At 45.4% G+C, this 63,213-nt stretch overlaps 1 protein-coding gene across 1 annotated transcript; it reads right to left on the minus strand.

The window, feature by feature from the left end:
• Positions 1-12,176: 12,176 nt before the first annotated feature.
• Positions 12,177-57,547, minus strand: alkbh5 (alkB homolog 5, RNA demethylase). The gene is made up of 4 exons (XM_072481240.1): positions 56,454-57,547; positions 14,915-14,995; positions 13,882-14,037; positions 12,177-13,170 (listed from the first exon to the last, which is right to left on the minus strand). The coding sequence occupies exons 1-4, from the start codon at positions 57,182-57,184 to the stop codon at positions 12,975-12,977; spliced, it is 1,164 nt and encodes a 387-aa protein (XP_072337341.1). The 5' UTR covers positions 57,185-57,547; the 3' UTR covers positions 12,177-12,974.
• Between the last annotated feature and the right edge of the window lie 5,666 nt (positions 57,548-63,213).

Here is a 63,213-nt window from a genome sequence, read left to right on the forward strand (position 1 = left end):
GAGGAAAATGTAACTGGTCTGATTAGTAAGTTTGCAGACGACACAAAGGTTGGTGGAATTGCGGATAGCGATGAGGACTGTCAGAGGATACAGCAGGATTTAGATTGTTTGGAGACTTGGGCGGAGAGATGGCAGATGGAGTTTAATCCGGACAAATGTGAGGTAATGCATTTTGGAAGGTCTAATGCAGGTAGGGAATATACAGTGAATGGTAGAACCCTCAAGAGTATTGAAAGTCAAAGAGATCTAGGAGTACAGGTCCACAGGTCATTGAAAGGGGCAACACAGGTGGAGAAGGTAGTCAAGAAGGCATACGGCATGCTTGCCTTCATTGGCCGGGGCATTGAGTATGAGAATTGGCAAGTCATGTTGCAGCTGTATAGAACCTTAGTTAGGCCACACTTGGAGTATAGTGTTCAATTCTGGTCGCCACACTACCAGAAGGATGTGGAGGCTTTAGAGAGGGTGCAGAAGAGATTTACCAGAATGTTGCCTGGTATGGAGGGCATTAGCTATGAGGAGCGGTTGAATAAACTCGGTTTGTTCTCACTGGAACGAAGGAGGTTGAGGGGAGACCTGATAGAGGTCTACAAAATTATGAGGGGCATAGACAGAGTGGATAGTCAGAGGCTTTTCCCCAGGGTAGAGGGGTCAATTACTAGGGGGCATAGGTTTAGAGTAGATGTACGAGGCAAGTTTTTTACACAGAGTGTAGTGGGTGCCTGGAACTCGCTACCGGAGGAGGTGGTGGAAGCAGGGACGATAGTGACATTTAAGGGGCATCTTGACAAATACATGAATAGGATGGGAATAGAGGGATACGGACCCAGGAAGTGTAGAAGATTGTAGTTTAGTCGGGCAGCATGGTCGGCACGGGCTTGGAGGGCCGAAGGGCCTGTTCCTGTGCTGTACATTTCTTTGTTCTTTGTTGTTCTATGTGCAGGTTAGGTGGATTGGCCACGCTAAATTGCCCCTTTAATTGGAAAAAATAATAGGGTACTCTAAATTTTTTTTTTTTTAAAGCGGTTAATCATTTCAAACCTGACATCACCACCTGAATTCTCTAGGGTAGTGTCCCAGATCCAACTATCTTCAGCTATTTTGTCCATGACCTTCCCTCCATTATAAGGTCAGAAGTGAGCAAGTTCACTAATGGTTCACTGATGCACAAAGTTCAGCACCTTTTATGGCTCCTCAAGATACTGAAGCAGTCATGAGTGTCCATTTGCAGAAAGATCTGAAACTTCAGGCTTGGACTGGTAAGTGGCAAGTAACACACCACAATAGTGTCAGGCAATGCCCATTTCCAACAAGAGAGAATCCAACCATCTCCCCTTGACATTACCATAGCTGAATCCATCATGATCAACATCCTGGGAATTATCATTGACTAGAACTGAACTGGGCCAGCTATATAAATACTGCGGCTACAAGAGCAGGTCGGAGGCTGGGAATTCTGTGGAGAATTAATGTAACTCACCTCCTTACTCCCCAAAGCCTGTCCATCATCTACAAGGCACAAGTCAGGATTGCAGATCCAACAACACTCAAAGAAGCTCACTGTCCAGGACAAGTAGCCCGTCTGATTGGCACCCCACCCACCACTTAAACATTCACTCCCTGCAAAGCCAATGTGCATGATAGCAATGTGTACCATTTACAAGATGCACTGCAGCAACTCATGAAGGGAACCTCAACAGCATTGTCCAAATTCATGACCTCGAATACTAGAAGGAAAGGGCAGCAGATGCAGAACACCATCTGCTAAGATTGCTCCAAGCCACACATCATCCCGACTTAGAAATACACCACCATTCTTCCACTATTACCGAATCAAAATCCTTCCCCACAGCACGGTGGGTGTACCTACACCAGATAGGCTGCTGCAATTCAAGACCACCACCGTCTCGAGGCTAATTGGGTATGGGCAATAAATCATGGCCTAGCCAGTGACACCCACATCTGTGAAAGAATAAAACAAGCAAGAAACTGAGGGAACAAGGTGTCAAACTTGCAACACATGCTACGTACAAAGCTGCAGACATGCTAATCCTCCTGTATGTCTGTGACACATGACTTTCTGTTCCAGTCATATTTACAGTTGGGACAGGTACCACATGTGATGCATTCAGAACATTCATAGGCAGCAAATGGGAGGACAAAGATATTTCAAAGAGCAGAAACGTCTGGAGATGAAACACTCAGCTCAGATGGAGTGGACATGTAGCACATAATAACCTTTATTAGAGGCTTACATTACACTGGGGGAGAATTCAGAATGTCCAATTCACCTAACAGAACGTCTTTCCTTTCGGGACTTGAGGGGAAATCGGAGCACCTGGAGGAAACCCAGACACGGGGAGAAGGTGCAGAGTTCGCTCAGACAGCGACGCAAGTCGAGAATCGAACCTGGGTCCCTGGCGCTGGGAAGCAACAATGTTAACCACTGTGCTACCATGCCACCTGATAATACAACTGATGATAAAAGCCCTACGGTGGTCAGGTGTTCGCAACTTAAAGATGGACACTGCCTGCGAGGGACTGAGATTATGTTCAAGATTCCTTGAAGACGAACCTCAAAAATGTGGCAGATCCACCACAGGCTGGGAGAAAAATGCACAAGAACAAACTACCTGGGAAGAATTTGCAAGTTCTGGCATTGCTTCTTTCAAGCAGCAAAGAATACAGGTAGTTCAGGACAAAAAGATAAGGCAGAAAGACCAGGTAATCAAAAATCAGAAAATTCATCTTTGCCCGCATAGTGGAAAGCAATGTCGGTTTGTAATCAGATTCCGCAGCCATGTAAGTATGCACAACAGCTGACTCTATGCATGCAAGAAATGGCTATCTTCAATAATAAAGCAAAATTGCAATGAGCTCCCCAACTAGGTTGATCACCTGGAATGTTTGAGGGTTAAATGGCTGGTCAAGAGGGCACATGTGTTTGCGCATCTTAGGGGACTGAAGGTGGATGTGGTAATGTTGCAGGAGATGCACCTTAGAGTAACTGACCAGATTAGATTGAGGAAAGGCTGGTCAGTCAGGTCTTTCACTCGGGACTAGACTCAAAGACTAGAGGAGTCGCGATCCTGATCAATAAGCGGGTGGTGTTTGAGACGGATAGAATAGTCTCGGGTGTGGGAGGTGGGTACATTATGATCAGAGGCAAACTGGAGGGGGTGCATTAGTAAATGTGTATGCACCAAATTGGGATGATGTGGAGTTTATAAAGAGAATGCTGGGGAAGATATCGGACCTGGACTCGCACAGGTTGGTCATGGGAGGACAGTTATTGACCCTGGCTTGGACCGGTCAAGCTCTAAATCGGCAGGGTGCCAGCAATGGCAAAGGAACTAAAAGGGTTCATGGAGCAGATGGGGGGGGTGGATCCATAAAGATTTGAGCAGCTGAGGGTGAAGAAGTTCTTCTACTCACACGTGCGTAAAGTGTACTCCCGGATTGATTTCTTTATTTTGAGCAGGGCCTTACTGGCAGGGGTGGTGGATACAGGGTACTCGGTGATCACAATCTCAGACCATGCTCCACACTGGGTTGACCCGCAGGTTAATAAAGACAGTAACCAGCACCCGCACTGGAGGTTAGATGTGGGACTTTTGGCTGACGAAGGGGTGTGCGAGCGGCTGAGGAAATGTATTCAGAACTACCTGCAGGTCAACGACACGGGGGAAGTTTCAGCAGCGGTGGTCTGGGAAGCATTGAAGGCGGTGGTCAGAGGGGAGCTGATCTTGATATGGGCCCATAGGGAGAAGGTGGACAGGGCAGAGACAGACTGACTGGTAAAGGGGTTACTACAGATCAATAGGAGGTATGCGAAGACCCCAGAGGCAGGGCTTTTAAGGGAATGTCGGAGGCTACAGGCGGAGTTCGGCTTGTTCGGTGGAGCAGCTGAGAAAAGCGCGGGGGGCGATCTATGAGTATGGAGAGAAGGCCAGCAGAATGCTTGCACAGCAGCTTAGAAAGAGGGAGGCAGCCAGGGATATAGGGAAAGTAAATGACGGAGATGGGAACCTGGTTGGAGATTCAGCAGGGGTGAATAAGGCGTTTAGGGATTTCTACAGTAGGCTGTATAGGTCGGAACCCACTACGGGGCTGAATTTCCCAAAGGTGGACGGGGAGATGGTAGAAGGGCTGGAGGCCCCGATCGGGTTGGAAGAGATAGTGGAGGGTCTGAAGGCCATGCAGTCGGGTAAAACCCCGGGGCTGAATGGGTACCCAGTGGGGTTTTATAAAGTTCTCTGGGATATTGGGGCCGGTATTGATGAGGATGTTCAATGAGGCAAGGGAAAGAGGGGTGCTGCCCCCGACGATGTCACAGGCCATGATTTTGTGGATTCTGAAGCGTGATAAGAACCCGGAGCTGTGTGGGTCCTACAGGCCGATATCCCTGTTGCGTGTGGATGCCAAATTGCTGGCCAAAGTTTTATCCTCCAGGATTGAGGATTGTGTTCCGGATGTTATTGGGAAGACCAGACGTGGTTGTTAAGGGTAGGCAGTTGATGGCCAATGTAAGAAGGTTGTTAAACGTGATCATGATGGCCCCGGAAGGTAGGGAGGTGGAGGTAGTGATCGCAATGGATGAAGAAAAGGCTTTTGATCGGGTAGAATGGGATTATCTATGGGAGGTACTGGGACAGTTCGGATTTGGGCGGGGCTTTATTGACTGGGTCAGGTTGCTGTATCAGGCTCCTGTGGAAAGCGTACGTACAAATAAGACAACATTGGACTATTTTAGACTGCACCTGGGGACGAGACAGGGATGCCCCTTCTCCCCACTGTTGTTCGCGCTAGCTTTGGAGCCGTTGGCAATTGCTCGGAGAGCCTCAAGGAGCTGGTCGGGGGTTTGGGGGGGGGGGGGTGGAGCACAGAGTCTCACTCTATGCAGACGACCTGCTTCTGTATGTATCGGACCCAATAGAGGGAATGGAAGAAATCATGAGGATTCTAGGGGAATTTGGCCGGTTTTCAGGGTATAGGCTAAATATGGGGAAAAGAGATGTTTGCGGCCCAGGCGAGGGGACAGGAGAGGTGATTGGGGGAGCTGCCGTTTAGATTAGTAAGGGGAAGCTTTAGGTACCTCGGCATTCAAGTGGTGCGGGAATGGGACCGGCTGCATAAATTAAATCTGGCCCTACTAGTGGACCAAATGAAGGATGATTTACAGAGGTGGGACGTGCTTCCGTTGTCACTGGCTGGGAGGGTGCAGACGGTGAAGATGACGGTCCTCCCGAGATTCCGGTTTGTGTTTCAATGTCTCCCCATCTTTATTCACGGTCCTTTTTTAAACGGGTCAACAAAGTGATCTCTGGCTTTGTTTGGGCGGGCAAGACCCCGCGCCGAAGGAAGCTAATGCTGGAGTGGAGTCGGGGAGAGGGTGGGTTGGCGCTGCCAAATTTTAGTAACTATTACTGGGCAGCGAATATAGCCATAATCAGGAAGTGGGTGGTGGGGGAGGGGTCGGCGTGGGAGCATATGGAGGCGGCTTCATGCAAGGGCACCAGTCTGGGGGCGTTGGTTAACTGCACCTCTGCCGTTCCCGCCGGCACGGTACTCCACCAGCCCCGTGGTGGTGGCGGTCCCGAGAGTCTGGGGGCAATGGAGGAGACATGTGGGAGTAGAGGGAGCATCGGTCTGGTTCCCAATCTGTAATAATCACTGGTTTGCCCGGGAAGTATGGATGGGGGTTCCGGATATGGCAGAGAGCAGGGATTAAGAGGATGGGGGATATGATTATAGAGGGAGCTTTCCGGGTATGAGGGCGCAGGAGAAGTTTGGGTTGGCAAGGGGAAACAAATTCAGGTATCTGCAGGTGCGGGACTTCCTACGTAAACAAGTGTCAACCTTCCCGTTCCTACCGCTAAGGGTGATTCAGGACAGAGTAGTTTCCAGAGGGTGGGTAGGAGAAGGGAGCGTCTCTGACATTTACAAGGAACTTATTGGGTCAGAGGAGATTCAGACAGAGGAGCTGAAGCGCAAGTGGGAGGAGCTGGGAGGAGAGATAGAGGATGGTCTATGGGCGGACTCATTGAGTAGTCAACACATCCGCAACATGTGCCAGGCTCAGCCTGATACAGTTCAAGGTCATTCATCGGGCTCACATGACAGTGGCCCAGATGAGCAGATTCTTTGGGGTGGAAGACAAGTGTGCAAAATGTGCAGGAGGACCAGTGCACCATGTCCACATGTTCTGAAGATGCCCGAAGCTTAGGGGATTTTGGCAGGAGTTTGCAAATGTCATGTCCACGGTGTTAAAAACAAAGGTGGCACTGAGTCCAGAGGTAGCGATTTTCAGGGTGTCGGAAGACCCGGGAATCCAGGAGGAGAAAGAGGCAGATGTTCAGGCCTTTGCTTCCCTGGTAGCCCGGAGACGGATACTATTAGCTTGGAGGGACTCAAAAGCCCCCGAAGTCGGAGACCTGGCTATCGGACATGGCTAGCTTTCTCTGTTTGGAGAAAATCAAGTTCACCTTGAGAGGGTCACTGCTAGGGTTCACCCAGAGGGGGCAACCGTTCATCAACTTCTTCGCGGAAAATCAATCGTCAGCAGAAGGTGGGAGGTGGGGGGTAGTTTAGCTTAAGAGTCCAGGGTGAAGAAAGGTGGGACTTGTCAGGGAGGGAGACGGCTTTTGCACTGTTTATAGTTTCATGTACATTGTTTATTTTGTTGTTATAATACCAAAAATACCTCAATAAAATGTTTATTAAAAAAAATAATAAACCAAAATTGACAATGCTTGGTCAGAGTGTAATTACAATGTGACAAGTGTATAGAAGCAGCTCTCCAGGCAAGATTCCAACTGCTTATGGCAGCAAACGTGGAAAATTGGAGAACAATGGCCCCTTACCTGACACCATCTTCAGCTGGCCATGTCTATTTTTCCTTGGGTTGTCTTTTTCTCCTGCTTCTTCAGGTTTCCTTTAGCTGTATAGTAGTATAGAATGATGTAGCAGGGAAAAGGAACCTCCAAAAAATACAGGCTGCATTTAGGGTGGGGGATGGGGGAAAAGTGCTCTCAGCAACCTCTTTCGGATCTATCTGTCCTTTCCATCATATGCCCCCACATTTGTCTTCTCACAATCCATTCACTTTCCTCATTATCCTTGCCTTTTCCCCATTATCTTCACACTCACTTTATCCTTTCCTTCCTCTTACCCTGCGGTTACTCACCTCCCCAGCAACCCTTAATCCAATCACCTACACTCTCCCTCACCCAGGAACAAGAAGCTTGCCAGGGTCTGCCCCAATTTCCCTCCTCAGAGGCTTTGTTTGCCTTCAGAAGCAAACTATTTTAAAAAATGCAATTAGTAAGGAACAATTTGTCTGCCTTTCTCAGTCTCTCCCCATCTATATATAAAAGTGATTGGAAATGAATTTGTTACCCAGTACAAGCATTTGACATTGACCCTCTCTTATCAGGCATGGTAATGAGCTTCAAAATTCAACTATTATTTCTTTAAAATAACATTCTACGAAGACACCATTTCTCTAACCGATCTCCCTCTCTGAAAATTATAAGAAAATGCTGCAACAGTGAAATTAGAACACTTCTCTTTTACAGCAACTGTTTAAAAAGTGATTTTTGACTTCAGCAAACATTCTTAAATCTGTCCAACTCCTTTTCAAATTTCAACAGAAACTGGTTGAGGCTGAAACAATATTCCTTAATACGTCGACTTGCGCATCCTGGAAAATCAGGTACACTTAAAAAAACTATTTTTGTTTCCTTACCCAAGGAAAGATATGCTTACCTTTGAGGCAAGATCTGATGGATTGAATCGTGGCATGAGCAGACTGACCTATGAGGAGATAGACTAGACTAGATCTTTATTCCATGGAGTTTAGAAGAAATAGAGGTAATCTAATTGAAACACTTATTTCTTCAAAGGATTGTGAATCTTTGGCATTCCTCTTTCCCAGAAGACCATGGATGCAATTGAGTATATTAAAGCAGATTAATATATTTTGTAATAGAACTTGGATTTATACAACGCCTCTAATGTAACAAAATATTCCAAGTTGTTTTACAGGGCGGTATAAAACAAAATAAGGCACTAAGGAGATGTTAGGGCAGCACGGTAGCATAGTGGTTAGTACAGTTGCTTCACAGCTCCAGGGTCGCAGGTCGATTCGCGGCTGGGTCACTATCTGTGCGGAGTCTGCACATTCTCCCCGTGTCTGCGTGGGTTTCCTCCCACAGTCCAAATATGTGTGGGTTAGGTGGATTGGCCAAGCTAAATTGCCCTTAGTGTCCAAAAAAAGTTAAATGGGGGTTACTGGGATAGGGTAGATACGTGGGCTTGAGTAGCGTACACTTTGTAAGGGCCGGTGCAGATTTGATGGGCCGAATAGCCTACTTCTGCACTGTAGATTCTATGATTTAGGATTAGGATACATGGCCAAAACCAAGTCAAAAAGATAGATTTAAAGGAGTGTCTTAAAGGGCAAAAGGGAGGTAGAGCCGAAATTCTAGAGATTAGGGTTCAGATTGCTGAAGGCTCCAAAAGTTAACTGCTTTAAAATAGGGGATGTGCAAGATACCAGAATTAGAAGCAAATTTGAACGTTATCATGATGCCGGCGAGAGGGGGGGGGGGGGGGGGGGGAAGAGGCGGAGATAGTGGTGGCGATGGACGCTGAGAAAGCCTTCGATAGGGTAGTGGGGGTACCTGTGGGAGGTGCGGGTTTGGGGAGGGGTTTGTCAGGTGGGTTAGGCTGTTGTATGAGGTCCCGATGGCGAGTGTGGCCACAAATAGGAGGAGGTCCGAGTACTTTCGGTTGCACCGAGGGACGAGACAGGGGTGTCCCCTGTCCCCCCTGCTCTTCCACACTGGCGATTGAACCCCTGGCTATGGCACTGAGAGTCAAGGAACTGGAGGGGGTTGTTGCGGAGCATAGGTTGTCACTTTATGTGGACGACCTGCTGCTGTACGTGGCGTACCCGGTGGGAGGAATGCCAGAGGTAATGAAGATCCTTGGGGAATTCGGGGACTTTTCGGGGTACAAACTCAATATGGGGAAGAGTGAGCTGTTCGTAGTTCAGCTAGGGGACCAGGAGAGGGGGATTGGCGAGCTCCCACTAAAAAGGGCGGAGAGGAGCTTCAGATATTTGGGGGTCCAGGTGGCCAGGTGCTGGGGGCTCTGCATAGGCTTAACTTTACAAGGCTGGTGGAGCAAATGGAGGAGGTGTTCAAGAGGTGGAACGCGTTGCCGCTGTCCTTGGTGGGTAGGGTGCAGTCAATCAAAATGACGGTGCTCCCAAGGCTTTTGTCCCTGTTCCAGTGCCTCCCCATGTTTATCCCGAAGGCTTTTTTCAGGCGGGTTAACAGGAGTATAATGGGGTTTGTGTGGGCGCAAGGGACTCCGAGGGCGAGAAGGGTGTTCCTGGAGTGGAGTAGAGATAGGGGGGGGCTGGCGCTGCCCAACCTCTGTGGGTACTACTTGGCCGTCAATGCGACGATGGTGCGCAAGTGGGTGATGGAGGGGGAGGGGTCTGCATGGAAGAGGCTGGAGACGGCATCCTGTGTGGGTATGAGTCTGGGGGCGCTGGCAATGGCGCCACTGCCACTCCCTCCAAGGTGATGCAGGAGGAGGAGGCCTCGGTGGTGGAGTTGAAAGGTAAGTGGGAGGAGGAGTTGGGGGAGGAGATCGAAGAGGGGACGTGGGCAGATGCCCTAGAGAGGGTGGACTCTTCCTCTTCTTGCACGAGGCTCAACCTCATACAGTTTAAGGTGCTGCACAGGGCACACATGACTGGGACAAGGGTGAGCTGGTTCTTTGGGGGTGAGGACAGGTGTGTTAGGTGCTCAGGGAGCCCAGCAAATCACACCGATATGTTCTGGGTATGCCCAACGCTGGAGGAATTTTGGAAGGGCGTAGCGAGGACGGTGTCGAGGGTGGTAGGATCCAGGGTCAAACCGGGCTGGGGGCTCGCAATATTTGGGGTGGCAGAGGAGCGGGGAGTGCAGGAGGCGAAAAGACGCCGGAATTCTGGCCTTTGCGTCCCTGGTAGCTCGACGAAGGATTCTCCTTCAGTGGAAAGATGCGAGGCCCCCCAAGCATGGAATCCTGGATCAGCGATATGGCAGGGTTCATTAAATTGGAGAGGGTGAAATTCGCCTTGAGAGGGTCGGTACAAGGGTTCTTTAGGCGGTGGCAACCGTTCTTAGACTTTCTGGCAGAACGACAGACATTGGTCAATGGCAGCAGCAGCTCGGGGTGGGGGGGGGGGGTTTACTTTATTTATACTGGAGGATCCGAGGGGGTGTATACACCTGTTGTGTTAAATCGGGGTGTTAATATTAATTTATTATTTATGTACGGGGGGGGGTTGCTTTTTTAGATTGTGTTTTGTACTTAACCCTGTTGGGTTCTTTTTTCTTTCTCATTTTGTTATTGATATTTTATGAAAACCTATAATAAAAATTATTTTTTAAAAAGAAAGAAAAGAATTAGAAGAAATTAGGGAAATCGAGCATTGTGGGGATAGTGCATAGGTAGAAAGTCTGTCATGATCATGTTGAATGGCAGAGAAGGCTTGAAGGATCAAATGGCCTATTTCTATTTTTAGGAACATATTCAAAAGTATTAAACAGAAAATAAATGAAATGGATAAATTTAATATGCTCTTGCAAAAAACAAAAGCAATTTTGTTTTGGTTAGGCTTTTTTTTTGGACATTAGAAATTTCAATTACTGAGCAAATGAGACACAGGATTAAGGTTTTCTGAAAAAAGTGGGAATTCAGTGGCCAGATTGTGCAATAAGATTGATGACCTCAGAAATAGTTTCCATTATAAACCTGGCATTGTAATGAGAAAAGCTGCCCACAAAATGTACAGCAGAAATAACAGGAAGTAATCCAGACGGGAATGCAGGCAGACAAGTTTTTTGTTACACAGCGATCCTTGCATTTGCAGGATCTGGATTATGATTCAGATGTTTAGTGACCAATTTCCTCAAGGGTTAGCTGTGGTTCAGATGGTAGCAGTTGCGAGAGAGCCACAGATTCCAGGTTCAAGTGCCACTCCAGCATTAGAGCTCAAAAATCAAGGCTGAGATTCCACTGCAGTGCTGAGGTTGTGTTGTACTGTTGAATGTGGTGTCTTTTGGATAAGATGTTAAATGGAGGTCCTGTCTGCCCTCTTTGGTGGTAAAAGATCACATGCACTGCTATTTGAAGAGCAGAGGAGTTCTTCCAGTGTCCTGATCAATATCTATCCCTCGATCAATATCACAACACAGTATCTATCACCTGATGTTTGTGGGATCTCACTCTGCAATATAAGTTGCAGTGTTTCTTACATTACAACAATAACTGTACTTCAAAAGTAATAAATTGGTTGTAAAGCGCCGAGGTGTCCGTTGGTCATGAAAAGCACTATTTCAAGTCACTAGGCAAGTGGCTCCTTATAACTGTGGAGTTAGACATTAGAATTTTGCAAAGTTCAGGTTTCAGGCGAATAATTGGCTTTCTGAAACAAATATTGTTTACATCTGCAACCGAGAGATGCATAGTGTGCAACTGATGCACAGCAGCTGCGCGCACATACACATTACTGCTGTAGGCCACTGGCTTAATCTATGCAATTAAAAACACACTAAGCGAAGTATACAAACAGAAGTATTTGGAATATATTAATGAATCAATGCAACTATACTCCCAGAAAGCAGCTAACATATAGAGAAAATATTTATTGTGAAGTTAAACAGTTTCCACCTCAATTCTTCCCCCTCTTCAAGGTGTTAAGGTACACTCAGCTAGCCAACTCACAAGTTTGTCAAGCTGACTTAAACCCATCCTGAACTAATGATCAACAGCAGACTATTTGGGGAGGGAGACATTATAGATGATCCCCATCCTGTCCTCAAACAGTTGCACAAATTTATTTCAAAACAAGCCAATAAATAGTATCAAACAGGAGCAAAATAATCCTCTACCTAAATTATTTCCCCAAGCAAGGGTGAGGACTGAACGGTTAGGAGGGGGAAATTAACTTTTATCTTTCTGGTCTGCATGTCCCAGTTGCATAATCAGAAGTTCTCTTAGTGGGTGAGCTACAATGTCAGTTTTATAATAGTTTTCACACTGTTCATTTTACACTTAATAAAACAAAAATATTCCAGAATTCAAAATATATTTAGACAAAAACTCAACACAGGTTAAAGTGATGCTCTTTGCATTTAATCAAATTTAGCTTTTGTACAAGAAATAAAGTAAGCATCCAGGTCAAAGGCCCCGTTGACAGTCAAACTCTCCTTTTGACAGTTGCCCAAATTAAAAGATTTTTTTTATTTTGTTTTTTACATAAAATACCTATTTTCATTTACATAACTTCTTAATCATTTGCGTACATTTTAAACTGCCTTTGTCAGAACTGTACAACTTTGTTACAAGCCAACATGTGAGTGTTTTTCCTTACCCTACATGGAAACAAAAATTCCTCAGTATGAGTTCCTCGGCAACAATATATCTAATGTAATTTTAGGAACTTTGCAACCCTAACAATGGAAGCGCTGAAGTTTGAAGAAGCATGCGATACCATGATACAGTGTCTGCTTCTCATTTCAACAAAAAAAAAGTAGCTTCTCATTTAAAATTTTTTTTAATTAATATATTTTTTAAACACTTTGCTTTCACACGCACACAGCAGTGCGAGTTATTTTTGGGTTTTAAATACATAAAACAAAGAGGGGAAAATAGGCTATACAACATTACCCAGTAACAAAGGTAGAATGAAACATGGAGGCCACCTGCCTGCAACATAACAGCAATCTTCTGCCGTTTTTTTATCCTCAAGAGTTCAATAAAATCCTTTTTGTTTTAAAGAGTGTTTTTTAAAAAACGTTTTCCTCTTTGAATTTGAAAGTTACTGTTGAGCTGTCCCATTCAGAACTGAGTAGTGCACTTTTGTCCATCAGCCTTCAAGTTAAAGTTCTCATTTTCTCTCCCCTTCCTAATCAGTGTCGTCGCATTTTAACTTTTCGGACTGGACTATCTACCCCTCCACCTTCATCAACCTCGTCATCTTCATCATCCACACATTCGTGCGTCTTTCGCCAGTAATTTTCTGCAGCACAGTCACTCCTCCTGCGGTGTTTTGGTAAAATCACAGATCGCCGATTCTCCTCTTTGTCCATTTCTAAAATTCTTGGCCTTTGAAAGAAAGCAAAGCTCAAGTCATGCCACACACCAATAACAAGTGTATTCGAATATTTAAAACATATATAACTGTGTTACTAGTTACATCACAGATTATTGACTTGGTGGTATCCTAGTCACCCATATGAATCTTGCCCAGTTGGAAATTCTTCATGCATGCTAAGTGGCAACAGTTTGTTATATTGTAGGGGTCTTGTATTCAAGTCTGATCCTCAACTCGGCCAACATTCTTACTCAGCCGCCAGTAATCTTTGCAGGAAAGTACATCAGCAAATGCAGCCGGCCAAACACCCCACATTCTAACTCAGCTGAGACTGGCTATCTTCACAGTGGGACTCGAGTGCACAAACTAGGCTGACACTTCATTGCGGTACTCGGGAAGCATTCTGCTTAAGAGATGCCACCTGTAAAATGTGAAGTTATACTGCGTCCCCCCTTCCTGTTATGCCTTAAACTGGGGTGCATAAAAGATGGCAAGGCATTTTTCCAAAAGGGAGCAAGATGTTCTCCAAATCTTGACCAACATTTATTCTTCAACCGATTCCAACAAAACAGATTAAATTACCATATATCTCACTGTTTGGGGAAATCTGCTATGCTCAACATATCACACAATGCATTCACACATCAGCTGCGCAGTGATGTGGAGGGGGCTTCCAGGTATAAGACTCCCAAATAATTCCCAGCATGTCACTTGTTTCCTACCTGTGTGCAGCATCTGGATCCGCCTTCCGGTGAGACCGTTTCTGTTTTAGTACTACTTGGTATCGGTCAGTATTGGACTGTCTGTTGGACATGTGAACTGGTAACACTGAGCTGGTTAATGATTTTGACTCTAAACGTGGTGCATCTGTCCTTGTTCTGTGGGAGAAAAATACAGAAACAACAGGACAAAATTTTACAAAACGGAGCAAACCTTAACATTGAACAACTGGTGTAGAACTTTGCACATTAAAACTACTGATGACTGTTGGATATATCTTATATATAGCTCTCATCCTACAGAAGCTTCGCAAGTGGACGGATTGGGAATAGTTGAAACAAAAAGGAAAATGACAAACAAAATATAAAATAATTGCAGAAAATTCTCAGCAAAGAGGAAGTTATTTTAGGTGTAGTGCTTTAAGCATCCCTTACTGTTACAACATTGGGGACCAGCCACTCAAGACTAGTGTCAAATGACAGGCAATTAACCCAAGGGTAGTGAGCAGAAACATAGGGACAGCATGCTCATGTGAGAGAGGACACAAACACAAAAATGTGGGTAAAGAACATCACTGATGCACGAACAAATAGGGAAAGGGTAACATGCCTGATACAAGTTCGAGAAAGTTGACAGCTAGGAGTCTTTGATGTGATTTGTAGCTATATGGAGAGCATAGATGACCTGCTGTTCTCTCTTCATACCAATAACCATTGGACTTGTTTTATCTCTACCCAGGAGTGAAAGACTGAGTAAACAGTTCCAGGATTTGAAACCGTAATCATAACTTCCAGTCCAATACTAAAAACTTATTGACAGAAAACCTTCGCTATTTGCTCACCCATCAGTGAAAAAGATCAACTTATTCAGCCTTCTCAGCTCATTCTTTTAGATATGCAGTTATATTTCTTTCTCTTTTCCATAACTGGGTTAGAATGAGATGGGATAGAACAGTTACCACCACAGGCAGCAAACAGAAGAGTACAATGGTGTGTTAAAAACTGCTGCATCAAAAAGAAAATGAGAAACTCTTACTTGCGTAGTATGATAACAGCCCTCCGCTCCCTGATATCTTGCGGTCGAATGCAGTGAGTGATTTCGTCTGCTGCGTAATCACTGTAAGGAAAGAACAGATCACGGGTCACTTGGAAAAATGCCAAACATCCATGTGCCATTGTTTCTGGTCACTAGATTGCTTTTATAATTCCTCTCCCTCCATCTCATATTCTGAATTTACATTGTGTATTTATCGTATGTTCTATGTTTTTCATGTATGGAACGATCTACCTGAACTGTACGCAGAATACTTTTCACTGTACCTCGATACACATGACAATAAATCTGAATCTGGTCACCAAAGTTGGCACATGTGTAACAGTGTGGATGAGGGTAACGTATCTAAATAATCATCGCGCTAACACCATGAGCATCAGCAAAGGTATTCTACGAGGGGAGATATCACAGCTGGGTATGATTTTGTCCATTCCCCTTGTCCACACATATGGGTTACTGAAATACGAGGTGCATGAACTCTGGTCGACAGACCAAGAACCCATGGGAAGCAATCAGAATCAGGGACTTGGTCGCACCCCAGTGAGGATAGAGACAGTTCTCTGCAGAAGAGAGTCTGAGCTCAGATGTTCGTGCTCCCAGGGTACGGGACATCTGCTCTGGGCTGGGGAGGAATTTACAGTTGGAGGGGGAAGGTTGAATGGTCATGGTCCTCGGAGATATCAACGACATAAGCAGAACTAGGAAACTGTTTCTCCTGAGGGAGTATGAGTAGTTAGGAGCCAAATCAAAAAGCATAACCTTAAAGCTAATCTCTGAAGTACACCTGAGCTATGAGGAAATTGGCGAAGGGTAAATAGGATTAGAGTTAAATATGTGGTTCTGGCTGCATGGTGGCACAGTGCACTGCCGCTTCATGGCACCGAGGACTCGGGTTCGATCCCGGCCCACTGTCCGTGTGGAATTTGCACATTCTCCCCGGGTCTGCGTGGGTCTCACTCCCACAACCCAAAAAAGGTTTTCAGGGTAGGTGGATTGGCCACACTAAATTGCCCATTAATTGGGGAAAAAATGGAGTGCTCCAAATTAGAATTTAAAAAAAAAATCTGGCTCAAAGATGATGTGGGAGCACCGTGTACTCGGGAAAGAGGGAGCTGTATCATTGAGATGGTCTTCTCTTGAACCATGATGGGCCAACATTCTGGTAAGTCATTCAACTAGTGGTAGACAGGGCTTCAAACTAAATAGTGGGGGCAAGGGATCATTAAATATATCGGCATCCCATCATTATCACTGGGTTAAAATTCATGAACTCCCTCCCCCCAACAGCACTGTGGGTGCACTGCAATGGCCAAAGGTAGCTCAACACCACCTTCTCAAGGGCAATTAGGGATGGGCAATGCATGCAGGCCTAGCCAGTGAAGTCCACGTCATTTGAATACATTTTTAAAAGTGCGGCAGGAAGGGACAAAGTGCAAAATTGAATTTAATTCATTCATGGATGCAGGCATCGCTGGGTGGGCCAGCATTTAATGCTCATTTAATTGCCCTTGAACTGAGGGTATTTAAGAGTCAACCACATTGCTGTGGACCTGGAGTCATGTGTAGGCCAGAACAGTTAAGGATGGGAGATTTTCTTTCCTAAAGGACAAAAAACAATCAACTATGATTTCATGGCCTTGGTTACACTTTTATTCCCAATTTTTATTGAATCTGCCATGGTGGGATTACAACTCGGGTCCCTGGATTACTAGTCCAGTAACAATATCACTACACTAGCGCCTTCCTACACCAGCAGAAAAGACTAGAGGTTACAAAATTAGCAAAAAGGTAGAACTAAAGGCTCTGCATCTGAATGCATGTTGCATTTCTATTTTTTTTTTGCAATTACTTTATCAGAGTTACAAAGCCAGAGCTCAGAGTACAGTGACAACCCCCTAATCCAGTTCCTTGCCTGCTCCAAAAACCAATTCAAATTGAATCCAATTCATGGTCCTCACAAGACATACCAGATTCAGGCATTACGCCTGACCTCACGCTCATCTTAGCCAAAAGGCTGAGAAGCGATGCATGTTGCATTTCGAACAAAACAGATGAATTGACAGTGCTAATTGAAATAAGTATGCATGATACTGGATATTCAAGGATATTAACATTTAGGAAGAACAAGAAGCTAGGTAGTTATGTCAATTAAGAATGACACTGATACAATAGAGCGATTACCTCAGTTCTGGAGATCAAGAAGTAGAATCACGTGTAAAGATGAAAAATACTAAAGGCAGGAAGTCACTTGTGGGAGTGTTTGATCGGCCAGTAACCACACTGTAGGACAGGGTGTACAGAAAGAAATAATGAGGGGTGGTGTGAAAAGTACAGTGATTTTAATGTAGATATAGATTGGATAAATCAGATTGGCAAATATAGCCTGGATGATGAGTTACAGTGGTTTGGGGATAGTTTCTTAGAACAGAACATTCTAGAGCACATTCAGAGTGCAACTAGATCTGTGAATGTGTAATGAGACAGGGTTAATTAATGACCTCATCGTGAAAACACTCCTAGGTAGTGGTCATAATTTGATTGAATTTCACATTCAGTTTTGAGGGAGAGAACTGTGGATCCAAGACTAGCGTTTTAAACTTAAATGAAGGCAATTTATGAGAGAGCATGAAGACAGAGCTGGCTAAAGTGAACTGGAAAATTAGGTTAAGGGATAGATCAGTACAGATGCAGTGGCAGACGTTTAAGGAGACATTTCAGAATACTCAGGAAAAATCCATTCTAGTGAGAAAGAAAAATTAAGCGAGGGATGCACCATCTGTGGTTAATTAAGGAAGTTAAGATAGTATCAAATTGAAAGAAACGTATAATTCCACACAGATGAGTGGCAGGTTAAGAAGATTGAACAGAATATAAAGAACAGCAAATAATGACTATAAAAGATCAATAAGGAGGCAGAAATTAGAGGATGAGAGAAAGCTAGCTAGAAATACAAAAACTATTTCTACAGGTATTTTAAAAGGAAGAGAGTAAAGTGTTAGCCCTGTACAGAGTGAGTCTGGGGAATTATTGGAAAATATGGAAATGGCAGATGAACGGAATAGACATTTTACATCTATTTTCACTGTAGTGTAGAGGACAAATAACATCCAGAAATAACAAGTGAATCAGGAGATGAAAGGGAGGGGGTGAGGGTGGGGGAAAGAAGAGGAACAATTATAATCAGCAGGGATGAGGTACTGAGAAAACTTCTAGATTCTGGAAAGTCCCACAAGATTGAAAAATACAAATGTGACTCTTCTATTCGAGAAAGGAGGAAGAATTTTAAAAATGCAGAAAAGCATAGATCAGTTAACCCAATATCTGTCATATGGAAAGGACAGAATAATTCAGGAGCTTATATCAGGGCACTTTGAAAACCTTAATGCAAATAGGAGAACAACATGGTTTTGTGAAAGAGAAATCATGTTTGATTAATTTATTGGAGCTATTTTGAGGAAATAATAAAGGGGAACGTGTGGATGTGCTGCACTTAAGATTGCCTGAAGGTATCTGACAAGGTTTCACATCAAAGGTTACTGCGCAAACATATGAGCTCATGATATAGGGGGTAACATATTAACAAAGATAGAGGACAAGTTAGCCAACAGGAAACCAAAAGTAGTGATAAATAGATCATTTTTGGGTCAGCAAGATGTGATGAGTGGGCTGTCACAGATCAGTGCTGGGGCCTCATCTATTTATAACAACGATTTGGATGAAGGGAACAAACGCATGGTTGCTAAGTTTGCAAATGACAGAGATAGGTAGGAAACGAAGTAGTGAAGAGGATATAAAAGAGTCTGCAAAAGAACACATAGGTTAAGGGAATGGGCAAAAATGTGGCAGCCGGAGTATAATGTGGGAAAATGTTAACTTATCCACTTTGGCAGGAAGAATTGAAGTGCAGCATATCACTTAAATTGTGAGTGATTGCAGAATTGAGGTACGAGGGATCTGGATGTCCTGATACACTTTTTTCCATTCATTCATTCTTGGGTTGTGGGCTAGGACAGCATTTATTTATTGCCCATCCCTAATTGTCCCCGAGACAGTGGTGGTGAGCTGTCTTCTTAAACTACTGCAGTCCATGTGGTGTAGGTACAACTACAGTGCTAGTAGGGAGTGAGTTCCAGAAATCTGACCTAGCGTCAGTGAAGGAATGACAATGCATTTTTAAGTCAGAATGATGGGTGCCTTGGGAGGGAACTTCTAGGTGATGGTGCTCTCATGTGTCTGTTGCCCTTGTCCTTCTAGCTGGTAGAGGTTATGCAAGGTGATATCAAAGAAGGCTTGTTGAGTTCCTGTTTTGCATCTTTTAGAAGGTACACACTGCTGCCACTGTGCATTGGTGGTGGGTGAATATTTGTGGATGGGGTGCCAATTAAGCAAGCTGCCCTGGGTAGCATCAAGTTTTGACTTTCATTGTACTGTGTGTCATTGGTACTGCACTCATCTAGGCAAGGGGAAAGAATCCATCACACTCCTCCTGACTTGCGCCTTGGTTGACGTTGGACAGACTTTAAGGAGGCAAGAGATGAGTTCCTTGCTGTAGGGTTCCCAGCCTCTGACCTGCTCTTGCAGTCATGGTATTTATAGGACTTCTCCAGTTGAGTTTCTGGCCAAAGGTAACCGCCAGGATGCTGATAGTGGAGGATTCAGCTATGGTAATACCATTAAATGTCAAGGTGCAATGGTTAGGAGGGGTTTTAAATAAAGAGCAGAGCTGTGATTCAGAGCGGATATTTAGAAAGAGCAGGAGCGAAGAGTTTAAAAAGAGCAGGAGCTGAGAGGGACACCTCTGGACAGCGGACTGAGTTTGAAAAACAATCCAGGACTGATGCCACAGGAAAACAGTAAGTTCATTGACTATTAAGTGATTGCTAATTTGCATTACCTATTTTAAGTAGTTTTCAGATTAAAGGTACAAAGATTAGAAAGACTAAAAACCAGCTGGAAATTTAAAAAAAACTAGTAAAAAATTAAATAAAAGAGACAGGCAGCACGGTGGCGCAATGGTTAGCACTGCAGCCTCATGGCGCCAAGGATCTGGGTTTGATCCTGGTCTCGGGTCACTGGCTGTGTGGAGTTTCACATTCTCCCCATGTCTGCGTGGGTCTCACCCCCACAGCCCAAAGATGTGCAGGGTAGGTGGACTGGCCACGCTAAATTTCCCCTTAATTGGAAAGGAATTGGGCACTTTGAATTAAATAAATAAAATAGAGATGCAGGGTCAGGTGATGTGAAATGAAAAATGAAACGAAAATCGCTTAGTCACAAGTAGGCTTCAAATGAAGTCACTGTGAAAAGCCCCTAGTCGCCTCATTCTGGCGCCTGTTCAGGGAGGCTGGTACGGAAATTGAATTGTGCTGCTGGACTGCCTTGATCTGCTTTCAAAGCCAGCGATTTAGCCCTGTGCTAAACCAGCCCCTCAAGTGTTGTACTGGCATGATGTGGGAGCTGGTGGACCCCATTGCGGTTCCTCATGAACATATCCGTAGCAAGTGTTTGCCGCTTGAGGAACTGGAGCTCAGATTTGACGAGCCAGAGTCGTCGGAGCTTCGGATGCTGGGACACATTAAGAAAGAAGAGTTACTTGGAAGCTGTGTTTCAAGAGAGTCACACCCCTTGAGATTAACTGCCTTGAATTCAGCCTGTGGTGAGGAACAGGAGGTTGTGACTATGAGTGAGGTAGGTAGAGGTTCCAGGAAGTAGGGCTGCAGGAGCCTCAGCCCTTGTCCAACAGATTTGGATACATGGCTCAAAGGTTGTTGTGGGAGAAATGGGATTGAATTCCTGAGACCAGTACTGGGGAAGGAGGGAGCTGTTCTGATGGGAAGGTCTTCACCTGAATCATGCTGGGACCGGAGTCCAGGCGAATCGCATAACTAGGGTTGTTGTATAGAAAATCAAAGTTAAAGGAGAAGGAAGGAGTGCAGGTTAATGAGGAGGTGGACTGTTACCAGAAAATAAAAAGGGACAGAATACAGCAAGGAGGGCAGCACGGTGGTGCAGTGGATAGCACTGGGACTACGGCGCTGAGGACCCGGGTTCGAATCCCGGTCCTGGGTGACTGTCCGTGAGGAGTTTGCACATTCTCCCCGTGTCTGCGTGGGCTTCACCCCCACAACCCGAAAGATGTTCAGGTTAGGTGGATTGGCCATGCTAAATTGCCCCTTAATTGGAAAAAAATTAATAATTGGGTACTCTAAATTTTTTTTTTTTTTATAAAAAGAACACAGCAAGGAATCAGACAAAAGTAGAGAAATTTGATAACAAAAGAAACTTAAAAGCGTTGTGCTTGAATGCACAAAGCATTCAGACCAAAATTAATGAGTTAACAGCACAAATAGAAAGAAGCGGGTAGGATTTGGTGGTGATTACGGAGACATTATTACAAGGAGACCAAGTCAAAGAATTGAATATCAAAGGGTACTCCGTATTTTGGAATGATAGACAGAAAGATAAAGGAGGCAGTGCAGCTTTGATGGTAAAGGAAGTGATCAGTGCCGAGTGAGAAATTATATAGGCACTGGGGATCAAGATGTGAAGTCAGTCTGGGTAGAAATAAGAAATAACACAGGAAAGAAGTCCCTGGTGGGAATAATCTATAGACCCCAAACAGTAATTGCACAGTAATTATAGGAAATATAGGAGGCCGTAAAGAAAAATATGACAATAATCATCGGTGATTTTAATATGCATATAGACTAGGTTAATCAAATTGGCAAGGATAGTCTTGAGGGAGAGTTCATTGAATGTGTTGGAGATTGTTTCTTGGAGCAATATATTGTGGAACTAATGAGGGAGCAGGCTATTTTGGATTTGGCATTATGCAATGAGGAGGGATTAATTAATGACCTCATAGTTAAGGATCTTCATAGTATGGTAGAATTTCAAATTAGGTTTGAGGGTGAAAAACTATGTTCTGGAGTTAAACAAAGGTAATTACGCTGGCATGAGTACAGATTTGACCCTAGTGAATTGGGCAAGGAGATTAAAAGGTCAGACAGTTGATGAGTAATGGCAGTTGTTTAAGGAGACTTAAATTTCTTTCAACTAAAATATATTCCAGACAAGAAGATTATAAGGGTGGGGAAGAGAAGAGAGAGGAGGAAAGAGAACATCCACGGCTGCGCAAGGAAGTTAAAGATCACAAAGGCAAAAAGGAAAGCATACCATATTGCAAAGACCAGCGGCATGCTGGAAGATTGGGAAACTTTTAAAGATCAACAAAGGGTTGCCAAAGAAGTGATAAAAAGAGCAATGGTAAATTAGGAAAGAAGCTAGCACAAAATATAAAAACTAATAGAAAAAGCTTCTATGTACAAAAAAGAAAAGAGAGTAGCTAAAGTGAGTGTCCGTCTCTTGGCAGATAAGACTGGGGGGGATTAATAATGGGGAACACAAATAGCGGAGGCGTTAAATTGATGTTTTGCCTCACCTTTCACGGTGGAGGACACTGTTACCACCCCAATAGTAACAGATAATAGAAAGGGAGGAACAGAAAAATCATCATTGATAGGGAAAAAGCATTATATTATTCCAAACTTCCCTGGATGCAGAAAAGGTTCCAGTGGATTGGAAAAATGCTAATGTAATGGCTGTATTCAAAAACAGAGAGAGGCAGAAAGCAGGAAATTATAGACCAGTTAGTCTAACACCTGTCATTCGGAAATTGTTAGAATCTATTATTAAGGCAGTAATAACAGGACATGTAGAAAGTCAAAACGTAATCGATCAGAGTATGTTTTATGAAGGGTAAATAGCGTTTGACTAATTTGCTAGAGTTCTTCGAAGATATAACAAAACCAAGTGGATAATGGACATCCACTTCCAAAAGACATTTGATAAGGTGTAGTACATAAGGTTAATACACAAGGCAAGGTCACATGGGATAAAGGGTAATTTATTAGCTTCGGTAGAAGACTAGCTAGCTGTCAGAAAGCAGAGAGTCGGGATAAATGGGTCCTTTTTCTGGTTGGCAAGAAGTAAATAGTGGGGTGCCACAGGGTTCGGTCCACAGGACCCAAGTATTTACAATCGATATTAATGACTTGGACGTAGGGATAGAAGGTACCATAGCCAAATTGCAGATTACACTAAAATAGTAGGGATGGTGAGTTACAATGAGGAAAAAAGAAATTTACAAATGGATATAGATATTAGGAGCGTGGGCCAAAATTTGGCAGATAGAGTTTAAAGTGGATAAGTGTGAGGTTATCCATTTTGGTTGGAAAAATGGAAAGGTAACTTAACTAAATGGAGAGAAACTTCAGAGTGCTTCAGTGCAGAGGGATCTGGGTATCCTCTGGCATATATCGCAGAAAACTAGTATGCAGGTACAGCAGGTTATAAGGAAGGCAAATGGAATTTTGGCATTAGCTAAAGGGATAGAGTATAAAAATAGGGATGTGTTGCTGCAACTAAAGGCGGCATTGGTGAGTGGTGAGACCTCATCTCGAATACAGTGTACGATTTTGGTCCCCTTATTTAAGGGGGGGGATGTGGTTGCATTCGAGGCAGCCCAAAGGAAGTTCACGAGATGGATTCCAGGAGATATGGGGTTTGTCTTATGAAGAGAGAGTGAGCAGTTTAGGTCTTAACTCTTTGGGGTTTAGAAGAATGAGAGGAGATCTAATTGAAGAATATATGATAAAAGGTATTGACAAAGTAGGCATAGAGAGGATGCTTCTTCTTGTGGGACAATCTAGAATGAGAAGTCAGTTTTAAGATAGGGGGTAGCAGATTTAAAATCAGAGAAGAGAAATTACTTCTCCCAAAGGATTGTAAATCTGTGGATTTCACTACTCGAGTGCAGTGCATGTCAGGGCTTTGGGAGTAAATTTGATGAGATAATGGGTTGAAGGGTTATGGAGAATGGGCAGAAAAGTAGAGTAGAGGCTGAGAGGAGATCAGCCATGATCGTACTCAATGGCAGAACGGATTTGAGAGCTGAATTGCCCACTCCTGCTCCTAGTTCTTATGTTCTAGATTCTCTCTTGTTGGAGAAGGTCATTGCCTGGTTCTTATGTGGCACAAATGTTACTTGCCTCTTGTCAGCCAGAGCCAGGTCTTGTTGCATTTGGATATGGAACACTTCAGTGTCTGAGTCACAATGAATGGTGCTGAACATTGTGCAGTCTTCAGCAAACATTCCCACTTCTGATCTTAAGATGGAAGGAAGATCATTGAATGAACAGCGGAAGATGGTTCGGCCTTGGAAGTCTTGCACATGTCCTGGAAGGGAGATGATATGATTGACCTTCAACAAGCACAACCATCTTCCTTTGTGCTAAGTATGACTCCAACCAACCGAGCAAGGTCCAGTTTGGGGTGTTGTACCTGGCCAAACTTTGGGCGACTTTCAAAGGCAGGGAACATTACTTTAAAATGCCAGAGGAAGCAGACAACTTTGTCAAGGAGCATGGGTTGGTGGTGGGCTATTTTGGGAATTTATTCTGTTTCATGGCTTATGTAGATACAAGTTTATTTAGCTGGATTTTCTCTTTTGCACATGGGGTCGATGGGGGGGGGGGGGATGTTTCTGAGTTTTTGTAGGAACTTTCCGGTCTCCTTTTAAATAAAGAATAAATAAATTGAGTACACCCAATTATTTTTTTCAATTAAGGGACAATTTAGTGTGGCCAATCCACCTAACCTGCACATCTTTGGGTTGGGGTGAAACCCACGCAGACATAGGGAGAATGTGCAAACTCCACACGGACAGTGACCCCGGGCCTTAGTGGCAGAGGCAGCAGTGCTAACCACTGTGCTACCATGCGGCCCGTCTCCTTTTTTTGTTATGGAGTAACATGTATGTAATATTTGTAAACGATCGGTTGCCTTTTGCGCATGTTGGTTTTGCATTACTCTGGGTGGGATGGCACAAAGCTTTGGGTTAAGTCCTCCTGCTGGAACGTGGCGGGGGTGCATTTTGAAAGAATAAAGCATGAAAGCAGAATGGGAGGGGTGTAGTTTGGGTAGAGTCCTGTGTGTTGATCTGCAGGTGGGAATCGCAATGCTAGCAGGGTATGCTGGTAAACGGAAGCAGCGTGCGAGAGGGGGCTGCGGCAGATAGCCAAGGTGGGGGAGGGAGGTGGGGATCAGAATGGATGCAGGTAGAGGAGGCCTCATGTGCTTAAGGGCCCTGGTGACAGCCCGACTTCTGCTTTCCCCGGGTAGGTACCCGTTGTGTTATTTCACAGAATATTGAATCAGTTGAGCCTGCACATTGGTAACATTACACTCTGCCACTTGATCCAGGTCTTTAATATATATTTTAAATAGCACTAAGTGTAGCTGCAGTTGTAATATAAGGAAACACTGAGCACTAAACAATTCCTATTGCTTGTTTTCCATGCCACAACGTGTCTGTGATACCTAGACTTGTAGCGCAGGTCGAATCAGCTGAGAGTTTAATTGGTAGAAACAACATTACAGAAGTGAGGTGCAAAGAGATAGCTGGCCATCACTGCGACAGACTGGTAACTTATCTAACTTGTAGTTCCCCTCCTAACAATGGGTGCTGTTGATAAAATTAGACCTTTTAAACATTAGCCAGAGGATATTAATCGTTGCAGTATGCCAATGATGAGTTTGTGAGTTTATGCACACAGAGGTGGCTTCCAGATACCACCTGCTCACCTCAAACCGTCCAGTGGATCATGTATACCCACCCCACTTACTGTTCCTCCAATTGGGATACCAATTTGAGGCTGCTGTATTTTAGTTTGGTATGGAGACGGACTATCGTGACATCACACTGCAAGGGATTGTTCCTTTCACCAGTACATTTGTGTGACGCTTTACTTAGCACATTGGTCCACATAGCTCGAGCATTGATGTCATATTAGAGAGTAAATGAGCCCTATCTACCACATTGCCAGATTTTGAGGGACTGTCACAACATGCATGGCCGTGTCTCTGTTCAGGCTCAGTGCTTTTTGGATGATTGCATGATGGTGAAGGTTACCATCCAAAGGCACCCACCCCCTGCTCAACAACTCTGGGGTAACACCATGTCTGAGGAGTTAAAAGGTTTGGGAACCACTGTTGTACAATGAAATTAAACTCTGATATCACATTTGTTAATATCCTTCAGCTAATTTTTAAAGCTTAATTTTATCAACAGCACCCATCGTTCAGGAGAACCATTAGTTAGATAAGTTAGCAATCTGTTGCAGTAATGGCCAGCTATCTCTTGGCACCTCACTCCCTTCCAGCGAGCAGCAAGCAGTGGGAAATAACTGGGTGCATGCATCTTGGGGCTGGCTCCAAGACAGAGTTTCTGATCTACAGCCGCTATTAGTCTTGGAATGGGAGGTCACGACCTATAATTTGGGAACCCATTGTACAAGTTTACAGTGCCCTTTGGTGCCAACTAAGCAGCACTAGTGTAAATTGGTCAACTTAAAACTGCAATCACACTTTAAAATACTGCAGCAATACATTGCCACATCTAATTGGAATGCCTGATTTTACAATGAAAAAACAAAGATACCAACCACAAAAGAAAGAACCAGCTCAAAGTCTTTGATAGACCTCAAATGAGCATTTAAGTAAACCTCTTAAAATGTCAAGCAGTATGATGCAAAACAGTAAATATTTCCATTAAACATTTTTGAATCCCTCATGCTCAAAGTTGAGTTGTGGTGTTAGTGCTAGAGAATGATATTGCCTCCAAGTACTGGGGTTCAAGCACCACTCTGGGACCTGAGGACTCTGACGAGGGGAGCACTGCACTGGCAGAAGTGCAGTCTTTCAGAAGAGACATTAAACAGAGGCCCATCTGCCTGATTAGGTAAGTATTAAAAGTTCTGTAATGCTTTCCAAAAAAAAAACCCAGAATATTGTTCAAATGGCCTGGTCAAATCTTCCTCAGCCATCATCACCAAAACAGATAACTGGTCATTTATCTCACTGCTGTTGTGGGACCTTATTTTCATCCTTGTCTAGTTAGTAATAGCAATATACATTGTTGGGGAAAAATGAATTTTGGCTGTGAAGTGCATCAGGGCAGGAGGACACGAAACACAGCATAAATGTGCAATTTTTTTTCCTTCTGCATCAAGCAGTCCCAGATTAAGTAGAACATTGTTATTCAATATGTTAATCACTGGTCACATGTGCCTAATTGGGAATGCAGATGTGGACATATGTAATTTTGATTAATGGATTAAAAAATGAGCAAAAATACCATTAATGGGTATGAGATTGCAGGGCGACAAGGTGGCAGTGGTTAGCACTGTTGCTTCACAGTGCTGAGGGCCCAAGTTTGATCCTAGCTGATGCAGAAATCTCAGCATTTACTTTTCTTTATTAATTTTTTAAAAAATATTTTAATTAAGGTGCAATTTAGGATGGCCAATCCACCTATTCATATATTCGGGTTGTGGGAGTGAGACCCACAAAGACACGGGGAGAATGTGCAAGGTTTGGGCGGAATGGTGGTGCAGTGGTTAGCACTGCTGCCTCACGGCGCCAAGGACTGGGTTCGATCCCGGCCCATGTTGAGTTTGTACATTGGGTCCTCAGCACAGTGAGGCAGCAGTGCTAACCACTGCGCCGCCCCAACATCATTTACAAGTAATCTAGCGAACCTTTTGGTGAATTGGTCAGTAAAATGGCAATAACAACTTGTATTTATAATACGATGAAGCAACCCAAGGCACTTTTGCAGGAGCACCAAACTGAAACTGACACCAAGCTGCATGCTGTGATATTAGGCAGCTGACCAAAACTAGTGAAAAGATAGATTTCAAGAGTGTCTTAAAGGGGGAAAGAAAAGTTGAGGTTGAGATGTTTAGAAGGGAATGGTGGAACTTAATGCCTTGCCAGCTGAATGCATGGTAGCCGATGATGGCGCAAGTAAAATCAGGGATACTAAAGAGACCAGAAATGGAGGAGCATGGATACAGTATCTGAATGTCATAGGGCTAGAGGAGATTACAGAGATAGGGAGTGATGAGGTCAGAGGGATTTGGAAATAAGGATACAAACTGTAAAATCCAAGCAGTGCTGAACTGGGAACCAATATAGGCTAGCAAGCTCAAGGTGATGAGCAAACCGGACTTGGTGCAAGTTAGGAAATGGGTAGAGTTTGAATTATGGCAAGTTTGCAGAGAGTCGAATGTGGGAGGAATGCATGCTGCATATTGGAAGAGTCAAATCCAGAGAAAAAGATGTGTGCGTCAGGATTCCATCAGTAGTTGAGACAGGACAGAAATGGACGCTGTTTCGGAGATGGAAATAAGTTGCCTTTACGATGGCACAGATCTGTGGTCAGTAGGTCCTCTTCAAGGTAAAATAGGAACCAATCTCGATGGGCCGAATAGCCTCCTTCTGCACTGTAGGGATTCGATGAAGCTTGCGAACAATCTGGTTCAGCTTCAGGTAATTGCCAGCAAGAGGGATGTACTAGATGGCAAGGAAACAGCGTTTATGGCAGGGAAGACAGACACCAGATTTGTCTTCTCAATATTTAGTTGGTGGAAATTTCTGCTCATCCAATATGGAATGTCAGACAAGCAATTTGATAATTGAAACTCAGTGAAGCAGTCTAGAGCAGCAGAGGGAAGATACATCTGGGCATCGTCAACAGATGTGGAAACGTTCATGTATCTTGTCTATTTTGTTGTTGTATCTATACCAAAAATAACTCAATAAAATGTTTATTAAAAACAAACAAACGTGGAAACAAACATTTTGTTTTCATAAAACGTCACCAAGAGACAGCTTGGATAAGAAATAGGAGGGGGCCAAGGATAGATGGTTGGGGGGCACCAGAGGCAATGATGCAGGGGACAGGAGTAAAAGCCATTGCATGGAAATGTTCTGTCTATGACTCATTTGATAGGAATGAAACTAGGTAAGTGCAGTCTCAGCCAGCTGGATGACAGTGGAGAGACATTGGAGATGGATAGGTGAGGTTAACTTTATCAAAGGCGACAGACAAGAAGGAAAGTTTACCAGCATCACAGTTATAGCAAGGTCACAAATTACATATTGTTCTGAAGAGCTGTTTTGATACTGAGGATTTCAAACATGGGAGTTCTGGAAAGAAGGGCATGGCTCCAGAATGCAAAAGCATATTCAAAAAACTTGAATGAAAAGGGAGGATGGTGTTTGCTGGTGGTCTGCAAGGAAGGAGGGGTCAAGGGATGACTTTTTTGAGGGAGTGATGACATCAAGAAAACAAAAGTGTTTAAGATATTTTTTCATGTTTTATCCTATTGCTTACTGCTTATTTACTGTTAAAATGGTGCCACAGAGGTGAAAACTCAATGTGTTACCACCAGGGAAACAATATATGGAGAGATCAGCTCAACCAATGAAAGAATAATAGACTACCAAATTTATTTCAGACAAGACCTTACAACCAAGAGTAAGACATAAATTTGGATCCCAAAGATGAAACATTAGCATGTGCGCTAAAGCATCTTGATTATTTTCCACCCCCAAAATCTTAAAAGTATCCTGTTGAGCACTTTCCCACAGAACAAACTTTAACTATCTACATATGTAATTCAAATGAAGCTGAAGTACATCGGAGAACATTCCATCCTGTCCAAAGCATGCATAAGGCTTATAAAAAGCCCCTGCTAGCATCATACACTGAATCTATTTCAATTTCAGCACTGGTCACATCGCATGACTAAATCAGTTTGATGTAACTGGTTGACAGCAAGACTCCAGATTGAAGGATACAAGAACATAGCATTGTACTATACTTGTGTGTTTGCAAAGGGGGGGGGGGGGCTGGTAGTAACATATAAATGATTAATAATTATAAAACGGCAAGGGCTGAGGTACAATTAACTAGCAATTTAATTATTTTAAAATGTGATTTAGAAGGAAACCAAATGCAGCACCTGCTTTATTCTTGCAATTTCTAAACTTTGTTTCTTTTCCAAAAATGTTAGCTTTCGGACTTGCATCTTTGTCACATGGGTTTACCGTATATTACCCAGACTAATACAGCATAAGTCAAAACAAATGTCAAGAAAGGGCTTGGCACGCTATATGAAATAAATACATGTTACATATTAATATTTACACAGAAAATAAAGCTACATCACCCCTTTACAGCTGTAAAGCATAGACAGTCCTGCAAAAGAAGATTAACTGCCTGCATTACCATCCAAAAGCAAATTGAACACAAGCACATTTTATAAACTTGACCCCCAAAATCTCTGAACACGCAGCAACACCTTGGTACCTCAAACAGATGGCCATTTTTAGTGCATTTGACTGGATAGTGAACATCAGCAAGATGAGACACAATAGCTCAGTTTCCCATTGGGGAATGCTTTTACTCTTCAATGAGGAAATTAATTTCCTGCAATGAAGAGGGTGTCATTCAGCCTAAAATCGAACAACCAACATGCACTAATTCCAGCGTCATTAACTGCCATGCCAGCATAATCAATAACTTTAAAATCGGAGAGGGGTAATTTACTGGAGTATTTAAACCAATCTCAAGAGGTATAAACTGAGCGACACAGCAACTAGGCATTGCATATTCAAAATTGTTTCCCTTGATTTAGACTGACACCTAACGCTAATCACCTCACTCACTTTATAACTCCTCTGACTTCTATTAGCTTTAGAACATAGATATACTTTTTTCCGCAGAAGCTGTGTTGAGTTTAGATTGATCCAAGAAAAGCAGTACAAGCGTGATGTAAGAGAGCTGCAGACAGAAGGTGAGATTAGACTCACTTGGCACGTAACAGTTCACAGAAACTTCCATATTGGGGCACTGCTACTCAAAGAGCAATACTGGTCTGTTAATAAGGCCTGAGCAGTGTGGGGGGCGCAATTTTTTTAAACCAAAGTTGTGGTAGACAAAGCTACTAATACATCTTTCAATGGTCCAGCTAGGGAACGGGGTCTCTTTTGGCAACAGGGGTCTCTTTTGGCAACAGAGGTTTCCTGTTGTCCAGAATACAGACTTACAGCCCATTTATTCCAAATGCTGCTCTTCTGGCCAAGTCATATGACTTATGAGGGCAAGCTGCCATTACATGAATAGCAACAGAAACTGAGAGTTAGCTATTTTTAGGTGTTGCTATGGTCTGCAGTGGGTTGATTCACCAACATGCTCATCAGTGACAGAATTGAAGTCCCAGTCCAAGATTTCACCTCTTGGCAACTTCCTAGAGAAATACCAAATTTCCCCCATCCCGAGGGGAAAAGTGACAATTTCTCCTCCACTTGCCAGACCTCGATTTGCAAAAGGTCTTCTGAACATGCTGTCTGGGCATAAAGATCAGGAGGGTTCCAGGTCTGAGCCTGGCTTTAGCTGATTTAACAGTGAAGATACAGTAATGCCAACCACAACATGTGTAGGATCACAGAATGGGGGTGGAGCTGGTGTGCAGGAAGTCAGCAACAGCGCTGCTCCTGATCATAATCCAGCAGTTCATGTTGGGCATGTGCTCGGTGGACAAAAATAGTTTCAGTTAATGAATGGCCCCATAGAACTGAAAAGGTGTTAGAGATGAGCAGGCTTTAAGCACAGAGCTAGGGAAATAAGTGTTTGGAATGGTAGTAACTTGCCTGGAAGCCTATTTCTTTGCTTACTCAGCAAACTGCATAAGGTGACCAAAAGGATTACTGTCAGAGTTGTCCTGACACAGAATGAAGTAATTCAGGCCAAATCCATGCCAACTCCCTGTAGTGTAATCCAATCAGTTTCATTTCCTCGCTCTGCATTTGTAGCTCTGAAAATGTATTCCCCTGAAGTGCCCATCAAATTTCCTCTCAAAATCACCGATGGCCGGACAGCACGGTGGCGCAGTGGTTAGCACTGCTGCCTCACGGTGCCGAGGTCCCAGGTTCGATCTTGGCTCTGGCTCACTGTACATGTGGAGTTTCCACATTCTCCCCGTGTTTGCGTGGGTTTCACCCCCACAACCCAAAGATGTGCAGGGTAGGTGGATTGGCCATACTAAATTGCTCCTCAATTGGAAAAAATTAATTGGGTACTCTAAATTTATATTAAGAAAAAGAAAAAAAAAAAGAGAAAAAAAAATCATTGATGGTCTCCACTGCCACCACGCTCCCAGGCAGGTTCCAGGTCACTACCACTTGCTGTTTAAAGAAGTTCTCCCTCGTGTGCCCATTGTCTCTTGCCCAAAACAATAAACCTGTGCTGCATAATTTCAATACCAACAGCTAATGGCAACAGCTTTTCTTTGTCTACATTACTTAAACCTGCACAATTCTATCAGATCTCCCCATTACGTCCATTAAACAAGTTACTTTAACTCAAGGCCAGTCCAATTCATTAAACAGCATAAAAGCTATCTGACAAATAAAAAGATAGAATAACAAGCATAAATTCTAGGCCCAATAGATTATTTTTAACTGCTAGTTGATCTCGCATTAACTTTAGGCTGGATAAGTGATTATGCTAGCATCAACTGCTGGATTTTACGATACTATAATAATAATCTTACCAGTCATCAAAATTAAAAGTGGTTTGTAAATGTTTTTAAATGCCAAATTACCTCCAAACACTGATACACACACCCCATGGCCCCTCATCCCCAAGGCCCCTCATCCCCACTTATATACTGGCACACTTGGAAACCTATTGCAAATGTAGACATGCTCCTTTAAAAAAAATTGTTCTTGGGATGTGGACATCGCTGGCTGGCCAGCATTTATTTCCCAGCCCAGAGGACATTTAAGAGTCAACCACAAGTCATCAAAGTTAAAAGTGGTTTGTAAATGCCAAATTACCTCCAAACACTGATACACACACCCCAAGGCCCCTCATGCCCAAGGCCCCTCATGCCCAAGGCCCCTCATGCCCAAGGCCCCTCATGCCCAAGGCCCCTCATGCCCAAGGCCCCTCATGCCCAAGGCCCCTCATGCCCAAGGCCCCTCATGCCCACTTATATGCTGGCACGCTTGGAAACGTACTGCAAATGTACACATGCTCCTTAAAAAAAAATTGTGACTTCCGGTTGCGGTGATGCACTGCTAAGCCGCACGTTTCGGCAGCTCCCGTTCTAACGGACTTTTGGGCTCTTATCGGGAGCCCCAACGGAATTTTTCCCCGACCTAACCCAGTGTAGGGTGACGAAGGAAGGAGTCCCCCCAGGTGTGTATGGAAAGGAGCGGCGGGAATGGCCAGATTGCGAAGGATCCTTTGGAGCAGCGGCAGAGAAGAGAAGGGAGAAGCAAGATGGCGGCGGATGGAGCCCAGATGGTATGGGGCCCGGACCAGCAGGAGTTTCTCCGACGATGTGTGGAGGAGCTTAAGAAAGAGGTGCTGGTGCCGATGCTACTGGCAATCAAGGGACTGAAGGAAACACAAAAGGTCCAGGAGATGGAGCTCCGTGGAGTGAAGGCAAAGGCAGCCATGAATGAAGATGAGATACAGGGTCTGGTGGTAAAAACGGAGACACACGAGGCACTACACAAGAGGTGCATAGAAAGGCTGGAAGCCCTGGAGAACAGCTCGAGGAGGAAAAACCTACAGATTCTAGGTCTCCCCGAAGGAGCAGAGGGAGCTGATGTTGGGGCTTATGTGAGCACGATGCCCCCTGGAAGTGGAGAGCACGTACCGGGGGTCCTCGTGAGTAGATCAAAGGCAGGTGAAACACCAAGAGCAATAGTGGTGAAGTTCCATCGCTATATGGACAGAGAGATGGTCCTGAGCTGGGCCAAGAAGACACGGAGTAGCAAATGGGAGAATGCGGTGATACGGGTGTATCAGGACTGGAGTGCGGAGGTGGCGAGAAGGAGGGCGAGCTTTAACCGGGACAAGGCGGTGCTCCATAGGAAGAAGATAAAATTTGGGATGCTGCAGCCGGCGCGATTGTGGGTCACGCATCAGGGCAAGCACCACTACTTCGAGACAGCGGATGAGGCATGGACATTCATCCAAGAGAAACTGGACTAGATTTGACAGTTTGGTGTTTGGAGAGAAGCAGCTGGTGATACAGGAATGTAAAGTGGGGAAAGGGGAGGGCTATTGTACAGTAATGTTGGACGGGGAATTTCTCTCCCCCCGATGGGGGGGGGGGGGGGGGGGGGAGAGAGAAACACACGAAGAAATGTGGGCGCCGGTGGGAAAAGGGACAGGGAAGGGGAATGAAGGAACTGCGCCATAGGGGGCGGGGCTGAGAGGAATGCGCGGGTATTTTCCCGCGCTATGGAAATTATAGCGGGGAAACGGGCACAGGACGGAAGGGAGCCCCACACGCAGGGAGGTCAAAGAGTGAACGGGGGAAGCCGAGGTCAGCCAGAGTTAGCTGACTACCGGAAGCAATATGGGGGGAGTAACCAAGCTAGAGAGGGATCTAGCGGGGGGGGGGGGGGGAATTAACTGGGTTGCTGCTGCTGAGGGCAAGGGGGAGCTGGTAAGAGATGAGGTGACCGGGGCGGGAAGGCGCTGCCTGGGGGATGGACGGGTGCGCGGGACCTGGATGGGGAAATGGCCTAAAAAAGGGGATAGCTAGTCGACGAGGGGGGGGGGGGTGAATGGCCCCCCCAATCCGGCTGATGACGTGGAATGAGAGAGGCTTAAATGGGCCGATTAAGAGGGCACGGGTGTTTACGCACTTAAAGAGACTGAAGGCAGACGTAGTCATGCTCCAGAAGACACACCTGAAGGTGGCGGATCAGGTTAGATTAAGAAAAGGATGGGTGGGACAGGTATTCCACTCAGGGTTGGACGCGAAGAATAGAGGGGTGGCAATATTGGTGGGGAAATGTGTATCATTCGAGGCTAAGAATATAGTGGTGGACAGTGGGGGCAGATATGTGATGGTGAGTGGCAGACTGCAGGGAGAGGCGGTTGTGCTGGTGAATGTATATGCCCCGAACTGGGATGACGCGGGATTCATGAAGCGAATGCTGGGACGCATCCCGGACCTGGAGGTGGGAAGCTTGGTAATTTGGGGGGGGGGAAAAGAGAGAGAGAGAGGGGAATTTTAATACGGTGCTGGATCCAGGGCTAGACCGGTCCAGATCCAGGAGAAGGCCGGCAGCGGCCAAGTTGCTTAAAGGATTTATGGAACAAATGGGGAGAGTGGATCCGTGGAGATTCGCCAGGCCGATGGCTAAAGAGTTCTCTTTCTTCTCCCACGTCCATAAGGTATACTCCCGGATAGACTTTTTCGTTTTGGGAAGGGCACTGATCCCGAAAGTGGCAGGAACAGAGTACTCGGCCATAGCCATTTCAGACCACGTCCCGCATTGGGTGAAATTGGAACTAGGAGAGGAAGGGGAGCAGCGCCCACTCTGGCGACTAGATATGGGACCAGTGGCGGACGAGGGGGTCTGCGGAAGGGTGAGGGGGTGTATTGAGCGATACTTGGAGGTCAACGACGATGGGGAGGTCCAGGTGGGGGTAGTATGGGAAGCGCTGAATGCGGTGGTTAGAGGAGAGCTGATCTCCATCAGAGCCCACAAGGGGAAACAAGAGGGCAAAGAAAGAGAGATTAATGGGGGAAATTTTGAGGGTGGATAAAAAATATGCGGAGGCCCCAGACGAAGTGCTATACAGAGAAAGACAAAGACTACAGACGGAGTTTGACCTGTTGACCACAGGAAAGGCAGAGGCACAGTGGAGGAAGGATGCAATATGAGTATGGGGAAAAGGTGAGTCGGCAGTTGGCCCACCAACTTCGGAAGAGGATGGCGGCGAGAGAGATCGGGGGAGTTAGGGACGAAACGGGAAATATGGAGCTGGGAAGGTGAACGAGGTGTTCAAGACCTTTTATGAGAGGCTATATAAGTCCCAACCCCCGGGGGGAAAAGGAGGAATGTTACACTTTCTGGACCAGTTAAGGTTCCCGAAGGTGAAGGGGCAGGAGGTGGCAGGTCTGGGGGCGCCAATCGAGGTGGATGAGGTGATTAAAGGACTGGGGAACATGCAGGCAGGGAAGGCCCCGGGACCAGACGGGTTTCCGGTGGAATTCTACAGGAAGTATATGGATCTGTTGGCCCCGCTCTTGGCGAGAACCTTTAATGAGGCCAAGGAAAGGGGGCTGCTACCCCCGACAATGTCGGAGGCGACGATATCGCTAATCCTGAAACGAGACAAGGACCCGCCGCAATGCGGGTCATACAGGCCTATCTCACTCCTAAATGTAGATGCCAAACTGCTGGCAAAAGTGATGGCGACAAGGATAGAGGACTGCGTCCCAGGGGTGGTGCATGACGACCAGACAGGGTTTGTAAAGGGGAGACAACTGAATGTTAATGTACGAAGGTTGCTGGGGGTGATGATGACGCCCTCACCGGAGGGGGAGGCAGAGATAGTGACGGCGATGGATGCAGAGAAGGCATTCGATAGGGTGGAGTGGGACTATCTGTGGGAGATGCTGAAGAGGTTCGGGGAGGGGTTTATTGGATGGGTCAGACTCTTATATAGGGCCCCGGCGGCAAGCGTAGTTACAAACCGGCAAAGATCGGGGTATATTCGGCTACATAGGGGTACAAGACAAGGGTGTCCCCTGTCCCCGTTGGCAATTGAACCACTGGCCATAGCCCTGAGGGATTCTAAGAAGTGGAGGGGGGTGCTTAGAGGGGGAGAGGAGCACAGAGTGTCGCTCTACGCAGATGATCTACTGTTATACGTTGCGGACCCGGTAGAGGGGATGCCAGAAGTAATGCAGATACTTAAGGAGTTTGGAGAGTTCTCGGGATACAAACTAAATATGGGGAAGAGCGAGCTTTTTGTAATGCACGCCGGGGAACAGGGAAGGGGGATAGATGCTCTGCCGCTGAGGAGAGTGGAAAGGAACTTCCGATACCTGGGGATCCAGGTGGCCAGGAACTGGGGAACCCTGCATAGACTTAACCTGACGCGATTGGTGGAGCAGATGGAGGAGGACTTTAAGAGGTGGGATATGGTGCCGCTATCGTTGGCGGGAGAGTGCAGGCAGCTAAAATGGTGGTCCTCACGAGGTTTCTTTTCGTGTTTCAGTGCCTCCCCATTCTGATCACAAAGGCCTTAAAAAAAAAAAAAAATAGACAGGAGCATTACTAGCTTTGTGTGGGCAGGAAAGACCCCGAGCGTAAAGAGGGGGTTCCGGCAGTGTAGTAGGGACAGAGGGGGACTGGCACTGCCGGGTTTGAGCGACTACTACTGGGCCGCCAATGTGTCGATGGTCTGTAAGTGGATGAGGGAGGAAGAGGGAGCAGCGTGGAAGAGGCTGGAGATGGCGTCCTGTAAGGGAACGAGCCTAAAAGCGCTGGTGACGGCGCCGCTGCCGTTCTCCCCGAAAAGGTACACCACAAATCCAGTGGTGGTGGCAACCTTGAGGATCTGGGGGCAGTGGAGGCGACACAGGGGAGTGATGGGTGCCTCGGTGTGGTCCCCGATAAGGAATAACCACAGGTTTGTCCCAGGGAAGATGGGTGGGGGGTTCCAGTGTTGGCAACGAGCAGGAATTAGGAAGTTGAGGGACCTGTTTATAGACGAGATGTTTGCAAGTCTGGGAGCGCTAGAAGAAAAATATAAGTTGCCCCCGGGGAACACCTTCCGGTATATGCAAGTGAGGGCATTTGCAAGGCAACAGGTAAGGGAATTTCCGCAGCTCCCGACGCAGGGGATCCAAGACAGAGTGATTTCTGGGGTATGGGTCGTGGAGGCCTGGATAAACGACATGGCAGGGTTCATAAGATTGGAATGGATAAAATTTACGTTGAGAGGATCGGTTCAGGGGTTCTCCAGGTGGTGGCAACCGTTCCTTGACTATCTCGCGGAACGATAATGAAAAGATAGAAATGGCAGCAGCAGCAACCCGGTGGGGGGGGGGGGGGGGGAGAGAAAGAGCACTATTTTGTGTTTTTGTTATTTGTTTTTTCTTGTTTAGTTGTCGTTATTAGTTCACTATATTATTTAAATAATGTTATTTGCCAGTTAATGTATAATACCTGGTTGAGTTGTAAAAACGGAAAAATGTTTGTTTGAAAAATTTTAATAAAATATTAAAAAATAAAAAAAAATTTGTTCTTGGGATGTGGACATCGCTGGCTGGCCAGCATTTATTACCCAGCCCGGAGGACATTTAAGAGTCAACCACATTGCTGTGGATCTGGAGTCACGTGTCGGCCAGGCAAAGACAAGATATTTTCTTCCCTTAGGGCATTAGTGAATCAGATAGTTTAAAAAAAAATCAATCAAAAATGGTTTAATGGTGATCAATAGACTTAATTCCAGATTTTTTTATAATTCAAATTTCACTAGCTACTATGCTTGGATTTGAACCCTGGCTCTCAGAGCATTACCCTGGGTCTCTGGATTACTAGCCCAGTGACAATATCACTACACTGCCATGGGACACTCAGTCTAATTAGCAATGACAATGTCAGTTACCAAATATAAATCTGTGACCCAAGTGATGAAACTGCTTTTCCATCAGCAAAAAGCAACTGCAGTCAGTGTCAGTTACTCAATGGAAATCTGTGATCCAAGTGATGAAACTGCTTTTCCAGCAGCAAAAAGCAACAGAACAATTGCATTTCTAAACTAACAAATACAGGAAAGATACAGAAGGCAGAATTTGAAACAACGTGCTCTAGCACTCAGGATGCACAGCCCCACAAATAAAAATGTGATTACCTTACAGATTCTATTCCAAAATCCTGAGACTATAAATAATTATACATTTTGAAATAATAAATAACATGAAGTTTATTTTTCTTTTTTAAATAAATTTTAGAGTACCTTTATAAATTTTAGAGTACCCAATTCATTTTTTCCAATTAAGGGGCAATTTAGTGTGGCCAATCCACCTAGCCTGCACATTTTTGGGTTTTCATAGAATTTACAGTGCAGAAGGAGGCCATTCGGCCCATCGAGTCTGCACTGGCTCTTGGAAAGAGCACCCTACCCACAGTCAACACCTCCACCTTATCCCCATAACCCCACCCAACACGAAGGGAAACTTTGGACACGAAGAGCAATTTATCATGGCCAATCCACCTAACCCGCACATCTTTGGACTGTGGGAGGAAACCGGAGCACCCGGAGGAAACCCACGCACACACAGGGAGAATGTACAAACTCCACACGGACAGTGATCCAGATCCCGGATCGTACCTGGAACCTCGGCGCTGCGAGGCAGCAGGGCTAGCCCACTGCACTCTGTGCTTAAATGACATGAAGTTGAAGTTCAACACAAGAAATCAAAGTAAGAAGTATCAGGTAAAAGAGTAAGAGAGTACCAACATTTGACTACTTGAATGCATTTTGCACCACCACATTGAAGTCATTAGAATCAGTCAAGTCAATGAAAATAAGTCTTTAAGTGAATGTTTTTTAAAAAAGTACAGTACTAACAAAATAATGTTTTACTATGAAAATACATTCCTGAATGGGTTAACTAAACCTACTGGTTCTTCCCAGAATTTTTACTTGACACATTTTATTAGTGACAACACCTAAAATAGATACAATCTGTAAGAAATCATACTCAAATCTGTGTTTTCTTTATTATTTAACAGGATGTGGGTATCACTTGCAAGGCTGATGTTTGTTGCCCATCCTTTTTTAAAATAAATTTAGAGCACCCAATTATTTTTTACAAATAAGGGGCAATTTAGCATGGCCAATCCACCCCCCCAGCACATCTTTGGGTTGCGGGGGTGAGACCCACAGACACGGGGGAATATGCAAACTCCACACGGACAGTGACCCAGGGCCGGGATCAGCACCGTGAGGCAGCAGTGCAAACCACTGCACCACCCCTGTTGCCCATCCTTAATTGCCCTTGAGAATGTGGCGATGAACGACCTTCTTGAACTGCAGTGGGTATTCTTGCAATGCTATTAGGGAGGAAGTTCCAGGACTTTGATCCAGTGATAGTGAAGGAACGACATGGCCAAGTCAGGATGGCGTGTGGCTTGGAAAGGAACTTGCAGGTGGTGATGCTCCCATGAAGCTGCTGCCCTTGTCCTTCCAGGTTGCAGAGTCCACAGGTTTAGAAGGTAATGTCAAAAGAGCCTTGCTGAGTTGCTGCAGTGCATCTTGTAGATGGCATACGCTACTGCCACTTTGTGTCAGTGGCGAAGGGAGTGAATGCTCAAGGTGGTGGATGGGGTGCCAATTAAGCAGGTTGCTTTCTCCTAGATGTTGTTGAGCTTTGTGCATTGTTGGAGCTGCACTCTTTCAGGCAAGTGGAGAGTATTTCATTACACTTCAGACTTGTGCTGGTGGATAGGATTTTGGAGTCAGGTGGTGGTTACTTGCCATAGAACTTCCAACCTCTGACCTGCACATGTAGCCACCATATTTATATGGCTAGTCCAGGTCAGTTTCTGGTCAATGGTAATCCCCTGGATGTTGATAAGATTGAACATTGTGGGGAGGTGGTTAGATTCTCTTCTGCTGGAAATGGTCACCCGTGACTCACAAGTGCTAGGCAATGTTCCTTGCCACATGCCAGCCCAAGCCTGAATGTTATTTGGAACTTACTACGTATGGACATGGAATTGCTTTAGCATCTGAAGAGTTGTGAATAGTACTGAACATTGTGCAATCATCAGTGAACATACATACATCTGACATTATGATGGTGGAAGGGCATTGTTAAATCAGCTGAAAATGGTTGGGCCTCGGCTGAGGAACCCCAAAAAACTCCTGCAATAATGTCCTGGGACTGAGATGATTGACATATAATAATTAATGTCCTGGGACTGAGATGACTGACATATAATAATCATAACCATCTTCCTTTGTGCTAGGTATGACTGCAACCAATGAAGAAGTCAGTGAGGCACAAGGATCCAGAGGAACTGGATGAGAAGACTCCCAATGTTCTTTCCAAGATGACATGAACCAGAATTCTGGATTTGCTAAAGTTTGTAAAGGATAGGTGGTGAAGAGAGCATTCGAGGGACTGATAACTGGGATGTTGCAGGTTGGGATGAATGTTTTATTATCAAACGAATTAAATGTTATAAATTGGTCTGGTGTATAAATGGAAGACAGTAACCGGATATAGAGTAGGAATGTTAACTCAGGGTTAAACAGAATATGGAGTTGGAGCCTGTGCCATCAGTTTAGCTGAATAAATAAAAAATTGCAAAGTTTGAAATCACACAAGTGAACCATTCAGATTCAATTCTGTCAACACACGTAGAAAGTTCAACATTTTATTCAGGATTTAATGTCAGATTGGCAATTGATAAGTACAGCAATAGCCCCAAGTCAATGGTTTCAGTGAAGGAGAGGAGCTGATGCATCATTAGTGAACATGAGAAAATTTGCAGATAGTACCAAAGGATAGCATGTGGATAATAAAATAGAAGAGGGCCAGGGATGGAGCTCTGAGGTCCTTAAGTGGCTCTAGAGGCAGGGGCAGCCATAGATTTGGATGGAAATCTATGCGGAAGGTGAAGTTGAGGAAATGATGGGGAGAATCTGTTGAGAGGGAGGGAAGCTGAATTTAGGTGCATGTTATACCATCAACAGTGGGGAATCAGAGCACGAAAACAAAAGGGGATCAAAGGAAATACTGAACTGGGAATGTGGCTAAAAGATTATGAGCACTTTGAAAAGGCAAAACCAACGTTGCAGGGGGGATATGTTCATACGTTTTGGTCCTGTCCAAAACTGGAAGGAGGTTTTTAGGGTAATCTCTAAAGTGGTGCACGTGAAACTGGACCCGGGCCACCAGGAGGCCATATTCGGGGTGTCGGACCAGCCAGGGTTGGGGAACAGGTGCGGAGGCAGATGTTGTAGCCTTCGCCTCATTGATCGCCCGAAGACAGATCCTGTCAGGATGGAGATCAACCTCTCTACCCTGTGCCCTGGCGTGGGGACCTGCTGGAATTCTTGACTCTTGAGGAGGTCAAATTTGAACTGAGGGGAAGGATGGAGGGGTTCTACAATTCATGGACGTTATTCATTATGCACTTTCAAGAATTGGATTACATTGAACATTGGGATGGGGGGGGGGGGGGGGGGGGGGGAAGAGAATGCTGAGGACTGTATATGTTAATGGTGACTATAGGGGACTCCTGATTCCTTTTTGTCATTTGTTTATGTTAACATGTGGGCTAATGTTTGGGGGTTTGGTGGGGGGGATGGGATCGTTGTTATCGATATGGAGATTGACATTGCATTTGTTACTGATTATTGTTGGGTGTAAATTTGGGAGAAAATGTGAAAAAGGAGAATAAAAATATATATTTTTAAAAAGGCAAGAACAGTGACAGAGTGAGGTAGTCCAAAGCTGATGAAAGTGTAACTCGACACAATTTTATTACACAACAGCTAGTAAACTGAATTATTGCCTTATAAGTACTAGTTGTCTTTAACCAGTAATGTTCGGTGTTTAATTTTATATGAAGCCAACTTAATCGATCAACAAAAATTTCTGAGGAACAATACAAAACTATTATATTAAATCTGAAGTACCTCCTCCAGAATTCCAAATATATACACAATGATTAAGAGTGTTTCTTTCATAGGAATTCCAAATAAAACATGGTATAGTAGTTGACTTCTATTACTAGTCTGACAACTGCCACACCAATTCGACTCAGCTAAAAGTTAAAGAACAATTTAACCTGCAGGCCTCCATCCAACATGTCCAATCTCATTTAATGATCAGTGCAGCAGTGAACAAAAAAAATTGTTCCCAACCATTCTCTATCTGCCGAGATAAACCCCAGCACCCTGCGAGCATTGATAGTGACATTTTTGAATTAGGAGCTCACATGGTTTTGCAATTGATTTACATAGTATTTACACCACACAAACAAATCATTCAGCCCAATCGGTCTATGTTGGTGTTTATGCATCTTTCACCTTTCTTTATCTAACCAATCAACATATTATTCAATTATACACAGTAATAAACAACTACGAAACAGAACACAACTACGAAACAAGGCCAACCTCAAGGGTGTACTGCCAAAATTCCACCAGCACATCTCCTGTCCCACCAGGGACGACAACACTCTTGACCACTGCTACTCAAAAATCAAGGGCGCCTACCGTTCCATCCCCCGACCGCACTTTGGGAAATCAGACCATAAGACAGTGCTCCTTCTCCCGGCATACAAGCAGAAACTCAAGCGGGAGAATCCAGCTAAGAAGATCGTGCAGTGCTGGTCAGAGGAGACAGAAGAGCTCTTACGTGACTGCTTAGAGACAGTGGACTGGTCCATATTTAAGAACTCAGCGACCAACTTAAATGAGTATGCCACCACCGTCACAGAATTCATCAGCAAATGTGTGGACGACTGCGTGCCAAATAAAACAGTACGTGCGTTCCCCAACCGGAAACCATGGCGCAATCGCGAGATTGACTCCCTACTGAAGGACAAATCGGAGGCGTTCGAGGCAGACGACCCTGACCTATACAAGAAATCCAGGTACGACCTCCGCAAAGCCACCCAGAATGCCAAGAGAGAATATCAAACCAAGCTAGAGACACAGACAGACTCTCGGCAGTTGTGGCAAGGACTAAACAACACAACGGGCTACAAAGTGAAGCCAAACAGCATCTCTGGCAGCAGCGCACCCCTCCCCGATGAACTCAATGCATTCTATGCTCGGTTCGAGCAGGTAACCAACAATCCGCTGGCGAGTGCCCCAGCAGCCCATAATTCACCCAAACCCACCATCACAGCTTCCGAAGTCAGATTGGTTTTCCTGAAAGCGAACCCTCGGAAGGCGACGGGCCCAGGCGGGATCCCTGGTCGTGCACTCAGAGCCTGCGCGGACCAGCTGGCAGATGTGTTCGCAGACATCTTTAACCTGCCCCTGCTCTGCTCCGAGGTCCCCATCTGCTTCAAGAAGACCACCATCATACCAGTGCCAAAGAAGAACCAGGCAACGTGCCTCAATGCCTACCGACCAGTGGCCCTGACTTCAGTCATAATGAAGTGCTTTGAGAGGTTGATCATGAAGCGCATCACCTCCATACTCCCAGAACGCCTTGATCCACTGCAATTCGCATACCGCTGCAACCGGTCCACATCATACATCATTTCCCTGGCCCTACACTCATCCCTAGAGCATCTCGAAAACAAGGACTCCTACATTAGACTCCTATTTATTGACTACAGCTCTGCCTTCAACACCATAATCCCAGCCAAGCTCATATCAAAGCTCCAAAACCTAGGACTTGGCTCCCCACTCTGCAACTGGATCCTCGATTTTCTGACCAACAGACCACAATCAGTAAGAATGAACAACAACACCACCTCCACAATAGTCCTCAACACCGGTACCCCGCAAGGCTGCGTACTTAGCCCCCTACTCTACTCTACTCCCTGTACACACACGACTGCGTGGCAAAACTTGGTTCCAACTCCATCTACAAGTTTGCTGACAATACAACCATAGTAGGCCGGATCGCGAATAACGATGAGTCCGAATACAGGAGGGAGATAGAGAACCTAGTGGAGTGGTGTAGCGACAACAATCTCTCCCTCAATGCCAGCAAAACTAAAGAGCTGGTAATTGACTTCAGGAAGCAAAGTACTGTCCACACCCCTGTCAGCATCAACGGGGCCGAGGTGGAGATGTTTAGCAGTTTCAAATTCCTTGGGGTGCACATCTCCAAAAATCTGTCCTGGTCCACCCACGTCGACGCTACCACCAAGAAAGCACAACAGCGCCTATACTTCCTCAGGAAACTAAGGAAATTCGGCATGTCCACATTGACTCTTACCAACTTTTACAGATGCACCATAGAAAGCATCCTATCAGGCTGCATCACAGCCTGGTATGGCAACTGCTCGGCCCAGGACCGCAAGAAACTTCAGAGAGTCGTGAACACCGCCCAGTCCATCACACAAACCTGCCTCCCATCCATTGACTCCATCTACACCTCCCGCTGCCTGGGGAAAGCAGGCAGTATAATCAAAGATCCCTCCCGCCCAGCTTACTCACTCTTCCAACTTCTTCCATCGGGCAGGAGATACAGAAGTCTGAGAACACGCACGAAGAGACTCAAAAACAGCTTCTTCCCCACTGTCACCAGACTCCTAAATGACCCTCTTATGGACTGACTTCATTAACACTACACCGTGTATGCTTCATCCGATGCCAGTGCTTATGTGGTTACATTGTATATGTTGTGTTGCCCTATTATGTATTTTCTTTTATTCCCTTTTCTTCTCATGTACTTAATGATCTATTGAGCTGCTCGCAGAAAAATACTTTTCACTGTACCTCGGTACACGTGACAATAAACAAATCCAATCCTCATGTGCTTCTCCAGTTTCTCCTTAAACCAGACAGACATCGCCACATTTTCCCCGTATTTGCGTGGGTCTCACCCCCACAACCCAAAGATGTGCAGGATAGGCGGATTGGCCACACTAAATTGCACTTTAATTGGAAAAGAAAATTGGGCACTTCAAATTTTTAATAAAAGTAATCCAGAGGCCCAGACTAATGCTCTGGGGCCCTGGGTTCGAATCAAACGACAGCTGGTTGAACTAAAATTCTGTTCATCACTCTGAATTTAAATAAAGCCTTTTTTGGTAATCATGACCATGCATTGTCATAAAGGTTTATATGGTTCATGAACGTTCTCTAGAGAAGGAAATCTGCTATCCTTACCTGGTCTAGCTGACATACGACTCCAGACCACAGCAATGTGGTAACTCTCATGCCCTAACAAGCCACTCATTTGCATTAAACTGCGAAAAGGTCTACGAAAAGGAATGAAGCCAGACAGACCTGCTGCCATCATGATAGGCACCAGATATAACAACAGCAAACCTAACTTTGTTGACCATACAAATTCCTCCATACTAACTTCTGGAGGCGTGTGTCAAAATTGGTAGAGCTGTCCAACAGACTAGTCAAGCAACAACCTGACATAGTCACTCATGGAATCATAACTTACAGACAATGTACCAGGCACCACCATCATCAGCAGAGATTTGCCCTGGGATTTCTTAACTCTGGAAGTCTCAGGTCATAAAGGTCAAACATGGGCAAGGAAACCTCCTGTTGATCACCACCTACCATCTCCCCATAGCTAATCAGTACTTCTCAATGTTGAACAGCACTTGGAGGAGGCACCAAGGGAGGCTAGGGCACAGAATATACTCTGGGTGGGAGACTGCATTGTCCAATACCAAGAGCAGCTCAATGGCACAACCACTGACCCAGCTGGCTGAGTCCTCAAGGACATAGCTGTTAGATTGGGTTTGCAGCCGATGGTGAGGAACCAACAAGAGGGAAGAACCTACTTGACCTCGTCCTCATCAATCTGTCACAGATGACCATGACAGCATTGCTGGCGCCAATCTAACTGTCAGATGTCCATGACAGCATTGCTGACACCGACTGCTGCACGGTGCTTGTAGAGTCAAAGTCCCGTCTTCACAGCGAGGATACTATGGATTGTGTGTGGCGCTACCACCGTGCTAAATGGGAGAGATTTTGAAGAAATCGAGCAAACAGGAGGCACTATGGGCAGTCAGCAACAGCATTGTATACAAGCACAATCGAGAAGGAAATGAATTGGTTCCTTAAATTATTATTATTATTTTTTTTTAAATGATGCGACAAACTGGTGGATGTACAGCACAGGATTACTTGCATGCCAAACCGCAAATGAAGCATGCGATAGACAGAGCTAAGGAATGCCACAACCAACTGATCAGATCCAAGGTCTGCAGTCCTGAACAGAGGTGAATAATTAAACGAACAGGAGGAGGCAGTTCCACTAATATCCCTACCCTCAATGATGGAGTCATCCAGCACATCACTGCAAGGCTTGCAACATTCTTCAGCCATTAAGTGCCGAGTGAATGATCCACCTTGGACCGCCTCCAAAAAGAGAACATCACAGATGTCAATCTTCAGTCAATTTGATTCATTCCACATGTATCAGGAAGCAGCTGAAGGCACCTGATACTACAAAGGCTGTGGACCGGCAAAAGTACTGAAGACTTGTGCTCCAGAGCCAGTTGTGCCCTCCGCCAAGTGTTCCAGTTCAGTTACAACATTGGCATCTACCCACCAATGGAGAAAACTGCCCAGGTTATGTCCTGTACACAAAAAACTGGACAAATCCTACCTGGCCAATTACTGCCCCATCAGTCTATCATCAACCAAATGATGGAAAGGGTCATCAACAGTGCTATCAAGTGACATTTAGTCAGAAACCTGCTAAATGTCACTCAGTTGGGTTCTGCCAGGGCCACTCAGCTCCTAACCTCCTTACAGCCTTAATCCAAATGTGGGCAGGCAACTCCAGAGCGGAGATGAGCGTAACAGCTTTTGACATCAATGCAACAATTGACAGTGTGGCATCAAGATGCCTGAGCAAAACTGGAGTTAATGGGAATCAGGGGGAAAAGTCTCCATTGATCGTCATACATTGCGCAAAGGAAAATGGCTGTGGTCGTTAGAGGTCAATCATCTCAGTCCCAGGATACCACTGTTGGAGTCCCTTAGCTTAAATGTCCCAAGCCCAACCAGCTTCAGCTGCGTCATTAAATAATCTTCCATCCATCATAAAAGGTCAGAAGTGGGGGGTTCACTGATGATTGCACAATGTTCAGCAACATTTGCGACTTCTCACATACTAATGCAATCCATGCGCAAGATCAGAACTTCATTAAGGCTTGGGCAGATAAGAGGAAAACGGTTATAGTGTCAGGCAATGACCATCACTAACAAGAGAGAATCTAACCATCTCTCCTTGATATTCTATTTTTAAAAATTAATTTACAGGATGTGGGCGCCGCTGGTTAGGCCAGCATATTGTGCCCATTCCTACTTGCCCTTCAGAACGTGGTGGTGAGGGTGAGTTGCCTTCTTGAACCCCTGCAGTCCTGGAGGTGTAGGTACACCCACTATGCTGTTAGGGAGGGAGTTCCAGGATGTTGCCTCAGCGACGGTTAAGAAGCGCCAATATATTTCCAAGTAAGGATAAGGAGGTACTTGGAGGGGAACCTCCAGGTGGTGGTGTTCCCAGGTATCTGCTGCTCTTGTCCTTCTATATGGTAGTGGGTTTGAAAGGTGTTGCCCAAGGAACCTTGGTGAGTTACTGCAGTGCCTCTTGTAGATGGTACACATGGCTGCTACTGTTCGTCGGTGGTAGAGGGTTTGAATGTGTGGAAGGGGGAGCAATCAAGCGGGCTGCTTTGTCCTGGATGGTGTCGAGCTTGTGTTGTTGGAGCTGCACTCATCCAGGCAAGTGGAGTATTCCATTACACCCCTGACTTGTGCCTTGTAAATGGTGGACAGCCTTTGCTGGGTCAGGAGGCGAGTTACTCACTGTAGGATTCCTAGCATTTGACCTGCCCTGTTAGCCACAGTATTAATGTGGCTAGTCCAGTTCAGTTTCAGATCAATGGTAACCCCAGGATTGTGGGCTATTCAGCAATGGTAATGCCATTGGACGTCAAGGGCAGTGGTTAGATCCTCTCTTGTAGGAGATGGTCACTCCCTGGCACGTGACACGAATGTAACTTGCCACTTGTCAGCCCAAGCCTGGATATTGTCCAGGTCTTGCTGCATTTGGACATGGACTGCTTTGTTATCGGAGGAGTCAGGAATGGTGAACATTATGCAGTCATCCTCAAGTATCCCCACTTCTGATGGAAGGAGATCATTGATGAAGCATCTGGAGATGGTTGTGCCTAGCCCACTATCCTGAGGAACTCCTGCAGTGATGTCCTGAAGTGGATATGATTGATCTCCAACCACCACAACCATCTTCTTTGTGCTAGGTTGGACTCCAACCAGTGGAAACCTTTCCCTCTGATTCCCATTGACTCAAGCAAGGGCTCCTTGATGCCATACTCGGTCAAATGCTGCATTGATGTCAAGGGAAGTCACTCTCACCTCTGGCATTCAGTTCTTCCGTCCATGTTTGAACCAAGGCCGTAATGAGGTCAGGAGCTGAGTGACCTTATCGGAACCCAAACTGAGCGTCCGTGAGCAGGTTATTGCGGAGTAAATGCCGCTTGATAGCATGGTTGATGACTCCTTCCATCACATTGCTGACGATGGATAGTAGACTGAGGGTGGTAATTGGCTGGGTTGGATTTGTCTTGTTTCTTGTGTACAGGACACACCTGGGCAATTTTCCACATTGTCAGGTATATTCCAGTGTTGGAGCTGTATTGGAACAGTTTGGCTAAGGGTGCAGCAAGTTCTGGAGCACAAGTCTTCAGTACTATAGCCGGGATATTGTCAGGACCCATAGCCGTTGCAATATCCAGTGCCTTCAGCCATTTCTTGATATCACGTGGAGTGAATTGTTTTGGCTGAAGACCGACATCTGTGCTGGGCGCCTCCGGAGGAGACTGATATGGATCATCCACTCGGCACTTCTGGCTAAAGAATATTGTGAATGCCTCAGCTTTGCCTTTTGCACACAAGTGCTGGGCTCCTCCATCATTGAGGATGGGGACATTTGTGGAGCCTCCTCCTCTAGAGTTGTTTAATTGTCCAGCACCATTCAGGGCTGGATGTGGCAGGACTAGAGCTTAGATCTGATGCGTTTGTTGTGGAATCACTTAGCTCTGTCTAATACTTGTTGCTTATGCTGTTTGGCACACAAGTAGTCCTGTGTTGCAGCTTCACCAGGTCAACACTCATTTTTCGGTATGCCTGAGCTCCTGGCATGCTCTCCTGCACTCTTCATTGAACCAGGGTTGATCCCCTGGCTTGGTGGTAATGGTAGAATGGGGGATATGCCGGGCCATGAGGTTGCAGATTGTGGTTAAATACAATTCTGCCGCTGCTGATGGTCCGCAGCACCTCATGGATACCTAGTCGAGTTGCTAGATCTGTTTGACATCTATCCCATTTAGCAGTGGTAGTGCCACACAACACGATGGAGAATATCCTCAATGTGAAGATGGGTCTTTGTCTCCACAAGGACTGTGCAGTGGTAACTTTTACCGAGGCTATCGTGGACAGGTGCATCTGCACCAGGCAGATTGGCAAGGATGAGGTTATGTACCTTTTTCCCTCTTGTTGGTTCCCTCACCACCTGCTGCAATCCCAGTCCAGCAGCTATGTCCTTAAGGACCCGGCGAGCTCAGTGTGTGGTGGTACTACTGAGCCACTCTTGGTGATGGACATTGAAGTCCCCCACCCAGAGCATATTCTGCACTCTTGCCATCTTCAGTGCTTCCTCAAAGTGGTGTTCAACATGGAGTACTGATTCATCAGCTGATGGTGGCCAGTATATGGTAATCAGCAGGAGTTTTCCTTACCCACATTTAACCTGAAGCCATGAGACTTCACGGGCTCCAGAGTCAACGTTGAGGACTCCCAGGGCTCCCTCCCGACTCCTCAAAGCCCATCCGCCATCTACAAGTCAGGAATGTAATGCACACTTTCCAGTTGCTTGGATGAGTGCAGTTCCATCAACATAAAAAGCTTGACACCATCCAGGACAAAGCAGCCCACCTCTCACCCTCACCATTTAGAAGGCCATGGGCAGCAGATGCATGGGAATGCCACCATCTGCAAGCTCCCCTCTGTGCCACTTGGTCACTGGGTCAAAATCCTGGAATTTCCTTCCTAACAACACTGTGGGGTGTACCTCACCACATGGACTTTAGTTGTTTAAGGCAGCTTGTCACCACCTTATCAAGGACAATTAAGGATGGACAATAAAAAAATGCTGGCCTAGCCAACGATACACAGGACGTGAAAGAATTTTTAAAATTACAAAGTTAAGTAGCATGCACAGCTTCCAGGTAATAATACATCAAAATGAATCTATGACTTCAAGAATCTCAAGCCCCCTGGTAAAAATGAGGAGGCAGAGTACAAAAGGCTGAAAAATTTCAGAACAGGAACTACACACTGACTGAACAATATTCCAGCGCAGGCTTTACAAGTGGGTTGTTTGCAGTCTTATCTACAATTCTGTACATCAGAGACTGATTCAATTCCTGCTCAGTTCTCAATGTCAAATTGAACAGAAAATGTTGGAAATCTACAAATTAGTCAAGCAAGTATTTCTGATTTCCAATATTGGCAATTATTCTACTTATCCCAATTATACCCTGAACGAGTGGTGCTGAGTGGAATGAATGAATGAACAGAATTAATGCGTTTGCAAAGGAAGGGAGTGTAAGTGAGAGGCCTAACCAAGGTCCCTGGATTGCGGAAATACCATTCCAGACCTGCATACAGATTGTATAAATCACAAATGTCATGTGAGAGTACCTTTAAGAAATGGGTGTTTATTACTGCAGTGATGTCAGAGAGTGGGTGGAGCTGGGCTGTGTCAACTTTTTACTTTCGTTTTAGGCGGTTTGCTGCAGGGTGTGTTTTAGTTTTGTTTTCAGTGTTGGAGCTGAAGCCAGACCAAGTAGGTGTACTGCTGTTCTCTCTGCCATCAAAAGACTATCTCTTGATCATTTGGTGAATTCAGAATTATAAAGGTTTTCAGTAGTGAATGTAAACCTAATGTGCTTCTGTTGAAAGGTGTTTCTTCTGTCTTCTGGATGTTGTTTGGGAAGTTATTAAGGATTACTTTGTGCTGTAGTCTTTGGGGGTTGTATTTGAATTAATGGTTGCTAAGATGTTCACTGTTTGTTTTAAAAAGGTTAACTTGAGTTCATAGAATAAACATTGTTTTGCTTTAAAAAATACTTTTCCATTTCTGCTGTACCACACCTGTCGAGTAGGCCGTGTGCTCCCCATACCACAATCGATAAAAGTGGTGGGTCAGGTGAACTCCATGATACACTTTGGGGTTCTCTAAACCCTGGCCCATAACACATTCTCCCAGTGTGTGCATGGGTTTCCTCCGGGTGCTTTGGTTTCCTCCCACAGTCCAAAGATGTGCAGGTTAGTTGGATTGGTCATGCTAAATTGCCCTTCGTGTCGGGTCGGGTTACTGGGTTATGGGGATAGGGTGGAGGTGTGGGCTTGGGTGGGGTGCTCTTTCAGAGGGCCGTGCAGACTCGATGGGCCGAATGGCCTCTGTCTGCACCGTAAATTCTACGATTCTAACACATGCAAGTTCCTTTCCCCACACTTTTAATTCTCCCCAAAGGTGCCAAATCACAACAGGAAATAATCCTAAGGGTTCTAATACACCACTGAAATGGATTTTCCTCATGCGAATTCAGTGTTAACAACTAGCCTGAGAATTCTAGCTAGGTCAGATGCTGTTCCCACCTGACAAACCCATATTCCAATACAGTATCAAAAGAAACAATGGTTGACTCCTTCCTACTCTGAATATCGAGAGACTTGGAAATTTATCACCGTTCCTTCACTGTCACAACATCCTGGAACTCCCTCCCTAACAGCACAGTGGGCGTACCTACACCTCAAGGACTGCAGTGATTCAAGAAGGCAACTCACCACAACCTTCTGAAGGGCAATTAGTGATGGGCAATAAATGCTGGCCTAACCAGCGACACCCACATCCTGTAAATGAATTAAAAAAACACTCAAGGGCAGCACAGTGGGCACCACAACGGCGCCGAGGTGCCAGTTTCGATCCCGGCTCTGGCACATTGTCCGTGTGGAGTTTGCACATTCTCCCCGTGTTTGCGTGGGTTTCGCCCCCACAACCCAAAGATGTGCAGGGTAGCTGGATTGGTTACGCTAAATTACCCCTTAATTGGAAAAGAAATATTGAATTGCTTACTCTAAATTTATTATTAACACTCCTCAACTGAGCACAAACCAAGACCTTACGTAAAGCTTCAGTATTAACTGGGTGTTCTAATTATCCATTAAGCTATCGGGTGTGGAAAATTATAGACATTACCTGCAGCAGCCAACTCACTATTTAGGACAGGTCTGAATATTATTGACTTTCAGAAGCCTTTCACATTTCCTGTTACAGAGCAGTAACAAAGTGCCTACTGTAGTGCCATACACCACAGACATACATACCAATGCTGGCTGGCTATATACGAACACGTCACCCATTACAAAACTTGACCAACAGAAAATCAATTATATTTGTTGGATACAGTCGTAGTTCCCTATGCACAAAGTGCAGGCTTCAAAAGACAAAACAGGATTTAAAAAGGAAAAGGTCTGGATGTGTTCTATTTAAATATTTGCATCCTGGAATGAGTCATCTGTCAGACATATTTCAGTCCATGTTACAGCCTCAAAAAAGATACACTTTTGAAAAATAGCATTTCATGATGTATAGTTGTCTACCAACTGAAGCTTTTAGAACATTTGCAGAGCCCCATGCAGTGGCCTTTAATTCAATACAGAAACACTAACCAGGAAAATACACACAAGAGTTGATATGGATGCACACATTTTAAAATAAATCGTATTAAATAGAAAGATGGAAGAATTCAATCAGAAGCTGTCAATTGAGAACATAAATCAACAATGATAGGTCTTGAGATTTGCACGTGAAAATAATCCGTGTGTGAAACAAGGTCAAACATCAAAGTGAAAAGATTACAAAATAAAATTTTACCCTGGAAATTGGCTTTGCAGGTCAGACTGTCCGTGACCAGTGCATCTAGGTATGCAGGCTCAATGGTGAGATACAGACAAGCAATCTACTCACTAGCCCCTGCCAACATCATTCTTCAACCAGCTGTTCAAAGCATCCTCAAAGCCTCAGCTGCCAATCTTTTTGTCCCACAGGAGAAATGTTTTCCTTCACTTTTCTCCACACATTCAAATCAAAACCTTACTTGGCAAGGAACTATAGCTGCAAAATTGCATTCAAACTGATTTGTGGCATGCCGTGTGTATCTTTTCACCCTTCGGTGTGCTAGTGATTGGAATTTTAGCTTCCAATTACATTGCACACATTTACATGACACTGATCTGAATTGCACACATTTACATGACACTGATCTGACTTAAGCACATGGGATCCAGAGTAACTTGGCAAATTGGATACAAAACTGGCTTAGTGGTAGGAGATAGAGGGTGGTGGTAGAAGGCTGCTTGTATGACTGGAGGCCGGTGTCCAGTGGCGCACCACAGAGATTAATGCGGTCCCTTATTGTTTGTGGTATATATAAACATTATAGAGGAGAATGTGGGGGGGGGGGGGGGGGGGGGGGGCTGTCATGTAAGTTGGCAGATAACAAAGATTGACAGGGTGGTTAATAGCAAGGAAGGAGGTCTTGGGTTGCAGAAAGATATAGATGGGTAATCAGCGGCAGATGGAATTTAACCCTGAAAAGTGCGTGGTTGTACATTTTAGAAGATGTAACAAGACAAGGGGGTACTGAAGGAATAGCATGACACTAGGAAGCTCAGAGAACCTTGGGGTACTTGTCCACACTCCCTGAAGGCAGCAGGACAGGTTAATAAGATAGTTATGAAGACATACGGGACATTTGCCCTACCAGTCAGAGTTTATTAAAAAAATATAAATTTAGAGTACCCAATTCTTTTTTTCTCCCCCAGTTAAGGGGACAATTTAGTGAGGCCAATCCACCTACTCTGCAAATCTTTGGGTTGTGGGTGAGACCCACGCAGACACAGGGAGAATGTGTAAACTCCACACGGACAGTGACCCAGGGCCGGGATTACCGCCCCTGTCATGTCATAGATTATGAAATCAGCAACGTTATGTTGGAGTTGTACAAAACATTGGTTAGGCCACAGCTGGAGTACTGCGTGCAGTTGTTACCTCACTATAGGAAGGTTGCGATTGCACTGGAGAGGGTGTAGAGGAGATTCACCAGGATACTGTGTGGGATGGGGCATGAAGAGTGGGTGGATAGGCTCAGGTTATTATTGCGTAGCGAAGGATGGGGATGCGATGTACAAGAGTGAGGGGTATGGACAAAAAGCAGCTGTTCCCTTAAGTAAATGGTCATAACGAGGGGCATAGTTTTAAGGTGAGGGGTGGGAGGTTGAGAGGGGATTTGAGGAAAATTGTTTTCACCCTGAGGGCGGTGCAAATCTGGAATGCACTGCTTGGGAGGATAGTAGAGGCAGGAAACCTCACTGCCTTTAAAAAGTATTTGGATGATCACTTGAAATGTCATAATACTCAAAGGCTATGGGCCAAGTGCTGGAAAGTGCGATGCGCAGATTCAGTGTAGTTTTGTCTGTGCTGACAGGATGGGCTAAATGACCCTTTATGTACTGTATGATTCTAAGTTTAGAATTACCAATGTGAATCAGACACAATAAAATTTGTTGAACATTATTTAGAATGTTAATTCTGAATATCTCTATTATACAGAGATTTTGATCGGGTAGATGGAGAAAAATTATTGCCTGTGACAGGGAGATCCACAACCAGAGGGTATAGATTAAGATCATTGACAAAATAATTAATTATCGCTTATTGTCACAAGTAGGCTTCAATGGAGTTACTGTGAAAAGCCCCTAATCGCCACATTCCAGCGCCTATTCGGGGAGGCCGGTACAGGAATTGAAACCGCGCTGCTGGCCTTGTTCTGCATTACAAGCCAGCTGTTTAGCCCACTGTGCTAAACCAGTCCCTGGTTTAATAACCAGAGAACACTTTCTGGAGTTATAATTCGGAGCACATAATAGGAAACTAGAATTAGATTCAAAAACAGATTGGAGAAAAGGTTACATTTAATCAGTACCTTTCATGGCCAGAAAAAATTCCAAAGTATTCTACTAGGGTGCTGGGGTAGCCCCTCGAGCCTCTGCTGCAGCATTCAATAAGATCACACCTGATCCATACCCTAACTCCATCCACCTACTTTGGCTCCATCTCCCTTCATACCCTTAACCATCAAAAATTTCAGTCTCAGATTTAAAATTATTGAGCTAGCATTGTGTGCATGTATGTGCGCGCACGCCAGGGGGGGGGGGGGGGGGGGGTGTGTGTGTGTATGAGTATGATTGGGGGGTGCACCACACTTTTATCATTCTTTGCATAAAGTATTTCTTAACTTCTGTCCTAAATTACATGGCTGTAATTTTAGGTTATGCCCTGTGCCCTAAACTGCTTGACCAATGGAAAATGTTTCACTATCATGTCAATTTCCTTTCAAGCATAATGCCCTGTCTACTTTATGATGTGGCGATGCCGGCGTTGGACTGGGGTGAGCACAGTAAGAAGTCTTACAACACCAGGTTAAAGTCCAACAGGTTTGTTTCAAACACTAGCTTTCGGAGCACTGCTCCTTCCTCAGGTGAATCACTTTAACCTGGCGTTGTAAGACTTCTTACTGTCTATTTTAGCTATTGCCCCAAAACATTCAATTAAGTTTGTCAGACAAGTCCTATCCAATGAAGTACCTTTGAAGCATGGAAGAAAATGTAAAACAGCAGGCTGGGACGAATAGGAAAGCAACTTCAATGTGCTTCTTTCAGCACTGTATGATTCTAAGAATGAGATAACTGCCCTGGTCTGACAGTAAGCAACTATAAATATGTACTATACAAAGTGGTACAGAAACTGGAAAGGTTGTTTTTTTTACCTCCATGTACTGTATTTTTGGCACAAGTCTTATTTCCCTCTAGAAACCGGAGAACTGACTCTGGTATCTTTCGCATTACCTCGCTCGAGGGCAAAGAACATTCAAAGTTTGGAGAGCTATCATTCCTGAAAAACGTATCAAACGCAGTGTGACTATACCGATGCTCATTCCACCTGCAACTCACCTAAGTACAGTGACACTCCCTCTCCGGACAGGTAAATAGTAGACCGGCTCTGACACACGGATGGGTTTGAACTGGAACTTGCAGCCGAAGCAGAGAGCCGAGTCGCTGAAGAAGGAGACGGAAACTATGGGCCTCTCGAAGATATGGATGGGATCCACGTGGGAGACGATGCAGCCGCCTGGCTGATAGTCATTGATGACGGCGCTGTTGACGAAGCCCTCTGGGATAATCTGGTGATCCACGAGCTTTTTGATGACCAGGTCGTGGACCCACTCGGGGATATCGTCCACATCTCCTTTGGGGTACAGGCGCTCCTGGCCAGGACCTCGTTTTTCCAGCTGCGAGCCGTACGTGTAGCCTTCCCCGAAAAAGTATTTGTTCCGTAACGGGGCCCTATCCACCGTGTGGTCCCGGTAAATGCCCTTCTCGGCCCGGGAAACCACGTCGTCGATTTGCGTCTCGATCTGGGTACACTGGTCGGCGGTGAAGAGCCGCACCTGGCGGATGCCCTGCTTCACCCGCCGGGCTTCTCCTTGCCGCTCGTCGTCGTAGTCGCTGTGGTACTTGCTATGCTCGTACTCGTCGCTGCCGCCACACAGCTCCGGCAGGCCAGCGTCCTCCGCCTCGAGTTTCCGCTTGCGGCCGTTATAAGGCGCAGAGGCCACCCGCTGTTTCTCGCGGTGAGGCGATTGAAGCTTCTCCCTCAAGTCTGCGTAGCCACCTGCCGCCATCTTGGCCGGAGAAGGGGCGGGGTTAACAAGCGAGAGGCGGGGTTAGCGAGTGAGGGCCAAATAATTGTCAACAATGGGCCACTGCGCATGCTCAACACGGCGCACGCTCAGTTCCAGGCTCCAGTTGCGCTGCGCATGCTCAGTGCCAGCGGACGGTTACGAACACAGTTCAGGTATTTAACAACCTTAATAAACGAATCATCTTCCGTAAGTCTTCTCCGAACCAACGGAACGCGATTTCCACCTCTGGTAATTACGAACTGCTGTACTTTATATGTAATTTCCACATCAACCCTCGGTCGCAAACCTCTCCCGGACGGCCCGCAGTTCTCTCCACATAGGCTGACGCCTCAACCAAACCTCGCGGACGGTTGCCTCGCCCATGCACGAGCTGATTGGTTAGAAGCCGCGTGCTACAGAGTAACTGGCGCTATAACCAATGCTGATTGGTCGTCTCGGCTGTCAATCGAATTGCATTCCCCCACCCATCCAGTCATCAAGTTCGTTCGACCAGGACCGCCCCCGGTCTTTACCGCAACCGTTCGCTGAAGAGTCGCCCTTTGTTTTGCCTGTAAAACTATCGGGGCTAAAATGACATTTATTTATTTCAGGTTGTTTTATTACCAGTTATTTATGAATCGATTTTCCTCTGGGGGCGCGGATGGGGAGGCGGGAGTGGGGGAATGGATGCCCCTTGTAATGTAAATAATGTAGTTATTTGGCCAGCTAGGGTACTCCAGTAGTGGAGAAGGCCCCTGGGCAGCAGCACGTGACTCGGGCTCCAGCCTCAGGGGTCAATTGGCCAGGTGCCCCATGACCACATTGTGAGGATTTATCTATTTATCAGTGTGGTAACTTCACCAAGGCTGGCCTTCCAGAACCAAATCCTTCTGTTAAAGTAATACATACATCAAAGCCCGGGGATGTACGGGTTGGCGGTCCAGGTTGTAACAGCGGGTTCAAAGCTCCCACTACAGATGTCCTATTGGGCAAGCTACCGCCCACTTAATCGTGGAATTCATATTCCATGAACCCAGGGAGCGAACTATTGATGATCCCCAATGTCCTTCGTGGCCATTTTACCCCCCCCCCCCCCCCCCCCCAAGTCTGTTTCTCCCTCCGTATTCCGAGGATTTTAGCCATTGGCATGAGGTCCCGTTTCCTCCATTATGTTTCTAAGGACCCAGCTGAAATTCTCTGAAGTTCTTCACCACAGAGCACATCACATGTCTTTAATAGTCTTTTGGTTCTCCCAGAGTCAGAATTTATTTTCTGATTTTCTTGTTGGGGCTCTACCGCCGCTCCCCATCAGGTTTGGGATTAGCAGGCTTTAATCTCAAGAAGCCACCGTCCTATTAACAGTTCAGCTGGAGCAATTGCTGTTGTGTGAGAAGTGGACCTATAATTGAATAAAAACCGTGACAATTTGGAGTCTATGGTTGCCGCTGGTTATTTTTTCATGCTGATTTTAAAGGTCTGCCTGTTCCGCCAGCTTATTTGACGACAGGTGAAAAGGTGGTGTTGTGATGTGTCTGGTGCCATTGGATTGCTTGAAGCTCTGGAACTCGCCACTGGTGAAGGGAGTGCCATTGTCAGAAACCAGGACTTCTGGTATTTCATGCATGCAAAAATTGTTTGAGTTTCTCGATCGATCGTTGCGTGGGATGTTATGGAGCCCATGTGGTGTATCTCCAACTATTTGGAGTGTGTATCTACCGGAATCAAAACATGGAACCCATAAAAAGCCTGGCAAAGTCCACGCCCATAGCCTGCCTGACCACTCCCATGGATGTAGGGAGGCTGATGAATGTTTTTGATTCTCCTGGCATGAATTGCACTGCTTCACCAAGTCCGTGATGTCTGAGTCCAGACTGTGCCACCAGATGTAGCCACTGGCAGGCATTTTCATTTTTGATATACCAGGGAGGCCATTATGCTCCATTAAAATCAGGTGCCACCCTGGGCAAGGGTGACCCCCAAAGAATAATACCGTCCTCAGCACTGAGCTCCTCTTTCTTGGTCAGTTAAGGTTTGATAATGTCTCAGGGTTGTTCTCGGACTCCACTGTTCAGGATCATATGCTTCAATTTTTGACAGTGTTGGATCCTTGAGGCTTGATTTGCTTTGCAGACACTGGTAAAGTCTCTTAATTTAAGGTCATTGCGACCTCTTCCAATGCTGGCAAGGGAGCTGGGCTTGTGGGCAGTGGGAATCTATTCAAGCCATCAGCATTAGCTATTCACGTTCCAGGGGGGTGCTGCAAAACGCTTATTTCAAAGTGGGGGTCGTGACCTGCGGGCGGGTGTCGGGAGGGTCGTGGAGCCATCCATTGCGGCGTTCCCGATCACGTGAATTCAGTCGCAGCAGCCAACTTTTAAAAATGCCGGCTGCGAGTGGCTAAAATAATGCGGGCCCGCTGCGCATGCGTGCCCGCTCATCTGTGCGCGAGCCCAGAGAGTAACATTGCCTCCTCCTGACATCAGCACGCTGACCCAAGGGAAGATTTTTTTTAAAATTCAATTCAGTCTTCCTGCATCTGTCTTGAACATGCCCAATGGCTGAGCCTGCAGAACTCTCTATGATAGTGAATTTTAGAGATTAAAAATATTAACAATACTTTGAGTTAAGTTATTCCTCCTCATCTATGTCTGAAATCGTCGCATTGTAATTTGCAGACTATATCCCCAGACTGTAAATCATCCATCTAAGGAAAACTTACATTCCTTATCTGCTCTGTACAGTTCTGAGAGAATAATGCCTATTTCAATTAAGTCATTTCTCATTCTTCGCTACTCTAGACTACAGATAATAAGCCCAGGCTCATCTCATTAAAGGTAAGAGAAAATGGCGGGTCACGAAGATCGGCCGGCGTGGGTCGCGAAGTTTGGCCGGCGTGGGTCCCAAAGAATGGCCAGTTGGTAAAAATGGGTCCCGGACAATAAAGTCTGAAAACACTGCTGTAAAAGATATTCATAAGCTGCAAGTAACAGGGCCTAATGCTGTATCCGGGAAGAGGCAATAGTGGGGATTACCTTATCCTCTTTAATAAGTCCCGATAAGGGCTTGTGGTCGGTCACAATTATGAAATGCCTGCCATAGTCACTCTGGTGAAATTTCTTGTACACCAAACAAGACTGGCAATCCCGCCTTTTTGATTTGAAAATACCTCCGTCAACATCTAAAAGGGCTCCTGGTGCATGGCGATAAGTCTTTCCATTCGTCTTTCCAGTGGTGTGAAAATTCCATTCCAACCCCTTAAGAGGAAGTATCACATGTCAGGATGAGATCCTTTTTGGGGGCAAAATGGGCCAATAAGTTGGACGACAGCCGCTGTTCTTTCACTTTCTCGAAGGCTTCCACCTGGGGCAACACTCAATCCCATTTTTGGTACTTTCATAGTGGTGTATGAAGGGGGTTCAGCAAGGATTTTGATAAATTCAGAATAAACTTCCCATAATAATTGACAAACCCAGGAAGGATTTCAACTCTATGGTATTTATTGGAATTGGTGCTTCCTTGATGGCCTTCTCCTTGTCCTCTACCGATGTAAACCTATTTTATCCACCTGATACCCCAAATGGGTCACTTTGCTCGCTTGGAAAACACATTTTTCCCTTTTCAGATGGACCTTAGCTTTTGGAAATTGACACACGTCCCAAAATACCATTGTATTATATTGTACTTACTGTTCTTAGTGTTTGTACTTACTGTTCTTAGTGTTTGTACTTACTGTTCTTACTGTTTGTTACATGTCTGGGTTTGTCCCTGCTGGCTCCGCCCCTCGGGCTCAAGTATAAAGGTAGCTAACCTCCAGCCCTGCCCTCATTATGGGACCGGCTGCCAGCTGATTAAAGCCACAGTTTACTCTTCCGACTCTCGTCTGTCGTCATTGATGAAACATCAATTTAATCAGCTAAAATTTTAAGATGGATCCATCGCTCAAGCCTGATCGCCTGGAGCTGGAGCCCCAAGCAGCCGATGCCACTGCCACATTTGAACACTGGCTAAGCTGCTTCAAATCTTACATTGATTCCTCCGCCGCCGCCGTCGCTGATACCCACAAGCTGCGAGTCCTCAACTCCCGGGTGGGCCCGCAAGTTTTCCTTCTTATCAGGGACGCTACCTCGTACGAGGATGAACAAGGTGTACGCTAGGCATCTCCTTGCCACGAGGCGACAGCACCCCGGAGAATTGCAAGCCTAATTTCTGTGTGCCTTGCGGGTACTCGGCCGGAACTGCAGCTGTAAGGCGTGTAGCCACCTGAGTTGGCCAAGTCCCGATTTAAAATGGCGAACGGCAAAGGCTGAAGGGAAATTCAGCCAACACAGGCAGAAACCAGCAGGTGCAGGTTTGCTGTGTATTTAACTCTGCAAAAGCCCAGACAGCATCGATACCAGCGACCATAATAATGTAGCAGCCATCTACATACTAATGAGCAATCCCCGGGAACAATAGCAACATTTGGGATAGACAAAACTAAGCCAGACTCCCCGGCGCTAGCAGGAGCCAACACAAAAGAGGTTAACGGGCGCCTCAAGACCGCCCATCGATCAGGGAACGCTCCAGTATTGGAGAAATCGAACCAAGCGATTGGAACAAAGTCCAATCACCTAGAACCAGGTACAGGGTCTGCCCCGAAAGGCGGGAAGCTCCTGGGGATTATAAAGTTAAGCCCCAAGTTCAAATCGGCCCCTCTTCTTCCTGACCGGGTCACCCAGCAACGCGAACCAACATTGACCGTGACCGGTCCAGTGGCCGCCGAGAGATCGTAAGTCTTAAGTCGACGCTCGCTACGAGATAGGCGCTCCTAGCTATCAATCCGTACCAACTTCAAATCCCGCAGACTCAGAACCCGAACGAAAGGCCATTTGTTCCCCTGACCTGGTGGGCCAGTCCGAAGCTAAGTACAGGCCTGTTAGTCGTAGAAGTAGCTTAGACGTAGAATTTGTGCATGAGTAGCGATTACTGTGTATAATAAATGTGCTTTGATTTAAATCTTACTAATCGGTGTATTGAGTTATTGGTCATTACTCGAACTTGAACCTCGTGGCGGTATCATAAAGATACCTGGTGACTCAACAGCAAAGGTTATAAAACAGAGTCAAGTGAACCAACCAAAAGTTAGCAACATATTACTGGCGACTCTGGCCTTTTGTTCGGGTTCTGAGTCTGCGGGATTCGAAGTTGGTACGGATTGATAGCTAGGAACGCCTATCTCGTAGCGAGCGTTGACTTAAGACTTATGATCTCTCGGCGGCCACTGGACCGTACAATTGCTCATGAACATTTCTTTATTTACAACAAAAAATCGCAAACGAATGCTCTTTATTATAGGTCGCGGGGGTCGGGGGTCTGGTCGTATCCGAAAATAGAGGATCTTATTCTATATACCGGGGTGCGAGCGCGGTAGGCTCTCCTTCTCCATTTTCTCAGACGGATAGTATGCACGATGCAGCAGAGTATCGCCAATACCAATAAGGATTCTATCACGTAGGACAGGGAGTACCAGGTTATAAACCTGTCACACCAAGATGGTGTGGTGTCGCTTGTGACTGGGCTCTGGGTACTATGGGGATGTGAATCATTAACGGTTGGGGGGGGGGGGTTCGCGTTTACGCGCAACCAAATGTCCATTATAACGATGAGCCACGCGGAGGATGTCCTCATGGTTCTTCTTTCACTTCTCTTCTCCAGTCCTGGAGCTTCTGGAGTTCTGTGTGATCAAGCATAGTGTCTGTTACTACCTTGTGTTAATATCTCGTACGATAGCCTGTCTGTCCTTTAGTGCCACTTACTCCCTTTATAATTGGTCACTGTGTGTGACTCCCTCATTTTTTTTTACAAAAACCGAATTTCAGGACAAGACACACATACTGCGAGCCGTCTCGCAGACTGTGCGGTTTACCATCCAAATGTTTTGAGGATGTAAATAGCAGAGGGTTGGCAACCTAAGGGTTACCTGAAACAAAACAACTTTTTGAACCAAATTTTCCGAAATGAGGTGCGTATGGGCCGCGACGGGTAAGAGT

Source organism: Scyliorhinus torazame, chromosome 17, assembly GCF_047496885.1.
Source record: "Scyliorhinus torazame isolate Kashiwa2021f chromosome 17, sScyTor2.1, whole genome shotgun sequence".
NCBI classification, from domain to species: Eukaryota; Metazoa; Chordata; class Chondrichthyes; order Carcharhiniformes; family Scyliorhinidae; genus Scyliorhinus; species Scyliorhinus torazame.

Coding starts and splice junctions, on each gene's coding strand:
- alkbh5 (XM_072481240.1), bottom strand. CDS start 57,184: ATGGCGGCAGGTGGCTACGCAGACTTGAGGGAGAAGCTTCAATCGCCT. Junction 14,996..56,453: donor GGGAGTGTCACTGTACTTAG/GTGAGTTGCAGG, acceptor CTTTCCTTACAG/TGATTACGCAGCAGACGAAA. Junction 14,038..14,914: donor GCTGTTATCATACTACGCAA/GTAAGAGTTTCT, acceptor TTTCTCCCACAG/AACAAGGACAGATGCACCAC.